The following is a 72,089-nucleotide window of genomic DNA, read 5'->3' as shown; positions in this document are numbered from 1 at the left end:
ACAACTACCCGCAGTAACATATTCTATCTTAGTAGTAGATATTGCACCATAATTTTATTTTTTACTAAACCATGAAACTAGTACATGACCTAAGAAATGACATGATCCACTAGTATTTTTTTTGATCAATTTTGCAACCAGCATAATCTGCATGTGTAGTTGATTAGATCGAAAAATGTATACTTAGGATACCATAACCCTAAATCAATTGTACCACTAACATATCTAAAAATGCGCTTAACTGCAATCAAATGGGATTCTTTTGGAGATGATTGAAAGCATGCATATAAGCACACACTGAACATAATATCTGATCTACTGGCTGTCAAATATAATAAGTTACCAATCATATCTTGATATACTTTTGAGTCAACTGACTTACCAATTTCGTCCTTATCAAGTTTAGTGGATGGGCTTATTGGTGTTCCAATTTCTTTATTACATTCCATCCCAAATTTCTTGAGTAATTCCTTAATATATTTTGACTAATTGATGAATGTTCCACTTTTTACTTGCTTGATTTGCAATATGAGAAAGAAAGTAAGTTCTCCCATCATGCTCATTTCAAATTCCTGCATAATCTTAACAAAAACTTGGCACATATTTTCATTAGTAGCAACAAATATTATATCATCAACATAAATCTGAATCAAAAGAATATCATCATTTTTGTGTTTAATGAAAAAAGTTGTGTCGATTTTTTCTCTTGAAAAACCTTTTTCAATCAATAAACTACTGAATTTCTCATACCAAGCTCTAGGAGCTTATTTGAGTCCATATAGTACTTTTGTAAGTTTGAAAAAATGATTTGGAGAAATATGATTTTCAAAACCTAGAAGTTGCTCAATATATACCTCTTCATTTATAAAACCATTTAATAAAGTACTTTTAACATCCATTGAAAAACGTTTGAAATCTTTATAAAAAGTATATGCAAGTAGCATTCGAATAGCTTCTAATCTTGTGATTGGTGCATATCATCATAATCGATTCATTCTTCTTGATTGAAATCTTGAGCTACAAGTCAAGCCTTATTTCTAGTAATGACTCCAGACTTATCTTTCTTGTTTCTCAAAATTCATTTTGTTCTAAAAATAGTATGATTTTTGGGTCTAAGAACAAGTGTCCAAACATCATTTATTTCAAATTAATTAAACTCTTCTTGCATAGTTAGAATCCAAGATTTATTAAGAAGTGCTTCATCAATATTTTTGGTTTCAATCTAAGATAGAAATCAGTATGATTACAAATATTTTTAAGAGATGATCGAGTGCTTACACCTCATGAAGGTTCTCCCAGAATTTGTTCCACTGGATGATCTTTCAAAAATTTCCACTGTTTGGTTGCATCTTGCATTAAATTTTGATGATCTTTCCGGATGTCTCTATGTTGGACTTCCTCTATTGTGTTCACTTTGTTGAGGTTGAGACTTTCCGTGACTTTCCATGTTATTTATACCTCCTGTTTCTTCATCAACGGATTTTTTGGAGAGTAGAGAATTAGATTCATCAAATACTACATGCATAGATTCTTGTACAGTCAAAGTTTTTTTAATGAATACTCTATAAGTTTTACTATTAGTAGAATACCCAAGAAAGATATTTTCATCAGGCATCAAATTTGCCTAAATTATCTCTGTCATTCAAAATAAAACATTTGCATCCAAATACATGAAAATAACCAATGTTGGGCTTTTTCTCATTCCAAAGCTCATAGGGGATTTTATCTAGGTTAGACCTTAGCATAACTCTATTTATAACATAACATGCAGTACTTACCCATTCGGCCCAAAAATAACTAGGCAAATTGTTCTCATTGAGCATTGTTCTTGCCTTCTCTTGAAAAGTTCTATTTTTCCTCTTTACTACTTCATTTTGTTGAGGAGTTTGAGGAGCAGAAAAATTATGTACAAAACTATTTTTATCACAAAAAGTTTCAATATTTTTATTCACAAACTCTTTTCCCCTATCATTTCGGATACTTGAAATAGTATAACTCTTTTCATTTTGAATTCTCTTGCATAACTTGGTAAATGCATTATGTGCCTCATTTTTATGAGTAAAAAAGATGACCCAAGTATATATAGAGAAATCAACAATAATAACAAATGCATAATATTTTCCTCCTAGACTTGCAAATTTATTTGGTCTAAAGAGATCTATGTGTATCAGTTACATTTGTCTAGTAGTGAAAATATGTTTCTTGGTTTTAAAAGAAATTTTTGTTTGGTTACCAAATTAGCATACATCACAAATTCTGTTTTTAAGAAAATTTATCTTTGGTAAACCTCTTACAAGATTATTTTTTGAAAGTTTGGAAATATATTCCATGTTGGCATGACCTAATCTTCTATGCCATAACCAACTAGTTTCATTTTGAGCTGAAAAACAAATAGCATCTTGTGAAGCAATTTCTTCAAATTCGATTGTATAAACATTGTTACTTCTAAAAGCAATAAAACAAGCATTCCAATTATAATCATTCAAAATAATGTACTTATCCATATTGAAAGTAACTGTAAATTTTTTATCACATAATTGAATTATACTCAAAAGATTATGTTTTAGACCTTGAACAAGTAGAACATCTTCAATTATGAGAGAAGATTCATTACCAATTTTACTTATTCTCACGATCTTCCATTTTGAGTTGAATCCAAATATCACGTGTCCTTCTTCTTTAGATCTAAGATTAAAGAACTTAGTCTTGTCTCCCGTCATGTGTCTTAAACATCTACTATCTAAAAACTATTTGTTTTTGTTTGTAGAAGACTTCATGCATACCTATAAAAATAATTAAAATGATTTTTTTTTGTACCCAAGTTTTTTGGGTCATTCATTTATTAGTATTAGAAAAAATAAGATTTTTAGGTAGGCATATGACCCTAATAGTCATTGTATGATTTCTTCTTATAGGACAAGCATGATAATTATGACTATTTTTATTACAAAAAATGTAAATAGCATGTGATATATATGAAAAACTTGAGTAATTGTAATGGTATCTTTTTTGACAAAATTATTTTTATTAAAAGAATTTTGAATACTGGATTTTGATGTAGAATGATTATCAAAGAAGTTTTCATAATAAGGTTTGTATTTTTATTTTAGCATATATCCCAAGCCTGCCTTATTAAAAACACATCTTTGACTACCAAGAAATTTTTCAAAATTTATTTTTTCATTCATAAAGTTTTTAACAATATTTTCTAAATCAATTATTTTCTTCTTCAACTCAAAATTTTCATCTTTCAAAATGATATTTTCTTTTCTTAAAACATCAATTTCGTTTGTTGCGCTATGGCAAAGGAAATTTGGGATAACTTGGAAGTTACTTATGATGGAATTTCACAAGTCAATGAATCAAAAGTTTATATTCTTACTTATGAATATAAAATGTTTAAAGTGAATGATGATGAATCTATTTCTAGTATGTACACTCGTTTTACTAACATCATAAACAGTTTGACGGCTTTCGGCAAAATTTATTCAAAGGTGGTAATAGTAAGAAAAATTTTCAACTCTCTAACAAAACACTAGGAATCAAAAGTGATAGCGATTATTAAAGCTAGAGACCTCAAAAAACTCGAAATGAATGAACTCATCAGATCACTTACCACTCATGAGTACACATTGAAGAGAGGAGAAGAATAAGGAAAGCCAAAGAAGAGCTTGACACTTAAAGTTGTTCCTCATGAAAGTAAAAGTGATGAAGATGAGAAAAGTGACGATAAAAATGAAGAAATTGCGATGATAACAAGAAGAATTAAGAGGTTTTTAAAGAAAAATAAAACTCATTCGAGGAAATCTTTCAAAAAGTTTTCCAATAAAGATTCAGGTAAAAATGACTCTTTAATTTGTTATAAATGGAATAAGCCTGAACATATTAAGCCAGATTATCCTATGCTAAAGAAAGAACGAAACAAGGGCAAGAAAGTCATGAAAGCTACTTGGGATGATGATTCAAGTAGCTCAGATAGTGAAACAAGCAATGAATAATCATCAAATCTTTATCTTATGGCTAAAGATGAACTTGAGGTAACAAATTTTGTTAATATTGAAAATCTGTAACATGATTGAACATGTAATAGATATGACATACATGTAACATATGTCATACTTGACATGAGATATTTGTAACAATGAATATTAAATGATATGACATACATGTAACATATGACATACTTATAACATATAACAATACATGATAGAATAGATTGTGTAACAGATAAATATTCATAACAGAATAAATCATGCATAACAGATAAACATGTAATGACGTGGCATGGCATGGCATATATGATAACATACATATATAAATTGTAGTTCCTTTACCCATCACACATACATAATAAACTGATAGTAAGTTAAGATCTAACTTACCTCGATCATCGTGTTCTACGAGAATAAAGCGCGAAACATGAGAAACTGTAAGAGAGTATTCTAAAAGTTAAAAAAATTTAATCATTAAAGATAAGAAGCATGAAAACAAGCTAATTTAGAGTAAAATTACCATTTTACCCTCTACATGTGGGAAAATGACCATTTTACCCCTATTTTAAGGATTTCACATCCTAACTCCGAAAACACTTAGTCCAAAAATAGAAACTTTTTCCTCAACTAGTTTTGATAAATCTCTTGATCAATGGCTTAAGAAGGTGAGATCTTCAAAATAAAATATCATATGGTTTGAAATTGTGTCCTAAAGAATATCCAACTATCAAACTTAAAATCGCATGGCTAAAAATCAATAAAACATGGATCTAATCCAAAGCTATCAAATCTTAGGCCTAACAAAAATCCTCTTGTATAGAAAAATTATATATTTGAAACTAATACTAAATACTAAATATTTTCAAAATAACATCCTAACTTGAAAATAAGAGATTTAGGATCATCATATAAAAATATCAAAGCCTTTAGAGTAAGATCAAACCTTGAAATATTCAAACTTTCTCCAAACAAAAACTGGTTTTCCATTTCCAGTTTTCAAGTTTCTAGATCTGAGAAAATCTATCATCAAAAACTTTATTCATGCAACAAAACCTCAATGAAAACTCATAAAAATATGCTAGAAACACTCCATTAAATTTTCGGACCAAGATATGTCTATTAGCTTGGTCAAAAACTCTAAAACATAACATACTCTCCAGTTTCACGCCCAGAATGACCTTTCCATGGTTAAAAATAATTATGATCGATCAAATGACCATGGAATAATATGAATAATATATCTACGAAAACTATAATCAAATAGGAACAACTTTTTTGAAGGAGTCAACGTGTGAAAGTACTTATAAATGGTTGCAAAACTTCGCGCAAAAAGACCTAGAAATCTGCCTGAGAGAGCTCTTTTAGGTTTCTCTCTAAGAACAGGGTGAAGTAGTGATTAAAGGGAAATAAATGTGTCTTGCATGACTCTAGACTTCTGGAGGGGGAAGGTATAGGTTTGAATGACCATTGATTGGAGGTGGCTATGTGACATCAAGTGGAGAATAGTGAGGGGAAAGGACTGCCTATAGAAGCTGAGGTATGGAGGTTGATGATGTGGGTTTATCCCCCATCTCAAGGTACTATTGGGTGCAGCCAAGGCTAGTGGATGGTCTGCCATTTGGGGGAGGAAATTTCTTGAAGAAGCTTTGCCAAGGTGGCCAAATTCATGGGCCTTAACCAAGTGAGCTTCAATTTGGGGTTTAAAGGAGGTTTGGTTAAGGTTTAAGATGCTATCAAGCCCAATCTAATTTTTCTTAGCCCAATCAAATTTTCAAGTTTTAAAAGATTGGATAATGACGTTATAACAAAGATTTGATAAATTAATAGCATGTGAAAGTGATTTAATCAAGTGATTAAACACAATGCTATAAATTGGATCTAAAAGGATTTGAAGGCCAACTTTAGGTTTGGGGAAACTGTTTAGGGTTTCGTTTTCAACCAATCTTTTGGAATTTCAATTAGATTCCAAGTATTTAGGGTTTCACTAGGATTGAAACCCTCTTTGATCTGGCTCAATTTGGTTGATCAAATGAAAAAACTTTTGCTTAGGTGGCATGATCTTACACTTTGATTTTTGCTTAGGTAGCATGATCTTACACCTTGATTTCCTTCACAAATCCATCTAATGGTTTCTCTTTGTGCCAAGTGTCTAATACTATTCACTATGTGTAACTAAGATCTTGCCAAGTGATTAAATAAAACTTCTCTAACCTAATTTGGACATTCTATACTGTGATTTTGAAAACATTGCACTTAGTACGCTTATCGAAGTTACTATTCACTTCAAAAAAATGCATAATAAACTTAATACTGAAAAATTCTAAATATTTATATTAATCTACAGTGAAAATCGCTTACCAAAACTTAACCCCGAAATGCCTCAAAATAATTTCATAGTTTTGAACAGGCATTTCGTCCGAAATTATGAAAATAGATTATTGCATCATAAAATCTTAAATAATCAACTGAGTCTAGTGGCGCAGACCATAATATAGTCTGATACTTTTACCTATCTCAAACAATTAAAATCACATTTCTGGCACCATAGTAAGTGATAACACTGACTATGTTAACAAACTAAAACTTTTGAGATTAGTCGATTTGTAAAAACTTACGAAATTTTCACGAGCTTCCTAAATTCTATAGAAATTCTACCACTAAATTTCTAGTAGGTTGTTACAAGGGGTGCGTAGTCTTGTGTTACATGTCCCGGCATCTCAATCATCGCCAAATCCCAAGTAAGGGATGGAGGCACCACAAAATACATCATTCATTAGCCCTTGAAAGGTAGTAGGGACATTAGTGAACCTAAATGGTGTCACTAAAAGTTTATAATGACCCTCATGTGTCCTGAAGGCACTCTTTGACACATCTTATTTCTTGACTTTGATCTGGTGGTACCCAAATCTTAAATCCAGCTTTGAAAAAACCTTAGTTCCAAATAACTCATCAAGGAACTCATCAATCAATAACAGGAATTGGAAACTTCTCCTTGATAGTTTCTTGATTCATAGACCTATAGTCTACACAAAAAGAGTACCTGTAATGCCTAATTGAAATAGTCTCAGTCTCACTCTTCGAAATAAGCTGATGATCACACGACCTAGGAGATGGTGACCCAACTAGTTCCTCAAAGACCCCTTGAAATTGTTTAAGCAACTTACAATGTCTTTGTTGAAATTTCTAAGTTCTCTTCTTGTTCCTCAAGTTGAGGTATTACCCCCATGTCATCCAGCCCTTCTTTTGCCCCCTCACTTCATTATTAACAACCTGCAGAAGGTACACCCTCGGGTTCTTTGCATGTATGTTCAAGATTTCATTGTTCTTCACAGATGTACACTACAACAAATTTCATTTATTGCGATGAATGAAACCGTCACAAAAATAAGCAAACCATCATAACAACTTTTTGATAATGGTTTGAAACCATCCCCACCATTGTCACCAAAAAGTTGTCATATAAAGTATTTTGGAACATCTATGGTGAGTTGCAAAGTTTGAACTTGAGGAGATTTTGTGATAGTCGAATTCCGTCATAGAAAGTACATTTGAATATCGATAAAAACGTTTGAACGTTCACCCAACTTATTAGCATTCAAACAATGCGATGTTCTCAGATATTACTATTCACATGGACGACAAATCGCGTCAATACAGCAGAGTATCAGCGAGGTTGGTCATCATTTAGATATCCTAAACGAAAATGTTGACATATTGGCTAAGGAATTTCATATGTAAACAATTTGTTTTGAGTATTGTTGCACTTTTATTGTATTTTGTTTTTATATTTTAATATATTTCTTTTTCTAGTTTTTATGTAATGAAAAATATCATTTAATATATCTACTATTTTTGTATTTCAATTCTCAATTTTTGTTAATTTAAAATTCCATATTTAATTTCAAAATAGTTCATGTTCGAACGTTGATGACAATCATTCAAACATAAACTAAATCATTCGAGCTGTAAGACAAATGTTCAAACGAATAGTCTAACATTCAAACAAATAACTTATACATTCGCACATAAGTGGCATTATTCGTTCATATGTACTCATTTGAAAATGACATCATTTGAGTTACGTTCGAACGAAACACTATTATAGTTTGAATGTATAACCATTTCTCATCCACCTTGCCCATACTCTCAATTTGAACTAAAGCACTACCTTCATTACCTCCAAGATCTTCTAGAACTCCACACATATTCTTCTTGTATTTTAGCTAGCCTAACAATAGCACTCAAACTAATGGGATTAAGCATTCGGATGCGCAACAAAATTTCATCTTTCAATCACTCAAAAAACAACTAAGTTTGTGTCTTTCTGAGAAGCCTTTTAATCAATTGGATAGACTCTCAAATTTTACACACTGTTACGGTCGAGGTTTTCTTGAGCCTAGTCAAGGCTTCCATGAGGTCATCATAAGTTGTTAGCCCAAATCTAGTCAACAAGCTTGAACAAAAGACTCCCAACCCAAGAACTTCCCTCCATCAGCAGCATCTTGGTACCAAACCAAAGCCTCCCCCTCCATGTGATAAGAGACCATTAAAAGCCTTTGAATTGGAGGAGTTTGATGGAATTTAAAGTACTGATTAACTTTGGAAACCCAACCAATGGGTTAGTTACATCAAAATGAAGGAACTCGAATCTTACACCCCTAGGCACAAAACTTCACTCTTCCTAAACCACTATTCAAGGTTCTTGCACTTTTTCCCTGGATGAAACTCCCCTATGATTCCCAAACAAGGTTCTGATCATGTCAGCCATTTGATCTAACCTATCATAAATAACATGGATTGACTGTTGTTGCTCGTTTAATTGACGGTGCATCACCTCCTGTTGTCTCTTGCTATTAAAGGCATTATAGAAGAAAAATTCTAAACATAAGCACACACATCACACTTTTTCTTTTTTCTCTTTTTTTTTGGTATATGGATAATGAGTAGAAGAATTCAATTAATTTAAGAAGAATAAATCCAAAAAAAATTAAAATTTAAAAAAAAAATATGTTGTGTGTAGTGTGTGGGCCTTTATTCAAGAAAAAGTTCAACCTCCAATTACAAAGAACAAAATACTTCTCAAATGATCATACATGTCTTCCCGCAATCCTTTTATGCAACTAACAAAGGCAAAACGTGTTGTTTATTCTAATTATACAAAATGCAAGTTTTACAGCCAACAACAATCTATTTCCTTCCCACCCCAAAACTCCTTGTCTCACTTACTCCTCTGCACACCATTTTATTTCCTCATCACCCATTGGACATCGTTGATTCGTTTCACTTACTCTTCTACACACCGTTTTGTTCCTTCATTAACCCACTGCACATTGTTTTATTCCCATAAGCCTTTAATCAATCAACTACTTTAACTACCACTCATTCACACCCATCAATCCGATAAGTCTTCAGCCATAATGACCACCCTCCGAATATAAGAAAAAAATACACAAAAATAAAACACAAATAAAGAAGAAAAAATTCCCAGACAAGAGACAACTCAGACAAGAAACTTATTGGTACTAAAATGGATTGGGCTATTATAATATATGACCCATGGTCCGAAACAAAATCTTGGCCCAACATTAAGGCGTGTTTGTTACAAAATTTGATGTTGCTTTGGTTACTCTTCTTTACCTTCTTCTTTTGGAGTAAAGAAAGAGGGTTTTATTACTCTTATTGATAATGGTAAGAAGGTTATTGTTTGACACCCAACTGGCAAGGACTACTTTCCTAAATGTTTGTCTCTACTTTTAATAATAATTTTGTCATATTCGATCCCAAAAGCATACAAGAGATAATTGCTTTTGTAATAATGAATTGAAATTTCTAAGGCCATAAGTTAAGAGGGTTTTGACGTTTTGTTACACATCATCCTACAACACACTACATATATTTTAATATTTTTTTATTATATTCATACTAAACTAATTGAGTTTTACTACTTAGCATCCCTATATTACATACTTGCTAAAGGAAAAGAAATGAAAAGATAAAAAAAAAATAATGTGTGGTGTGCGTGGTACAAGAATGATGAGTAGAATTGTTCAAGTTAAAATGTTGCCTTTTTCTTGTATCAAATTAACTAGGTTATATCTAACTATATTTTTATTTGAAAATTATTCTTCTTACTTTTTGAGATGCAAAGTTGCTAATTAAAGTTTATATTCAAATTCTTCTAATATCTCCTTCTTAATTGATAATACGGCTAGTCCATTTAATCTTTCTGCAATATTGTTGATCTTAGATAAGATTTTATCAATTTTAATTTTAAAAACCTTCTTTCTACAGAAACAACAATAGTACGTATTGTCAATAAGATTCTATAAGCTATATGTGCATTTGGAAAAGAATCAAGTCTTTTTATATAATCTAATATCATTCGAAGTGCTTTCTTCTATTGGTAAAATTTCTTTTAAAACTTTTAGTTCAGGAAATAAATCTAAACCATCAATACCATATTTCAAAAAGCTTTCAAAACTAAAACAACTTTTTTGCAAACTATCATAGTCAAGTGATTTCAATTTCTTGAAATTAAATAAAAAGCCAAAAATATTTTCATGTATTTGAAATTGTTCTAAACTGTTTTGAGTTGAAGAAATTGCTTGATATATTATAAATATAAAATAATTAGTTCTAAAAGATTCTTCAGCGGATTGAGTTGTTCATTTGTTGACGTTTTCATCAAACTCTTTTTTCTATGAATTATTCATTTTTCTCTAAATATATATTATGTTTCCACATTAATTGCAATCTCTTTCGATGAAATCATAGATGATTTAAATCCATTTTCGCTATAATCTTGAAAACAAAAAGAATTAAGACCTTTAAACTTATCAATGGTAACATCTATATGCATATATTTGGATTGCAAACTTTTACTTACAATATTGACTGCAAATAATATATAATACCATATGGTCATGCCTAATATGAATTCAAAGTTCTCAATTTCATATGCTATTAAACAATTAGCTTCACTTTTTATTTTAGGATCTTTAGTTGTTTTTGCTAGTTGTAATAAAGCTTCACTTATTTATGGAGTTTGGAACTTTATTGTTTTGATACTTTCAACTCGACTTTCCCAACATTTTTGTGAGAGTGGCTTAAGAGTTCGAATCGACAAGTTATCTTGCAAAATTTTTCATCGCTTTGTTGATGGAAAAAAAAAAAAACAAAGAATAAAGACGTTGGACTATTCTTAAAAATGATATTGCTTTAGGAAAATAATTAGCCATGTCACATATAATAAGATTAAGATTATGATAATCACATGGCATGTAAAATGCTTTGGGGTTTATATCCAGCAAGCTTCTTTGCACGCCTTGCTCTTTTCCTTTCATATGAGACCCATTATCATAAGGAAAATTATAGTTGCAGTCTCCAACTGAGATTGCATGCGCACGTTGCTAAACAACTCATTTGAAATGAATCCCTCCCCCTTCCCCTTCCCCTCCCCGCTTCCCCCTTCACCCATCTATGAAGATTTCTTCCCCCATCGCCCTTTGAAACTGAGGAACTTTTATATATGTATACAATTAACTAGTACTAACTGTTGATATTCCATGTTTAAATGTATAAAAGTGAATAAAAGTTTTGAGAATCTTCAAATAAAGTATTGATATTGTAGCTTTGTAATAATAATGTATGGATCCTATTAAGGATAAATTGGCTAAGTACTACTAGATCGACCTGCTGGGTTTAGAATTAGCAAGATTAAAAAAAAATACATTAAAAAGCAAGAGATTTTATGGTAGAGATAAGATGGTTTGGGGCCATACACGCGTGTGTGTATGCGTTTACACGTACATACATACCAAGATTTCAAATTTTCAAGAGTGGGTCCGATGAGATCTACCATTAAAGCAAAAGTTGCAACAAAAAAATTTTTCTCAGGAAGGTTGTATCCTTTACAATAAATAATTCTCACAAGCAGAAGCAATAAAGCACAAATTGAAGACAAAGAAACACAAAATGAATGAGTAAAGCACAAAGATTGAATGCAGAGATTGAGTAGAGATGACGCTGAATAAAGGAAGGAGAAAATGAAAATAGGGGGTCAGGACATTTGTGTAAATTGAGATAAATTTATTTTTACCAAAAGTTTTTACTACAACAACAATTCTCATTAACACATTTTTCCAATGATCTTTCTCTTTGTTGATTTGTTCTTGGATTTTTTTTTTAATCAATTGTTTTATTTCTTAACAATTTCATCTCTAAATCAAGCCTAGCAGTCATGTTAGTAATATACTCATTAGTTGTTTCATGGCTTTTAAGCTTAGCACTAAATTTTTTTTAATCTCATTGGTTCCTTCATTAGCTAGTTGGCTTATATTAGGCTTTGAATTAAACAACTTACAACAAAAGAAGAATATTCTATTCAAGTCTTTAGAATATAGAATAGACTAGCCATTGTCTATCATATTTCTCCCCATTTGATAACTTTCGTATATAATATATAATGGAAAAATGTCTAGAGCTCTCATCCTTAGGAAAATTTATATCGCTATATCTAATTGGACTCTTTTCTACTAATAAATATCTTAATTTTGTATTAACATGTTTACATTGAGCAGAATCATAAATATTTGAATGAATAGAATCATATATGTCCTCTGTATTTTTATTTTCTTTGATGTTTTTTTCAAATTCTCCAACAAGAATTGTAGCAATACATGCTTGAGCACTATCCTCAGATCTCTTTTATTGGGTTTGTTGTATTGTTTCATTATCCCCATATTCCTTTTATTGTATTTCTTGATTTATTTTTTTATCATTTGGTCCTGTTTGATGTGTTTCTTGATCATCTATAAATGTTTCACTTGAATTTTTTGCTATATTTTATTTATTGTTAGTCACAAATTTATTTAAGGATCCTTTTTGGGATTCAATCAATTTTTCTATTCTTTTCATTTTTTTTTAAGTATTTTATATCTAGACATATATTTTCTATTAGACATATTTTATAGTAAAACAATAATATCTACTATATAAAATCTTATTATGCTTATGAATATTCTAGAATAAAATAAATATTTATATAAAATAACAGAACTTGATTTAGCAAATGATCTTCACTTTTATGTAACAAATGAGTTTTGCTTTTATATAAAATTATTAATCTGCATAAAAAATAAAATGTCTTAATATTAATATTTAGAATCAAGCACTAAATTATAAATTAAAAAAAAAAAAAGTCAAGAAGGAATACGTGGCCCATGGGCATGTGAATTGTGAAACCTCTAGTCGGTTGAACAAGACAAAAGAAAAACCAAGCATGTTCTAGAAAACAAGTTGATTCATGTGGCTGTTTTATTGCCACAAAACTTCAAAACAAAAACTTCCGTGTATACAAACTTCACGTCATATTTGTCAGCTTTACTTATTTTACATTCGTCAGCCACAACAGAGATGCTCAACGTCTGCGAGTACGATTGGAGAGGTTGTCACTGCCAACTACAAGCAAGATGAATGCAAGAGAGTTAGAGATTAGAGACTGGAGAGTGTAGTGCAAAGTACAAAAATGATGAAATAAAATTTATCGATTTTGGGTATAGAATGAGAGTTCTTGATATGTTCCGTCGAAATTTTTATAGACTTTGTCAAAGGAAGATTAGAACCATTGGATTTACTGTCATTATTATGAATTTGAAGAGTCTATATAACTAAATAAAAATTTACTTTTTTTTGACAATTGTTAACGCCCTTTTTTCTAGGGTGGAGTTGAGAATTAGTTTTCTCAATTTTCAATGTTAGCATCTCTTTTGTTTAGTCTAGAAAATTTAATCTATTTTAGAATTTTTTTAGTATTTTTTAGACATTCTTCCATTTGTAGGGCTTAGGCAGAAGCCTAACTCGCCTATTAGAAGAGCGAGTCCTGTTCTTATATGAATAGTTACTTTCTATACTTTCTTGTTTTGCTGTAAATATGGTGAATTTTATTGCTCTTATTAATAATGGTAACAAGGTTATGGTTTATGAAACCAAGAGAACTCCCTTTCAAGAGACAACATGGCCAAAGATTTGTCACTATTTTTCATCATTATGGCAAGATTGATTGATTTATTCGTTTATATTCAACCTTACTGTTTTCAGTTGAAACCCCTTACGTGTACGAGAGATCATTCCTTTTCTAGGAATGGACTCTGAGTGAGATTGTTTTTTTTTCTCTTTGTTACAGCTTGGTTATGGAGTCCTTCTACACAACTCCCACTGTTAATCAACCTCCACACACCGCTTACGTGTAAATAATTTTTTTTTTTTAAAAAAAGAGAACTGAAACGGTGCATTCTAGGGGTTCAGAAATTTGCAAATCCAAATTCCCCCCGCCCAAGCTCGTTCTTCTTCCACATTGCAAATCCGAATTCCCCCCCCCCCAAAAGCTCGTCCTTCTTCTACACGGCTCACCCCTCTCCGCCTGCATTCTTTCTGCCGACATCATCATCACCCGACTTGTATGTCCGTCGCTGTCTGAGGCCGCCGACATGGGTAAGAACCCACTAAACAAAAGGGTTTTTTTTTTTTTTCACTCTCCATTTCGTTTCCCAGTATCTCTCAATTTCTAGCATGAATCATCTTGTGTGTTTTTGTGTTTCTTGGATCTACAGTTTTGAGTTTGTTGGATATGTGTTTTTTGTATTTCTTGGTTGCTGATTTTGGACTTTTTCTCATCCGAGAATGACATAAACAGTAGCAATGATTACTCTATAACAATATTGCTTTTATTTTTTTCACTCTGAAGCAGGAAAAGAAATAACAAATAGCAAAAATAGAGAAGAAAAAAGTAAACATGAATGATGATTCCATTCTTTTTCATGAGAGTTAGTTGGCACAAACGGTAGCAAGAATTAAGTGACTGAACACTTGCATTGGGTCATCACTCGATCTGACAAATTAGTCAAGGTGAAATTTAGGTTAACAACTTTCTATTACTCATCCGAGTTCAACAAGGGATTTTACTTAACAAATCTGATTCCTATAAGACTAGGAAGATGAAGCCTTTAGGCATTTGTGCTCGTGAACCATAGCTTAAATGGAAACTTCCCCCCACCCCACTCCCGATTCCCCTCCAGGAATGGATTGAAGACCTACTTGGTGTGAGTAACTGTCAAAAAGAAAACTTCTTGAACTGGGTTTAACCAAGTGAGTTTAATTGACCATGTGAGTTTATGTTTTAGCTAGTTCTCTACCTCTAATTGGTTGTTAATGTTACCAGAAACACAACCTTTGTGAATTTACATAGTTGGTAGTGTTATGTATTAGATGGTCAACATTTATTTTTAGCTAGATGTAAATGCTTGTGTTGTATTGTATTATACACGATAAAGAGCTTCTCCAGTAATATGCATAGCGGGTTACAACGTGTTTGATTCTAGCTATCGTTTGAAGGTTAGCTATTAAAGTGCTTCCTGAGTTTTAAAGATAATTATTCGAAGCGACTTGTGGGGATTATGAGCTTTTTTTTTTTCTTTTGTTGGTACAGGTATAAATAATAAAGGTTCAACATGCAAAGGACACTAGAAGTGAAAAGGCCATCCTTCCAATGCAGAGGATTGATGCTAAAAGCATACCGGATTTCAAAATGCACGTTTGAGCATGCATTATGTGTATCAGGGACATGATGTGCTTCTCCACACATGGTGTTGCTTGAAAAATTTGAATTTCCAGTTGATGAGCATCACTGCAACTGCTTTGATAATGTAGCTTTGTGTCACGGATTTAGAATTTCTTCACACGTCCCGTGCGGCCTTAGGAGGCTTTCTCTCCACAAAGCTCCTAAGTAAGCCTTCTAAATGACTCAAGACAATAGAAAACAAACTAGAGAGAGAAGATAGAGAGAGAAGCTCTAGAGAACTTGTTTCTCTTATTGCTTGGTGATTTACACAAATGAGAGTCCCTCTATTTATAGGGTGCTCTTGGTACAAAGAATGGTTAGGATTGTAACACTTGTCATCAATCCAAGGGTAAAGAACTTTCTAGATTACTACTCTAGAATTGTCTATAATGCCCTTCCCTAAGAGGTTCTACACCTTTCTAGAATACTCCACACAATTCTACAAGATTACAAAGGACTAGGAGGCTTCTAGAAGGTTAGGGAATTCTCTAGAAAAATCTAGGTGGTGACATTCTCCCCCACCTAGCTTCGCGACGTCCTCGGCGCGGTGTTTTCATGGAACCTTCGAATGTGATCTTCAAATTGCCACAATGACTCCTTTGGTTCCCAAGTTGTTTCACTTTCGGGCAATCTCTTCCACTTGATCAAGTATTCTTGGTGTGGCTTATGACTCTTTTGCCTGATGACATGGTCCGCCAAGATTTCTTCTACTTCTTTATCAAAAGTGGTAGTTATGCCCAAGGGTGCACGCTTAGACTCTCCTCGTGTTGGCTCCTCTTCATCACCATGGTAAGGCTTCAAACAGCTAACATGGAAGACCGGATGAAGCTTGAACTTGGAGGGTAAGTCTAGCTTGTAGGAGACCTTCCCTATTTTCTTGATGATTGGGAATGGTCCCTCATAACGTCGTACAAGCCCCTTGTGTAGCTTTCTTGTGAACTTGTGTTGGCTCGATAAGACCTTTACTAACACCAAGTCGCCTATACGATATTCCGCATGCCTCCTTTTCTGATCAGCCCACTTCTTCATCTTCCTGGTTGCTTTGTCTAAGTAGGAGCGGGTCACATCCAATTGTTCGTTCCAAGACTTAGCAACCTTGAAGGCTGTTGGACAATTCCCTGCATAGCTTGTCTCCAATGACTGGGGAGTAAGTGGTTGCTGTCCCATTACAATCTCAAATGGGCTTTTGTTTATGGATTCGCTCCTTTGTAAATTATAGGAGAATTGAGCGACATCCAACAACTTAGCTCAGTCAGATTGGTTGGCACTTACAAAGTGCCTTAAGTATAACTCCAACAAGGCATTCACCCTCTCAGTTTGCCCATCTATCTGAGGGTGAAAGCTGGCAGAGAAATGTAGGGCAGACCCCATAAGCTTGAATAGTCCTGACCAGAACTTTCCTATGAAGCGAGGGTCTCGATCACTAATGATGCTCCGTGGTAAGCCCCAATATTTCACCACATGCTTGAAGAATAATTTTGCAGTTTCTTCAACTGAGCAATCTTTAGGAGCTGCGATGAAGGTGGCATATTTGGAGAATCGATCTACCACCACAATGAGGGTACCGTAACCCTCGGATTTAGGTAGAGCCACTATAAAATCCATGCTCACACTCTCCCATGGATGAGAAGGAATGGGTAGTGGTTCTAGTAATCCTGCAGGACTTTGATTCTCTACCTTGTCTTGTTGACACACAAGACAAGTCTTCACGTAGAGTTCCACCTCATCTCTCAATTGAGGCCAATAGTAGGAAGCTTCCAGCAAACCTCGAGTACGTCGTTGGCCCGGATGTCCAGCCCACAAGGAATCATGGCATTCTTGGATAAGGTTCCTCCGTAGGTTTCTCCACTTTGGAACATAGATTCGCCGTCTGATGGTGTAGAGGAGACCGTCCTCTACCCAGAATCTTTTAGTTTTCCCCTCCTTAGCCATACTTACCAAGTTCTTGGCTAAGGGATGCTCCATGCCTTCACGGATTACATCAAGTAGCTCCCCTTGAGCTTGAGTGATAGTAGAAAGTTCACCCTTCCTATTTAGTGCATCAGCAACAAGGTTGGCCTTCCCAGGTTTGTACTCCAAGACAAAGTCAAATTCTGCCAAGAAGTCTTGCCACCTAGCTTGCTTTGGGCTTAGTTTCTTCTGACTTTGGAAGTAACTAGTGGCAATATTATCTGTCTTGACCACAAAACGGGAGCCAAGCAAATAGTGTCGCCAAACTCTGAGGCAATGAATGATAGCCGTCATCTCCTTCTCTTGTACGGTGTATCGCCTCTCAGTCTCATTGAGTTTGCGACTCTCATATGCAATGGGATGTCCCTCTTGCATGAGAACTCCCCCTATGACAAAATCTGATGCATCTGATTGTACCTCAAAAGGCTTGGTACAATCCGGTAGGGCCAAGACCGGTTCCTCCGTGATGGCTGTCTTCAAATTGTCAAAGGCTTCCTGACACCTTGATGACCATCCCATGTCCTGTTCTTCTTGAGCAAGTCGGTGAGGGGGGATGCCCTTGTGGAGTATCCCTTTATAAATCTCTTATAATAGTTGACAAGCCCAAGGAAGGATCGAAACTCGGTAACCTTAGTGGGAGGCTCCCACTTCTTAATTGCCTCAATTTTCCCTTCTTCCATGCTGAGTTTTCCACCTTGGATTTTGTGGCCAAGGAAATGGACTTCGTTAAGTGCAAATGAGCACTTCTCCTTCTTGACATAGAGTTGGTTTTCCCTTAAGACACGGAAAACAACCCTTAGATGCTCTACATGTTCCTCAAGGGTAGAACTATAGATGACGATATCATCTAAATAGACTACCACAAATTGATCAAGATAAGGATGGAAGATCTTGTTCATGAGCGTACAGAATGTGGCTGGAGCATTTGTGAGGCCAAAGGGCATCACTAGGAACTCGTATGCTCCATAGCGAGTTACACAAGTTGTCTTTGCTTCATCCCCTTCCGCAATCCTCACTTGATAATATCCCGATCTTAGATCAAGCTTGGAGAAATACTTTGCATGGCCCAATTGATCAAACAAATCAGCAATCAAAGGAATTGGGTATTTGTTTTTTATGGTTACCTTATTTAGAGCTCGATAGTCAATGCACAGCCGCAAAGACCCATCATGCTTCTTTTGAAACAACACAGGTGCCCCATATGGTGCCTTGGAGGGTTGGATGAATCCGGCATCAAGTAGCTCCTTAAGTTGCCTCCTTAGTTCTTCAAGCTCTGGAGGTGACATGCAATAAGGTGCTTTGGCGGGTGGTTTGGCGCCGGGTTCCAACTCGATCTGATGATCCACCTCTCTCCTAGGTGGTAGTTGCTTGGGCAATTCTGGCGGCATGACATCCTCATAGTCCCTAAGGACCTTTTGGATTTCCTTGGGTGGAGGGGAGGAAATCTTCACTTCACCTTCCTCCATCGAAGCCAAGCAAGACACCTCGCCCTTCTTCCATCCTTTCTTGAATTGCATGACGGATAGAAGCTGGGTGGTGTTTGGCTTGGACACGGTGGGTATCATGCATGGACCACCCTCTAAGATACACACTGAGTTGTAGTGGGGAAGAGACACTACATTGAACTGTCTCAAGAATTCCATCCCCAACACAATGTTAAAGTCATCCATAGGAGCGATCGAGAAATCCACCGTACCTTTCCAAGTACCAAGTTGTAGCTCCACCCCATGAGCTACACCATCAAGGGGTTTGGCCTCAGAATTCACAATTTTCAGCCATCCTTGACCCTTCTTAAGAGGAATTCCTAGCCGTGTGGCCTCTTCCTTCTTAATGAAGTTATGAGAAGTTCCTGAGTCGACCATGGCGTGACTCTTCTTCCCATTGACAAGTACCTCTACAAACATCAAAGATCCATCCTTAGTGGTTGGCTTTGTGCTTGCCTTGAGGGAGTTGAGAAGTTGTAGACACCCCAGGTGCGACTTCTCTTGAACTTCCTTCTCCTCCAACATAGCGTTGAGGGCCCTTCCTCTTGGGACAATCTCTAGCCCAGTGTGGGCCGTCACAAAGGAAACAAGCATCCTTTGGCTTCTTATCTTTAGAGTAGTCCTTCTTGCCCTCATTTGATGTTGAAGGCTTGTCTCTTCAGTCTTTGTACTGTGGGGGCTTGAACCCCTTCGCTCCCCCACCCTTAGTGTGATTATCCTTTGAAGACTTGGGCTTTGAAGAGTTGTCACTCTTATGATAATCAAATTCTTCTAAGGTTTCTGCTATGGTCAGGGCGGTGGAGATGTCGTTGACCCCACGACGCTTGAGTTCTTGAGCCACCCAAGATTTGAGACCATCGATGAAGTTGAAGAGAAGATCTTCTTCACTCATGTTTGTGATTTGAAGCATGAGGACAGAAAATTCCTCAACATAGTTGTGGATAGAAGAGGTGTGCTTCAACTCCTTCATTCTCTTCCGCGCATGAATAGCCACATTTTCAGGATAGAATTGCCTTTTGAGTTCATGATTGAACTCTTCCCAAGAATCAATAGTGCAAGTACCCTTCTCTATCTTACTATGCTTACAACGCCACCAAGTACCAGCAAGATTAGTAAGGTAGAGAGAGGTAGTACGTACCTTGACATGCCCGTCTTGCATGTTCAAAGCTTTAAAGTAGCGCTCCATGTGCCACATGTAGTTGTCTAGTTCTTTGGCATCCCGCTTGCCATCGAACTCTTTCGGTTTGGGGGTATCCACCCTTGGTGTCACCATCATTCCAGCTCCGATGGCGCCCCCATTGGCCACTGCCCACTTGCACATGGCCCAATCCGCCTTGGTCTCCTCCAGACCAACGTGGTATTCCTCCATTTGATCTTGGAGTTTTGTTAGCTCTCCCAAGACCCGGTCTTGGAAAGCAACGTTCTCAACACGCTGTGCCTCGATGGAGGGGTTGATGGTGCTCAGAATGGACTCCTTGAGCGATTTGGATTGTCCCTCCAATCCTAGTTCCTCCAAACCTTGCTCCACGATGTCAAGTCGGTCCCTGACATCCGCTACCGCCACCTCCACCCTCATCACAGTGTTGTCAAGGGTGCTAACCTCCCTGTGAGACTGATCCCATTCCTCGATCTTGGCCAATATCTTGGCCATGGCCCTCTCGATGCCATCGAGACGAGACTCCATAGATGAGCTTGAATCCTTGGACCTCTTGCTCTTTCGTGTCTCTTGGGGCTCCATGGTGATCTCGCTTGGATCTGTCATCCGAACCTGAATAGCTCTGACACCAACTGTCACAGACTTAGAATTTCTTCTCACGTCCCGTGCGGCCTTAGGAGGCTTTCTCTCCACAAAACTCCTAAATAAGCCTTCTAAATTACTCAAGACAATAGAGAACAAACTAGAGAGAGAAGCTCTAGAGAACTTGTTTCTCTTATTGCTTGGTGATTTACACAAATGAGAGCCCCTCTATTTATAAGGTGCTCTTGGTACAAAGAATGGTTAGGATTGTGACACTTGTCATCAATCCAAGGGTAAAGAACTTTCTAGATTACTACTCTAGAATTGTCTATAATGCCCTTCCCTAAGAGGTTCTACACCCTTCTAGAATATTCCACACAATTCTACAAGATTACAAAGGACTAGGAGGCTTCTAGAAGGTTAGGAAATTCTCTAGAAAAATCTAGGTGGTGACATTTGGCATGAGTTATAGTGTAATTTGTTTTTCTGATATAATTCTGGAAGTGTAATCTTTTATCGTATAATTTGTATCTAAAGGAGGTATTTTGCTATTTTTAGTACACTGAAACTACTTTACAAATTTGGATCATTATTTAGCTTTTAACAATAGAGGGATGTGAATTTCCTCATATTCAAGTACTAGTGGGAACATTGCATACCTGGATTCTGCTATGTTTTGAACTTGGTCTTGGTCGTTGTACAGGGCTAGTGTCATTGGTAATTGACAGTTACATTCTAAGTTTTTTATTCAAGGGATTTTCCTTTTCCAATTTTGGTTGTGAAGATGCCAGTGACTAATGGTATGCACATATATGCATACATGGAGGGTAATTTTGTCAGATTTAAGTAGTAGTGGGTAATTGCGTACTTGGATTTTGGTCCTTTTTTTTTTTTTTTTAATCTAGTTAATGAACAACAATATGGTCCAGCTTGCATTCCCACATTCGATTCAAACAATGCATGTGGAGCATCGGCATTTTTTTGAGGGACAATAAGCTAAGAATTACCAACAAACAAAAATAAATGCAACATTTAGTTTTTTCCAAACTTTATATATCCATGTAGTAGATGCATAATTGAACGCACACCAGAAAAGTCAGCAGGAGAGAAAAATCTACCATGCTGTTAATAGGAAAAAAAAAATTATTTTGCATAAAATGAGCAATGAAAGTTAATAATACAGGTCAACTTTTTTAATATCCATAATAAGCTGTCATAATTATATTCATAGAGAATATGCCGTACAGTTACAATCTAAACAATCTATTTACGTTTAAAACTAACATGAAGCATCGATAGTCTGAACCAACAAAAAAATTATTATAATAAATACGATCCAGTACTAACACAACAATATAGGTGCACTTCTATTTTTTACGATTTGTTTTCGAAATTCGTCCTCTTGCTTATGAAGCTCATTCTCTCTCTCTATTAGTTTATCTTTTTTTTTTTAACTTCATACTCATGCACCAATTAATCATCCTCCCTCTTCCGTACTACATTCTCTCTTTTTAGAATTTTTTCAGGTACTGATTGAAGTAAATCTACCCATATGAAGAATTGATTCATTTCACTTAGAAAAAAATATTGAAATAGTTCACTAGAACAGTTGTAAGAAGCTTAGCAACTTACCATCGCAGTCGGACAAGTTTAGATCTGCCACATCCTGCAGGATGGACTGACGATTGTGCAGATGTTCTATGGCATATGGAGCAAGGACTGTTACTTCCGATTTTTTTGCTAGTAATTCTTCAAAAGAAAAAAGGAAAAAACAGATAACAAGAAAGTAAGCCACACTCTAAAGACTTGTGAGACATTTACTTGACTATTAAAAAGGTGTTATTAGCCTACAGTCAAAAGTATTTTATCAAAAAAGAAAAAACTAAGTAATGGCATTATTACCAGTTTATTGTCAAAACACCATACACAATCAATAAAGCCATAACAAAAGCATAAAAATCAAAAGGGTTTTACGAGTGGAATAAGAAGAAAGAATAAATGATCTCCAACCTGATGGGAACCAAGGCAGGCTTACTCTTAAAGATCCTTTGCAAGTTCCAGATGGGCCAATTACAAGATCGAGAGCCAAGAAGATCAAAGAAGCAATGCAAGGATTAGTACAAACCACTTGGGAAGAAGCTAGCAAGAGCCCAACACTCAAGATGGGCTTGAAAGAAGAAGAACCAGCTTTGATCCACTTGATCCAAGCTGTGGAAGACTTGACTTAAAAATATGGCCTTTAGATATTAAGGCTTTCAATTTGTTTAAAGGATTTTTATTATTAGTTTTGAATAAGTGGGCTTGAGGATGCTTAACCCACATATGTCTTACTTAGTTGAACTAGGGTTTAGAAGTACTGTAGCATGACACTGTTCACGCTACAGTACACGCGGCTACTGTTCACAAAGGGCATTTTTTGAGAGAAAGGGTCTCAAATTTTAGTCTAGGGTTTTATCATGTTTTGGGGAGGGTATTTAAAGGATGTAATCAGCCATTTCAAGGCAGACATTATTTTATTTCGAATTTTAATTGTGAGTGAGTTTTCTCCTCTTGTTCTTAATTGAACTCTTGAACTTATCAAAGGTAAATCACAACCTTTGTGGCGTTCCTCCTCGTAATTTGGGTTCTTGAGACGGGATTTCAACGGGTCTAGATTTTGATATAATCTAGGTTCTTGAAACGAGTTCTCAACGGGTCTAAATTCTCCATCCATAGACTTGAGTTTGGCGTTCTTGGGTTTGTTTTTTCCAATATTGTTGTTGGGTCTCAAAGCGAGTCGATTGGGGTTCACATCATTTGGTATTCAGAGCAAGGTTTCCAATCAGGTCTGATTCTATCTTTTATTTATTGCATCGTAAATTCTAGGGCTTCAATGTTCTAAGGTTCCCAAAAAAAAAAAAAAAAAAAGGTGCAGAAATTCGTTTTTCCTTAGGCTGCCAAAATTTGCACCATCTAGGGTTTGAAATTTGTAGGGTTTCATTGATTCCCTTCTATTTCCTTGTCATTTTTTATATGTTTGAATTCAATTGTTTGATTATCTCAATTGAATATTTCTGTTTGTGGATGAATTGTTGAGAAAAGAAAAGAAAAGAAAAGAAAGGAAAGGAAAGGAAAAGAAAAGAAAAGAAAGGAAAGGAAAAGAAAAGAAAAGAAAAGAAAAAAAAAATCGTCCAAAAAAAAAAAAGAGGTGTAGAAAAATCCAAAAATTTTTTTCTTGAGCCTTTCATCATAGGGGTTGTGCATCCTTCATTATTGTTGGTATCTTGTGTTACAGTCACTCTTCCATTCGTATAATTTCCGTGATTCTCGTGTCGTTTCTTTCCTTCCGTGTTTCTCTTGTTCTTGTTTCTTGGATCTAATTGCTAGTTGGGATTAAACAAGGTTGCTTTGTCTTGATTGAGTTCAATTAGTTCTGAAAGAACTTGAGTGGGAAAACTAGAGGTAAAAGGCAAGAGAGTGTGAGATTATTATCGAAAAAAAAAAAAGCCAATTCAGAGTGAAACACGAGTGGAGTGCCATCATTTGAGTGTAAACACGTAAGGGAGCGTGTGAGGTCCTTTTTTTTCTGCTAACATTTTCTTTTTGCTGCACATTACAATGTCTCACCGCAGTGGCTCATCACCCAAGGGGATAGCAGATAATTCATTTGTGTTGCAAGCCATGCAACAACAGTTTGAGCGGATGAACATGCTATTGGGACAAATGGAGGATAGGATGAATCAACAACAAGCAGAGATTAGAAATTTGCAAAGTGGGAGAAATCGGAGGCGACGTGAGCCTAGGGTTGAAAATGCATATGAGAATGAAGGAGATGATGAGGATGAGGAAGACCTAACATCTGAAATTGGGTTGGGTAGACATAGAGGAGTTAGGCGTGAAAGAGGATTTGAGGGGAACCTAGGGGGTCGGGATGGTGTCGATAGAGACTTGGGGAGCATCAAAATGACAATACCATCTTTCCAAGGTAGAACTGACCCAGAGGTTTATCTAGAGTGGGAGAAAAAAATAGATTTGGTATTTGATTGTCATAATTACTCTGAGGAGAAGAAAGTAAAGTTGGCAGTAATTGAATTCACTGATTATGCTATTATTTGGTGGGATCAATTAGTGACCACTAGGAGAAGGAATCATGAGAGGCCTATAGAGACATGGGGAGAGTTGAAAGCTCTCATGAGGCGGAGATTTGTACCTAGTCACTACTATAGGGACCTTTATCAAAAGCTCCAAAATCTTACACAGGGGTCTAGGAGTGTGGAGGATTACCATAAGGAGATGGAGGTGGCTATGATTCGGGCTAATGTAGAGAAGGACCGGGAGGCCACCATGGCTAGATTTTTGAGTGGTTTGAATAGAGATATAGCCAATGTGGTTGAATTGCAACATTATGTGGAGATAGAGGACATGGTGCACATGGCTATGAAGGTGGAGAGGCAATTAAAGAGAAAAGGGACAGCAAGGTACACTTCGGTTCCTAGCACTACTTGGAAATCAAAGTGGGATAGGAATGATCCTGCTGAAGCAAAGAGAAAGATCGAACCACCTAAGGGCAAAGATGAGGGACCTAGCAGCAAAGCCAAGGTAGAATCTCAACCTTCAAGGAATAGAGATATTAAATGTTTTAAGTGTTTGGGTTCAGGGCACATTGCTTCTCAATGTCCAAATAGGCGAGTGATGATTATGCGTGACAATGGGGAGGTGATGACTGAGAGTGATGATGATCGTGATGGAGTGCTCGAGTTGGTTGATGCTAGTGATGACGAAGGAGTGATATATGCTGTGAGTGAGTCTCTTGTTGCTAGACGTGCTCTCAACACACACATTAAGGTGGATGATGCCGAGCAACAGAGAGAGAACATTTTCCATACTAGATGTCACGTCAACAGCAAAGTATGTAGTATGATTATTGATGGAGGGAGTTGTACTAATGTGGCTAGCACTACTTTGGTTGAGAAATTGAATTTACCAACCTTAAAACACTCTAGACCATACAAATTGCAGTGGTTGAATGATTGTGGGGAAGTTAGGGTGGATAGACAAGTGTTAGTTCCTTTTTCAATTGAAAGGTATCAGGATGAGGTGCTTTGTGATGTTGTGCCTATGCATGCTGGCCATATTTTGTTGGGGAGGCCGTGGCAATATGATAGGAGGGTGACACATGATGGGTTCAAAAACATGTACAGCTTTGTAAAGGAGGGTAAACCAATCAAGCTTGCTCCTTTAACTCCAAGCCAGGTCTATGAAGACCAATTGAAACTGAAAAGTGAGGTTGCTCAGAAAAGAAAGAGTGAAAATGCGAGTGATCAAAAAAGAAAGAGTGAAAATGAGAGTGATCAAAAAAGAATGAGTGAAAAAGAGATTGAGCAGAAAAGAAAGAGTGATAGTAAAAATGAGCACAACAAAAAGAGTGAAAAAGAAAGTAGAGATGTGGCTGAGAGTAGAGAAAAAAGAGTAGAGCCACGAGAGAAAAAAGAAAGAGAGTCTGCAGAGAGAAAAGGAAAGACAAAAGTGAGTTTCTATGCCAGAGAGAGTGAGGTTAAGAGGGCTTTCTTCGCAGATCGCCCTATGATTTTTCTTGTCTATAAAGAGTCTTATCTTACTCTTGATGACACTCACCAGTCTCTTCCTAGTTTGGCTATTTCCTTGTTGCAGGAGTTTGATGATGTATTCCCAGAGGAGATGCCTAATGAGTTGCCACCCATTAGAGGCATTGAGCATCAGATTGATTTTGTACCTGGAGCTGCTATTCCAAATCGACCAGCCTATAGGAGTAATCCAGAGGAGACAAAGGAACTTCAGAGGCAAGTTGAGGACTTGATGAGCAAGGGGTACGTGAGGGAGAGCATGAGCCCATGTGCAGTACCAGTGCTATTAGTGCCAAAGAAGGATGGGATGTGGAGAATGTGTGTTGATTGCAGGGCGGTCAACAATATTACGGTAAAGTATCGGCATCCCATTCCTAGATTAGATGATATGCTTGATGAATTGCATGGCTCTTGTATTTTTAGTAAAATTGATCTTAAAAGTGGGTACCATCAAATTAGAATGAAAGAGGGTGATGAATGGAAAACTGCTTTTAAGACTAAGTATGGCCTTTATGAATGGTTGGTTATGCCATTTGGACTTACAAATGCGCCCAGTACTTTCATGAGATTGATGAACCATGTCCTACGTGCATTCATTGGCAAGTTTGTGGTTGTGTATTTTGATGATATCCTAGTGTATAGCAAGGACTTAAATGAGCATATTGAGCATTTGAGATATGTGTTTGATGTGTTGAGATGTGAAAAGTTGTATGCTAATTTCAAGAAATGTACCTTTTGCATGGAAAGAGTTGTTTTTCTTGGATATGTTGTTAGTACAAAGGGTATTGAGGTGGATGAAGAGAAAGTCAAGGCCATCAAGGAGTGGCCAACGCCAAAGAGTATCACTGAGGTAAGAAGCTTTCATGGTTTAGCTAGTTTTTATCGGCGTTTTGTTAAAGATTTTAGCACCATTGCTGCACCACTCACTGAATTCATTAAAAAGAATGTTGGGTTTCATTGGGGGGGTAGTCAAGAGAATGCTTTTGCCACCATTAAAGAAAGGTTGTGCTCTGCACCTGTGCTAGCATTACCTGATTTTAACAAAGCTTTTGAGATTGAATGTGATGCCTCAGGTATAGGGATTGGAGCTGTTTTGATGCAGGATAGGCGGCCCATAGCTTTCTTCAGTGAAAAGTTAAGTGGGGCCTCACTCAAGTACCCTACTTATGACAAAGAGCTTTATGCTCTTGTTCGTGCATTGGAGACTTGGCAGCACTACCTATGGCCTAGGGAATTTGTGATCCACACCGATCATGAATCATTAAAGCATCTCAAGGGTCAAGGTAAGTTGAATAAAAGGCATGCTCGTTGGATGGAATACATTGAGACATTTCCATATGTCATCTGTTACAAGCAAGGTAAGGAGAACATTGTTGCTGATGCTTTATCTCGAAGGTATGTACTTCTTACTTCTATGAGTGCTAAGATGCTTGGGTTTGAATATGTGAAAGACCTATATGCCGATGACGCTGACTTCTCTAATGTGTACGTGGCATGTGATAAGGTGGCATTTGGTAAGTTTTACAAGCATGAGGGTTACTTGTTTAAAGAAAACAAACTTTGTGTGCCAGGTTGTTCTATGCGTGAATTACTAGTGCGTGAGGCACATGGTGGTGGATTAATGGGACACTTTGGTGTCAAGAAGACTTTGGATATTTTGCATGAACATTTCTTTTGGCCTAAGATGAAGAGAGATGTCACTCGCATTTGTGGCAGGTGCATTACATGTAGGAAGGCCAAATCTAAAGTGTTGCCACATGGGTTGTATACACCCTTACCCGTTCCTAGTGAACCATGGGTCGACATATCTATGGACTTTGTTTTGGGGCTACCTAGGACCAAAAGGGGTAGAGATTCTATTTTTGTGGTTGTGGATAGATTTAGTAAAATGGCACATTTCATTCCATGCCATAAAACAGATGATGCCACAAACATAGCTGACTTATTTTTCAGGGAGATAGTGTGACTCCATGGTGTTCCCAAGAGTATTGTTTCTGATAGGGATGTTAAATTCCTTAGCTACTTTTGGAAGGTGTTGTGGGGGAAATTGGGTACCAAGCTCTTATTTTCCACTACTTGTCATCCCCAGACTGATGGTCAAACTGAAGTAGTTAATAGGACCTTAACTCAGCTTTTACGCACTGTTGTTCATAAGAATTTAAAAACTTGGGAGGATTGTTTGCCATTCATAGAGTTTGCATATAATAGGACCATGCATACTACTACTTCATATTCTCCTTTTGAAATTGTTTATGGATTCAATCCGCTTACCCCTTTAGATTTGATGCCTTTACCGGTTGATGGCAGGAGTAGCTTGGATGGACAAAAGAAGGCGGAGTTGGTGAAGTCACTCCATGAGAGGGTACGGCTTCAAATTGCGCAAAAGAATGAAAGAGTTGCTTCCCAAGCCAATAAAGGGCGAAGGCGTGTCATCTTTGAACCTGGAGATTGGGTTTGGGTTCACATGCGCAAAGAAAGATTCCCAGCTCATCGGAGGACTAAGTTGCATCCTCGAGGAGATGGACCTTTCCAAATCCTTGAGAAAATTAATGACAATGCCTATAAAGTGGATCTCCCAGGTGAGTATAATGTGTCTGCTACCTTCAATGTTTCTGATCTTTCTCCTTTTGACGTAGGTGAAGATTCGAGGTCGAATCCTTTTGAGGAGAGGGGGAATGATGGGAACCAAGGCAGGCTTACTCTTAAAGATCCTTTGCAAGTTCCAGATGGGCCAATTACAAGATCGAGAGCCAAGAAGATCAAGGAAGCAATGCAAGGATTAGTACAAACCACTTGGGAAGAAGCTAGCAAGAGCCCAACACTCAAGATGGGCTTGAAAGAAGAAGAACCAGCTTTGATCCACTTGATCCAAGCTGTGGAAGACTTGACTTAAAAATATGGCCTTTAGATATTAAGGCTTTCAATTTGTTTAAAGGATTTTTATTATTAGTTTTGAATAAGTGGGCTTGAGGATGCTTAACCCACATATGTCTTACTTAGTTGAACTAGGGTTTAGAAGTACTGTAGCATGACACTGTTCACGCTACAGTACACGCGGCTACTGTTCACAAAGGGCATTTTTGAGAGAAAGGGTCTCAAATTTTAGTCTAGGGTTTTATCATGTTTTGGGGAGGGTATTTAAAGGATGTAATCAGCCATTTCAAGGCAGACATTATTTTATTTCGAATTTTAATTGTGAGTGAGTTTTCTCCTCTTGTTCTTAATTGAACTCTTGAACTTATCAAAGGTAAATCACAACCTTTGTGGCGTTCCTCCTCGTAATTTGGGTTCTTGAGACGAGATTTCAACGGGTCTAGATTTTGATATAATCTAGGTTCTTGAAACGAGTTCTCAACGGGTCTAAATTCTCCATCCATAGACTTGAGTTTGGCGTTCTTGGGTTTGTTTTTTCCAATATTGTTGTTGGGTCTCAAAGCGAGTCGATTGGGGTTCACATCACAACCTTATGCAAAACAACATCAAAAGGACCTTGATATGACAGGGGCTCTTTAAATCAATGGCGAAGGACCGGATTTGCCACGTCACATGTGTGTGGTGTGTGATTAACCGACTGAAGATTGAGTAGATTTTTCCCGTCAAACTCATGTTGACAAATACGTCTAAGCCTAAAAAAATAAAAAGAAATAGAAAATTATCTAGGCAAAGAAATCATGGAAGCGAAACTAGTCATGTAGGCTATATATTTTTCTCTAATCAAGTAATGACGGGACAAGCTTCAAATGCACTAGCGTTTTATGAAAAAATGGACCACACAAAAACAATTTTAAATCTTTTTACATTTTTTTTTTAATGGTAGAGTTGACTTTCTTATAAAACGCTTGCACGAAGCTTCATGTAAATCTGAAACGTCTTCTATATATCATTATTCTTCTCTGCCCTCTCTTTCTGGAATGATTGCTGGGCTCTCCGCACTACAAAAAGAAAAACTCCATTGAGATGTGGCTTGGATGGTATCATACATGGCATATGATCTATTTGATAGAAAAGCGATGCGGAGAAAGCTTTCTGAAGACTCTCTCACACAATTTCTCTCCATTTAATATGTATAGAATCTATGTTCCCCCATTCTCCCTACCTCTCTCTCTCTCTCTCTCTCTCTCTCTCTCTCTCTCTCTCTGCGCGAGCTTGGGGCGTGAAGTGTGAAGCCATTGTTGGAGCAGTACAAGAACACCTAAGTTGACCTATTGGTCCAAGTCTCTCAGTCTCAGAGAACTATTATACATATATAAGACCAAGTAAGTAAAGTTAATCGATCCATACTTTAAACTCAACCGTTCTTATTTAGATTTGGTGTTATATATATGTGTGTGGGAATTCAACTATCCGTACGATACATGTTTTTGCACAATATGACGACACATAATATTATTATACGCCATTAAAACCCCAACACCTCATAAGCCTTGCTTTTCTTGACAAAGACAAAACCCAAAATACGTTCACATAGCTCCCTCCCCCAAACACTATGATTTTCAGAAGATGATGATTGTTGCCTTTTCATTCTAATTAATCATTGAGGCCAAATAGTGTCACAACAACTTAACACCTGAAGATCATGCTATGTATATGTGCGTGTGTGTGTGTGTGTAGGACATGAAGGAATGGAGTTTATATATCATGTCTCGGTGTTTTCTTGTTGACAAGCTTCATGATCACTTCAATACAGGAGAATGAGAGTATAATATATTACATTTTTAGACAACATAACCCTGCTTGCATTCTTTTTTGTCTTCCATCTCATAAATAAGAAAAAGAAAATACTACTGGTTCCTGGAAGATGGTAGCTAGCTACTTCTATAAACACAAGGTGATTATGGATAGGAACTTGGGATGCGTGGAAAATGTATTTCAAATGAAGGTTAAATTTTCTCCTAAAAAATCCTAAAATGTTTCGAACCACATATTAAAAACCAGTGTACCAAAGTTGGTGCCAATCATGTTCTTGTTTTCTTTCGAATTATTCTGCTGCCTCGAAGAACAGCCACTGTCGGATTCCATTAATGAATTCCACGACAAACAAACAAGAGTAGGCCTTTTCGAGAAGAAAAAAGCGACTTTATTGAGTGGATCTACAGCTGCACACAATTTTTCGTGTACACAATTTTTTTGCATATTTTTAAATAAATTTTTTAAAAAAATTCATAATATTGTTAAAAAGTCACTTTTTTAATTATTAAATTTTTAAAAAAATTACTGTTAAATTCTTCCGTTTTAGCATTTCTGATTTCAATTTTTCTCTATCAATATCTTATGGGTGTCTCTACAACTCCCGGAAAGTGTATTTTATCCATTTTACTTTTTAGCTTCTTTTATATATTTTTTTAATATTTTTAAATATTTAAAAAAAACTTACGATACCATTAAAAAATATTTTTTAATTATTAAATAAAAAAAACATCGAGACACATTATTGAACTCAACTATCGGTGAATTTAACATTTCTAATAGGAAAATTCTATACACTGTACTACCTGTTGTGAAAAACGATGACAATAAATTAAAAAGAATATGAAACGAGAAAAAATAATCACACACGACACAAGATTTACGTGGTTCGACAAATTGCTTACGTCCACGGGAGCTGTAGAGGATTTTATTATTAAGGAATATCACACTACAATGATGGATCAATCACTGTACGTCCACAGTGTTTCTACAGTATGGCCATATGATATAATAATCATATTTATAGTCAAACGGTGGAAAAAAATCCTAGAGCCGTGTAAAATACATGTTCGCTCGAGCGGCGTGTCAAGCACGCGTCGAGCGAACTTCCTTCTCGTATCCGCTCAAGCTCACTGTCGAGCTGACATCGAGCGTTCAACTTTGCCTAACTTCGCTCGAGCGGCCAATGCCTTCGCTCGAGCGAAACTTCCTTCCGCATCCGCTCGAACGGTGTGGACCAAACTCCACAGTACTCAATAATTCTCCCACTTGAAAATTGGTACACTCGCTGTGTCGCCGTTTTCCTCAAACATGATATTCTCCACCTCTGCAACTCACTGCCCCCGTCTTCATGCTAGAAGGCCAACTGAAGTTGGGCACAACTTCAGTTTCTCAAGTGTAACACCCTTTGTCAACATATCAGTAGGGTTTTTGCTTCCACAAATCTTCTCAAATAACAACTGTCAATCATCTAACAATGATCGTATGAAGTGATACCTGATCTGAATATGCTTGGTCCTGGAATAAAATGCTGGATTCTTGGCAAGGAATATGGCACTCTGATTATCACTGTAGAAAATACCTTTCTGATTCTTTTTATCTAATTCCTCCAAGAAGCCCTGTAGCCATATCATCTCTTTTGCAGCCTCTGACACTGCAATATACTCAGCTTCTGTAGTAGACAAAGAAACTATTTTCTGTAGATTAGAATCCCATGACACTGCAGCACCACCAAGTGTATAAACAAAACCCGTGGTTCTCTTTCTGCTATCAATATCTCTAGCTAGATCAGCATCATAGCCCTGCACCTCCAAGCTCTCTCCAGAGAAACACAAACAGGTTTCTGAGGAGCCCTTTAGGTACCTCAAAATCTATTTCACTGCTTCCCAATGTTGCTTTCCTGGGTTACTCATGTATCTACTCACAACTCCTACTGCATGGGCAATATCCGGTCTTGTGCAAACCATAGCATACATAAGTGAACCAATAGCTGAGGCATAAGGAACCTTACTCATGTAATTTTGTTCCTCCTCTGACTCAGGTGACTGATTCTTGCTGAGTCTGAAATGACTGCCCAAGGGTGTGCCAATTGGTTTGACCTTGTCCATATTGAACCTACTGAGTACCTTTTTTACATACTCAGCCTGTGAGAGTCTCAACGTACCTCTGACTCTATCTCTGACAATTCTCATGCCAAGGATTTACTTTGCAGCTCCCAAATCCTTCATTGCAAAGTGCTCTGACATCTGCTTCTTCAGATTATTGATCTCATCAATACTAGCCCCTGCAATAAGCATGTCATCCACATACAACAGCAGAATAATATAAGAATTGTCAAAGTGTCTGACATAGCAACAGTGATCTGCCTGACATCTAATGTACCCTGCACTGTGCATGAAGTTATCAAATTTCTTATACCACTGTCTAGGAGCTTGTTTCAGGCCATACAAGCTCTTCTTCAATATGCAAACTGAACCTTCCTTTCCCTGTACCACAAACCCCTCAAGTTGGTGCATGTATATGTCTTCTTCAAGGTCTCCATGAAGAAAAGCTGTCTTCACATCTAACTGCTCAAGAAATAAATCTTCAGTAGCAACCATAGTCAGTACCATCCTGATGGTTCTGATCTTCACCACAGGAGAAAAGATCTCAGAGTAATCAATACCCTACTTTTGCTGAAAGCCTTTTACAACAAGTCTGACCTTGTACCTCTTACTACCATCATGCTCAGTTTTCACTCGGTACACCCACTTGTTGTGTAATGCCTTCTTCCCTGATGGAAGTTCTGTCAACTCCCAATATCTGATTCCCTAACAAGGAATCCATCTCATCTTTCATGACCAGCTCCCACTTACTAGAATTTTCATCTTGCAAGGTTTCTTTGTAACTCTACGGTTCTCCACCATCTGTCAACAGCATATAATTTAAAGTAGGTGAGAAACGCTGTGGAGGACGTATAGTCCTAACCGACCTACGAACTGCAACTGTAGGAGTAGACGGTTCTGAAATTGCCTGCGGAATAATAGGAATGGGTGCACTGACCCACTCTCCCTGTCACTCACATCTCTACACTGCACTGTGACTTCTGGTAGGTCATCTAATCTTACAAATTTGGATTCCTGAGGAACTACTACAGAAGCTGTACTAGACTTATCCTTGTATATAATTTTCTCATTGAAAATCACATTTCTGCTTCTTATGATCTTCTGACCCTGATCATCCCAGAACGATAGCCAAATGCCTTGTCTTCATAGCCAACGAAATAATATTTCTTTGACTTAGTCTCAATTTTACTACGAGCATCAAAATCAATAAGCACATAAGAAAGACAACCAAAATTTTTAAGGTGAGAAAATTTGACCTCTTTCCCACTCCAAATCTCCTCAGACAATCCACAATCCAGTGGAACTGATGGCCCTCTGTTTATCAAGTAAACGGCAGTGCTGACTGCATTTGCCCAGAAAATGGGTGGTAGTCCTACATGCAACCTCATGCTTCTAGCACGCTCATTAATGGTTCTGTTCATACGCTCAGTAACTCCATTTTACTGTGGTGTCCCAGGAATGGTCTTCTCCATTTTGATACCCAAAGCTGCACAATACTCCTTGAACCCACCATCGACATACTCACCACCATTGTCAAACCTTAAACATTTCAGTTTCAAGCTTGTCTCTATCTCAACCATGGCTTTCCAAATTTTGAACACATTAAATACATCAGATTTATGTTTCAAAAAATAAACTCATACCTTCCTACTATAGTTATTAATGAACGTGACATAGTATCGAGAACTTCCAAGAGATGCCACTGGGGAAGGACCCCACACATCTGTGTGCACAAGATCCAGTCTTCCTGTCTTAGGCTTCCTGCCACTTTTCAAGAAGCTGACCTTCTTTTGTTTCCCCATAACACAACTCTCACACATACTGAAATCAACTGACTTCAGTTCTGGTAGCTTGCCTTTAGACAGAAGTTCTTTCATACCCTTCTGACTCATATGGCCAAGCTTGCAATGCCACAAATCTATTGTACTCTCTGCAACGGTAGTAGCAATAGTGTCAATCAAACCAGTAGTGATATATAGTGTACCAGTTTTCTTACCTCAAGCCAGTACCAATGCCCCTTTTGTGACCTTTCAGGTGCTATCTGAGAACACCACTGAATTACCACACTCATCGAGCTGCCCAACAGAAATGAGGTTCTTCTTCAACTCAGGAATGTGCCTGACCTTTTGCAAGGTCTATTTGTTCTTGTCAGGGAGCGCAATATCAATGTCTCTCATCCCTACTACGTTCAAAACTTCTCCATCAGCCAAATACACCTTCCCAAAATCACCTGCAACATAGTTCCGCATTAGCTCCCGGTGGGAAGATGTATGGAAGGAAGCCCCTGAATCTAGTATTCAGTCATCAACTGGAATATGAACTGCAAGCAATAGTGCATCCTGTACTTCTTCAGTTACCACATTAGCACTATCATTCTCGGTCTTCTTAGGATTTTTGAAGTTCTTTTTTATGTGGCCAGCTTTGCCACAATTCCAGCAAGTTGCCTGCTGACCAGGCCTCGACTTGCTCTTGCTTCTGTATTTTGATTTTGATCTTCCTCTATTTGAGTTCCTGTCTTGTGATCTCCCTCGAGAATCTACATTTAGAGCTGAACTCAAATCCGAGGTCTCGCCTGAATCTTTCCTGCGCACCTCCTCAGCCAAAATCAAATCACGAATATCATCATATTTCAATTTAGATTTACCAGCAGAATTACTGACAGTCATTCTCATGACTTCCCAACTATTTGGCAGTGAAGCCAATAGTATCAGTGCACGTATCTCATCATCAAATTTAATTTCAACAGACGACAATTGATTTGTGATAGTATTAAAATCATTCAGATGTTGTGCAATAGACGTACCATCTGCCATCTTCAAATTGAATAACTTTTTTCATCAAATATACCTTGTTATTCGCTGACGATTTTTCATACATACCTAACAAAGCCACCATGAGATCCGCAGTCATTTTCTCCTTGATGACGTTGTGTACAACGGATCTCGACAGGGTTAATCGAATAACCCCCAGAACCTGTCGATCCAACAGGTTCCAATTAGGATCATCCATCTTTTCCAGTTGCTTTCCCAATAGTAGAAGATGAAGTTTCTTCCCATAGACGTAGTCCTCTATTTGCATCCTCCAATATCTAAAATCCGTGCTATCAAACTTCTCGATCCCCGATACCTTCAATTCATCTCCAGCCATCTTTTTTTTTTTCTCAGACCCGAGCCTTGGCTCTTGATACCAATTATTGTGAAAAACGATGACAATAAATTAAAAAGAATATGGAACGAGAAAAAACAATCACACACGACACAAGATTTACGTGGTTCGGCAAATTATCTACGTCCACGGGAGCTGCAAAGGATTTTATTATTGAGGAATATCACACTACAATGATGGGTACGTCCACAGTGTTTCTACAGTACGGCCATATGATATAATAATCATATATATAGTCAAACGGCCGAAAAAAATCCTAAAGCCGTGTAAAATGCATGTTCGCTCGAGTAGCATGTCGAGCGAACTTCCTTCCCGCATCCGCTCTAGCTCACTGTCGAGCTGACATCGAGCGTTCAACTCTGTCTGACTTCGCTCGAGCGGCCAATGCCTCCGCTCGAGCGAAACTTCCTTCCGCATCCACTCGAACGGTGTGGACCAGACTCCACAGTACTCAACACTACCATCACACTTTCATCTCATTATGATTGATGTGGCACATTTACCATTAAATGATCATTTATTACATACTTCTTTATCATCTAATAGTGATAAATGTACCACATATTATTTAGTAAGATAAAAATAGGATGAGAATATGATGTATAGCATTATTCATTATTTTATTCATTGAAATTACATCAATGCATCATACTGGATAACTTGAGAGACACTTTTAGGAAAAGAGTCCCACCAAATCAGTAGATCATCAATATGCCATGAATGTCTTGCCAAACTATAGGCAACATCATTGGCCATACGACCTCTATGCTAAACCATAACCTTTGGAAATCTTTCTAACATCCTCCTAATCTCATAGAGAGTTTCTCCAGACAGATATAGACTCCTGCTCTCCTATAAAAATTTAGTTTCTCTCAAAATTTTAGTTTTCTGGTTTTGGTACTCATGTTTATAATTTTTCCAATTTAAATCTTGTCACATTTTCTATTTTTAAAAAATATCAACACAAAATCTAAATTATTTTTAAAAAATAATTAAATATTTTTAAAATTAAAATGTCCAATTGTTGAATTTTAAATTATTAACTGCACAAATTAACACCACCTGAGTTGCACGCCCAAGCACATTGTCTGGGTTCTTCAACCTAGCTAGGTGCCAAACCGGCAAGGTGGTCCTTAATTGCAACCCAGGCTGTTGGTTGCAAAAACCAAGTTGTGCTTGGGATAACTATTTTATTGCTTGAAAATGTTTTACATGACATCTTATAAGAAATAATTACTTATCATCTCATACTACATACCGTGTGATTTATCATTTTTATTCTTCTAGTTTCATCTTTTAATTGAGAAAAAATCTATTCATTATTCATTTTCTCATCATCGGAATGATGTAACATTAGATAATAAATCATTTTCAATCATCTAATGTCACATCATGAGATGATGAGAGACTGATAAAAATTAGAATGATAAATAGTATTACTAATTAATTTCGGTTATCTGTACTATTTATTTTTACAGGATTATAACAATTAGAAGATGGATGAGAGATTCCTTGGATCAGAACCAAAAGATAATAGCAATCTGGCATGGAGAATTTGGGTGGAAACGAGAAGAATATGGAAGATAGCATTTCCTTCAATGTTAGCAAGGGTAACTCAATTTGGAATGTTTGTGGTGACACAGGCATTCATAGGACATCTTGGTGAAGTTGAGCTTGCAGCTTATGCACTCATACAAATCATTAATGTAAGATTTGCAAATGGGATATTGGTAAGAATCTCTCTCTCTCTCTCTCTCTCTCTCTCTCTCTCTCTCTCTCTCTCTCTCTCTCTCTCTCTCTCTCTCTCTCTCTCTCTCTCTCTCTCTCTCTCTCTCTCTCTCTCTCTCTCTCTCTCTCTCTCTCTCTCTCTCTCTCTCGGGTAAGGACTACATCAATCTCTCGATTTTCATATATTTGAACAAAAACTTCGTAAGTTTTCAATTTTAACATTTTAATCTTTGGATTTGGAGTTTGTTGCAATTAACTCCCTCCATTCAAGCTTTTTAAATATTAATAGAATAATTAGGGCAGGTTTGGAGAGTGGAATGAGATGAGAATTTTGTAAACAGTAGTAAAATAGTTTATGAATAACAGTGAGATAGTTTAAGTTAAGTATTTTTGAATTTTGATAAATGAGAGAGAAAAAGTTGAATAAAAAATAGTATAAAGTTAAAATATTGTAAGAATATAGTTTTATAATATTATTTTTATTTGTGAATTTAAAAAAGTTGGAATTGTTTTTTATTTTTTATTTGAAAGTTTGAAAAAGTTTTAATGATTAGTTTGAAAATTTTTTATTTGAATTATATTTAAGAATGAGATGAGATGAAATAAAATTAGATTATATAAAAATTTTATGTCTCATTTCATGCTCCAAATCTGCTCTTAATGTCATGTATCAACAATCAGATTATGATAAATGACACAGAAATAACAAGCATGAATATTTTTAAAAAGCAAAACAAATAATTTATTTAAAAAAATCAAACATTATTAAAAAAAATGAATTTATTAACTAATAAACATAAAAATAAAAACCTAAAAATAGAAAAAAAAAATCTAAAATATGTAAAACAAAAATTGGAAAAAATATAAAAACAAAAAAAAACAAAATAAATATTCATATTGAGTTTTAAACAACAAATAATAAAATATCTGCCTCTAATTATTAATTATTTACTTAAGATTATGAAGGTTTGAAATTAATTGGACTAATTTTCTTTCCTTGTGGGAGTCTCTGTAACTTCCGAGCTCATGAACATTTATAAGAACTGTTCAATAACATATTATATTGATCCAGGTTCCAACCACAAGCATTACTTAAATATAGTACTACTTGTCCAATAAGTAAGGAAAATGCTTATGCCACCGCTCGTGACTCCTACTGGGGCCATCGCAGGCCCTTTTTTTTTTTTTTTTATCTCTTAATGATTAAGAAAAAATTATTTAATATTATTATAAATTATTTATATTTTTTTAAAATATTTAAAAATATTAAAAATGATTTGAAAACAAAAAACTAAAAAAAAAAAAGTTTTCTTAAACCTAGCGATAGCCCCAACGGAAGCCACCAGCGGTGGCTCTAGCATGATCCAATAAGTAAACTGCTATCTCTTGTCATAAACTTGGTCCTTTATTATTTATAACACTAGCAATGGTATAGGCAAATACCAATGCAAATCAATATTTAAATAATAATTCTATTAAATCAACTATATTGGAAGAGTCAAATGTAACTTTTTTTTGCTTACAAACTACGTACGGTGTTTCTACATATTTGGATAGGTATTGTTCACCATTTATTGATTATTTTATCATTTATTTCTCTCTCCTCCCACTTGTTCTCTCTCAACATAAGGCAAAACAATAATTTAATTAAAATTAAATTATTAATTAACATATGGTTAGTATAATTATAAAATATAAAAAAAATTAAAAAAAAATTATTATTATTATTTTGACTAATAGATGAATAATCAAATGTTAGAACCTCTCTCAAATGGCAAAGAAAAAAAGGCAAAATATGTCATTTCAACTCAATTTTATCTTTATTTTTGCCTGTACCATTACTAATGCTCGAATGCATAAACTTAAGAGGTCATCATGCAAATAAATAAACGGATTGTAATTGATTTATTGTTCGTTTCTGTATTAGTTATGCAGGATTGACAGTATCTAGTTCTATTATATATATATAGAGCATACGTACTGTTCATATAATGTTGTCTTAGATCTATAAAGTGCGAAGTTTAATTTTTCAAAATCACCATAGAATGTAAAATTGTAGGATTGTTCATCTGGTTGGGACCGGATACTCCGAAATGAACTTAGATTTTTGAAATCCGAAATTTCGGGTGCCAACTTGTACCAATTTTTTTTTAAAACCTAATTTATGGTAAGTTTTTTTCAAGAAAAAATCATATTGGAAAACATAAATAGAAAACTATAGGTTAAAAGTTTCAATCCATTTTTATTATTTTAAATGTTGTCCACAATAATAAAAATATATCAAACTAGAAAACTAAATTTTATTATATTTTATTTTTAATAAAAGTCTATATTTTATTTAAGTTTTTCAAAAGGAGTCATGTTGTAAAGCATATTCCTAATATATTGAACATTCTCCATAATAATAAAAATATATCAAAATGGAAAACTAGATTTTATGTCAAAAATTAATAAAGCTTGTAACGACTAATTACTTTTTTACTAAATGCATCTAAAAAAAGATTCCAATATTCATCACATTGCATGCAACACACAATGCAATCTACTATATGTCATTATTTAGTATTTATACATTACAGTATAAAATACAAAATTACAATAAATGAGTTACAAAATCAATAGTGTGGTCTTTCGTCAATGATTTATAACAAGGCAATCCATGCATGGTCATCATTAGCCAATATAGGAACCCCATTATGCTGAGCTTACAATCATTTAGCACATCCCAAACAAAATTAATTATGACAAAGGAATCAGTAGCATTAAACTTGGAACCTGAGTTTTATAACTAGACCCATACCAAGTCAGTCCGGGTTTTACAATACGAATTTTGGATCGGGTATGATCCGGGCCGGAACTCAGAACCAAAACCCTATTATATGAGTTCCAAATCAAGCCAAGAAAAAACCCTACCTAGATGAATAGTCCTAATATAAATTATGAGAATAAATACTTTTTATATCTTCTAGTCTTCAAATTATCAGAAGTTTTGCACTTTGCATCACAAACTACTAGAACTGACGCATTGTGCACTCAAATTTACCAAAATCCGATAATTTGCATCCTCCATTGTGATTCAGCTATCAAGACTGTGCCATGTTGTTTATTATTTTATCCATAATTAGCAGTCAATTGAGTTAATGACAGAGTTTTACGTAGTGAGTTAGTTTTTGTAAAAAAGAAGTAAGGAATTTCGTTTTTCTTTTTTATCAAACACTCCATGTGCTTATCTTAAAATGAGATTCATTACTTTACTTACGCTTTTTTTTAGTACATAGAAATAACCTATTGTGCAATTACTGACTTTCTAACAAAGGAGGTGTAGAGTAGGAAGATGGGAGTTTTAACAAGGAATTATGAGCCAAAAAAGTTATTTTTTCAAGACAACAAGAACATGAAACAAAATTCAACCTAAACAAAGTAAATATAAAAGAAGTAAAAGATACCTAAAAGTAAAACATGCAGCTCAGGGATATGGGTTATGTAAGTATGATCAAGCTCTAATACTTCTTATGATCTTCAATCTAATTTTGATGGGGTAGGTGGGAATGTCAAGTGCAACTGAGACTATGTGTGGTCAAGCTTTTGGGGCAAGGCAATACCACATGTTGGGAATCTATTTGCAAAGGTCATGGGTCATTAATATTACTGTTGCAACAATACTGGTTCCTATTTTCATCTTCTCAACACCAATTTTCAAGCTACTTGGAGAGAATGAAGATGTAGCAGAAGTTGCTGGATACATTTCTCTGTGGTTCATTCCAGTTCTCTACTATTTTCCCTTCGCCTTTAGTATCCAAAAGTATTTGCAGACACAGCTCAAAAACACAATTGTCGGGTGGCTATCTGCTCTCACATTTGTTCTTCATGTTCTCTTGTCATGGATTTTTGTGAGCAAACTACACTTCGGAATTCCTGGTGCAATGGGTGCCATAATTATATCTTATTACGTAGTGTTGATCGGATTGTTTGTGTATGTCTTCGGAGGTTGGTGTTCCAAGACATGGAGAGGTTTCACATCAGTTGCCTTTCGTGATTTATTACCTGTAGTGAAGCTCTCAATATCCTCAGGCGTGATGCTTTGGTAAGTCCCTTTCCTTCACCAAATTAGTTTCAAGCCTTTATTGTTGATATAATTATTGAAATCATTGTGCCAGTGACAGTAAGGAAATCCTGAGTTAATTGTTGCCAATGGCATTACTTTAGCCATGGGAAAGTCTAATTCTAAGAGGAACTCATTACTCTTAAGACCTGTCTCATTCTTGTCTAAATACTCCTCTATAATTCCATCACACTGATCTTCTGTTGATCATTGACCCTTTGACAATCCTAATAGCTTAGAGTTATGGTACAATGCTGTTTTAGTCTTACTGGCCGGATACATGAAGAACACTACGGTTGCAATATCTGCCTTTTCAATCTGGTAAGACCACATCACGATTCTTTTTTATTTTTCTTATTGGATTTTGGTCTAAAATTTCCTTAAGTTGATCTGACCTTTCCAGCCTCAATATCATTGCTTGGGATTTTATGGTCTTCCTTGGCTTCCTAACTGCTGCTAGGTATTTATTTTATTACCCATATTCCTTGTTCCATGATGGGTGTATATAAACTTATTTTCATCTCCTTTGCATAGCGTTCGGGTTTCAAATGAATTAGGGAGAGGAGATGCTGAAGCTGCAAGATTTTCCATTAAAGTCATCACTAGTACTTCTATAGGTCTCGGAGTATTCACATGGATTCTGTGTTTAGTGTTTGGTCGTAAAATCGCTTATATGTTCACAAGTGACAAAGACGTTGCAGAATCTGTTTCAGATTTATCTATCCCCCTCAGTATCTCTGTCTTAGTCAACAGTATACAACCAGTGCTCTCAGGCATGTATCTGATTTTGTAATCTGATGGTGGTGAAAGCCAAAGGTCACACACTCAATAACTTCTGTTTTGCAGGCATAGCTGTTGGTGCTGGCCAGCAAAGTGTAGTTGCATATGTTAACATAGGTTGTTACTTTCTCATTGGGGTGCCAGCAGGAGTCTTTCTTGGATATTTGGTCCATCTAGGAATAAAAGTGAGTTTTTTTCTTTTAAACGTGAATATTATTAGATTCATTTATTAAGCAACAATTTGAAAACTAAGCTTGTTTCCTTCAATGCCTTTTTATATCTCATATTTTACTTCAGCATAGACCATAACTGTTTCATGAGAAAATAGATGCTTGTGTGTAGACATTGAATGCACAACATGCAAGGAAATCCTAGTTCAGTATACCCATCATAGAACCATGGCAATATTCAGTGCCATTTTCAATATATCCATGGAGGAAGATATGCCCTAGTTCTCAATTTTCTTTAAAAAAATTTCCAGGGAATATGGATCGGAATGATCATTGGCGTCGTGGCACAATCGCTCGTGCTCGGCTACATTACCTTCAAGACAGATTGGAATGAACAGGTAAATCAAATGAATTTGAATTTTGCTTGTATCATAATCTGCGGTGTTGGTTTCTAATTATACAAATATCAATGAAATGATAATTCAATTCAATGCTTGTCCTAATTAATCCCTTTTTCATACAGGTTAAGAAAGCATCTGAACGCCTAAATAGGTGGCTCTTGAATCCTTCTGACGAATCCAGCGGAGGTTCTGCCTAGGAAAGACTCGATCGAAGAATTCCTCAATGTTGTGCTTGATGGCAACCACCAGCTTAGTCAATAAGATTGAATGAACCAGATTCGAGGTTCTAGGCAATAACCTAGCTAAGAACCTTTTGGAAGAAATACTCATGCTCTTTCAAAATTACCTTTTAAATTTTGTATATTGCCTTTGTTCTTTCTAACATGAGTATTAATTATCAGATGTCGCACAATAATCTTACAAGAAAGTTATGCAACTAAAGATTAAGTTCAATGAAATTAAAGAAATGGCATTTCAAAGAACACAATTTTTGGTGTGGTTTCAGAGATATGGACACAATTCTTATGTTACAAAATCTGCAGAGAACAGAAGAGTTGACAGACTAATATAAGTAGTAGAGTAGATTATCTTCTCAAGAGGTTGTATGCTGGTAAATCTCTCACGCCGAAGACATCTTCAAGTGCAAGCTCACGCTCTAACTGAGTTCTTGTTGACTTAAGAACATCCTGAAAATACAAAACCCAAAAAATAGTAAGAATCAAAATGGCAGACTTCGTTTGGTGAATAACGAACAAACATCGATTCAAGAATCAAAATGGCAGACTTCGTTTGGTGAATAACGAACAAACATCGATTCAAGACAAAGGATGTGTTAAATCATGGACAGGATATGACTTTGTTAAAAATTTTTACATTGAAATCCATATAAGAAGCACGCTTTGCAAGCCATTGAGCATCCAACATTTGAAACGCTACACAATAGAGGTTATCAAACGCCCTTTCATCCTCCCCAAGCAATTCTAGAAAGCGAATTCCTGCCAACGAAGTTGGTTTTCCTGCAAAACAAAATTATATATAAAAAGACACTGTAAATAAAGCCGCAGAATTTAAAATGACCAAGAAAAGGTGAATATATGTGAGTTAAGTAAAACATTTTCCAAAAGAAACTTAACTTTTGGCAAAAATCAATGATTTTCAATTATTTGATTGAGATATTAAAAAAGACGTTGAAAAGATTTTCAAACTTTCCAGGAACAATACACACAAGGAAATCAGCACATCCTGTAACACCCAGAAAGAAAAAGAGAAAGAAAACCGTCATTATGATTTGGAAAAGAAGGGGAGGGGGGGGGGGGGGGGGGGGGGGGGGGGGATGATGAGTAGTTTGGAAGGGTGTGTGTGGATGATGTGGCGGGCAGAGGGAAGAAAGCTTCAGAACCTGGGATCTCTGTCGTTTTTACATTAGCCAAGAATTCGCTTTCCCTTGACAAACATTTTTAAACTAAACTATAAATAAGAAAATGCGGAAAATATATATATATATATTTTTAAAAGAACATCTTAGACTGAAACAAACAGTCAATTATAAGATGGGAAGTCTGGCCTTCGATACAACAAAAAAGAAAAATGACACTCTCCACCAGAGTCTTCTGATATAGAGCTTTATTGTTAAACATTCATTGGAGTGGAATAGTTTTTGGCATCTGGTTATTGATGAGAGGATTGCAACTAACACTGATGAGATGAGATGAGATAAAAGTTAAAAGTTGAATAAAATATAGTTAGAATATATTTTTTAATATTATTTTTATTTTGGGATTCGAAAATGTTGAATTGTTTATTTTATTTTGTAGGAATTTGAAAAAATTGTAATGATTAGTTGAGATGAGAATGGTTGTGAAAACAAACGAGGCCCCTTCCTTTCAGAAATCCAAATTACCTGATTGAAGATCCAACATTTGAGCCAACAAGAAAGAAATATTGATCCCAGCAACAGCAAAAGGATATTCCCACTCAGCTCTAGTTCCATCTTGTTTGTGCAATAATCTCTGGAATGATTCCTGCAATAAGATAATATCATGAAACATTTCCAGTTAACCCCCCTCTCCACGTGTTTTATTCAATAAGCATATCTGGTATTTTAATGTACATATAAATTTATCAACACTGTCCACTATAATCCGGAAATACTGCAATGGATAGAGGAAAACATTCTAATGGAGACACGAGCAATGATGGTAAAATTTCAGTTAAAAGCAAAACTGAATGAACAGAGAGTTTTCAAACTCCGAAAGAAAGTGAATTCCCATTCTTGATCTCAACTTTGTAAATGCTCAAAAAATCTGGAATAGAGAGATCAAAACAATTCTGAAACAATAGTAAATGAGGATAGAATACTAAAAGAAATACTCCCTTAATATTTTAGCACACTTGCCTTTCAGCAAAACTCAACCTACCAGTTTTTTCTCTATTCTCACTGGCTTGAATCTCTCAACTAATGCCAATTTAGCCCAAGAGAAGAAAATGGTAGATACACCTTACACCACTAAACCACATCACAAGGCACAAGTTCCAATCCATCTCTCGGCCACTCCATACAAAGTAGCACTGGGGCCTACCTCAATAGAACAGGAAGGATAACAAATGCCACATGTGAAATAATGCCAAATGAAATAGAGCTACTGCTAGGGTCATGAAAACTAAAAGTGCAATCCGAATTAGGAAGATCTGACTGCTTCTAGGTCCTAAAAAAGCATAACTATGGGATTAAATTCCTTCAGAGAAAGAAAGGGGTAAATAGTTTTTCTGAATGATAAACTTCCCAATTGCTTTAATCTCTATGAGAAACCAAGGCATCGCTCCCTTAAGTATCTAATGCTAGACAAAAGCAAAAGACACTACAATTGAGAGGAGAATTGCCATTGAATTATTTTCTTAAATCATCTATAAAAAATAAAATAAATAAAAAAATAAAAAAAGTCTTCCTAAATCATAAACTGGCTCATCATTGCTTTCTCGTCCCCACCCCCCCCCCCCCCCCCCCCACAAAAAACCCCCCACCAACACGCACGTGCGGTATGGGGCCATGAGGAGCCAGTGGCTTCACTTCTTTACTGTTTAATGCTAAATAGGCACAATTGTCATCAAAGATTTTAAAGCATTACAATCTATTTTCAGCTACATGATACAAGGACTGGGGAGGTTCGATTCTTCTATTAAGCATACTCTGATCCGCCGTGAACAAAAATAGATGTGGCAATTTCCTACTTCGGATGGTGTTACTATAAAATCTAAATGCCTTGCCTAAGCTTGCCAGAAAAACCTAAGCACTATCTCAAAGGTAAAGATCATCCTCTTCCAGAACAATCTATCTCTTACACATTCTGAAATAAGCTTTTGGCTCTTCAGTTTTAGTCACCAGATGAACATTTTTTATTGATCTGTAGGCACCAGAAAAACAGATACACTGATAATAATGAGTCGCCAAATAATAGATATTCTTGTAGTCACAGATGAATTTTCTCCTGGGCCTGTGCTTTGAGAGGGTGCTCCAATTTCTTCTGAGGATGGCCTTCACCGGGATGAAAATCTATGGCAACTTTCCTTTCAGTGGTGATCATGTGAAATGCAAGAACTTATTGAGTTTGTCATATTTCCAAAATGGTTTTAATAGGAAAATACAACTCATGAACTCATATAGGATTAAATGCATCGCCTCACTTTCCACCTGTTGTTTTACAGGAGATGTCATTTGGTCCAAAGACAGTTGGCAGGATTCTGACACTACGCACAGTTCCAACTTCAACAAGATTTGAAGTTATGTAAAATATGGAACAATCAAAACATCATTTTTTTTTTTTTTTTTTTTTTGCTAGATTGACTATAAAATGCACAACTATGCAATAGCTAAATTCTTAGATGTCTTTATCATGAATTCACAACTTGAAAATTTTGCCACGTGTAAAAGGTGAAAGAACCTAAAGCACTTCCGCAATTGGCCTAAACATAAGTGTGCCTTAGGGATTCTTGATCAGCAAAAGAACTATTTTTCCTCAGACTAACAATTTTTTTTTACAAGTAAAAATAAAAATCCAAAACGAGCCTGTGAGGTCTGAAACCCAGACAATTCTCTCTCTCTCTCTCTCTCTCTCTCTCTCTCTCTCTCTCACACACACACACATTCACGACAGCCACCGCCGCTCTTCGGCTAGCCATCTAAGCTCGTCGTATCTCTCTCCCTCCCACCCTCTCTCTCTTACTCGCTAATCTCAAGGTATTTGGGGTTGACAGGAGCGCTGCTGCTTGGCACCGCTGCTCTGGCAGCTGTGGTGAACCCACGTCCAGGTGAGCTCAGAATCTCTCTCCCTCCCCCTCTCCCACGGTGTTCATTGTGACAGGACATGTCACCACTTGGCCATCAAGTCCAGGTGAGCACAGAATCTTTCCCTCCCTCTAAAATCTCACAATATTTGGGGTTTTGACAGAAGCGCCATTGCTTTACACCGCCGCTCTGTCACTCGTGACTCTACCACGTCCAGGTGAGCTTGCCGTCTCTCTCCTTCCCTCCCTCAATCTCCCTCTCACTCATGGGTCGAGGGTTCTTTGGCAGGTCTGTCCATCGCTTACCCCAAACCAGATCCGCCAAAGCACAAGGTCGCTACTCCATCATCACACCCCCATTTCCAAGTCTCTCTCTCTTGTAATCCATTCAGATCTAGGATTACGATGGGCATACTAGTGTAATGATTTGTAGGGATTTTCTATATTGCCGTTACCAACTATAAGAAACTTTCCCCCGTACCCTACCCATGAAGTGTCAAAAACATTTATAATATTCAGAAGACTATAATGGGTACATCATTTTAATGGCGCTGAGATGGCGTTTAAAAAAATATTTATGTCACTCAACTTACATGCTGAATCTATTTAAAATCCCGTAGATTACAGCTAGTTCCTATGCAAAAATGGCATTTTTATTCTATTCTACATACCAATCTCTGTTAAACCCTTTATTTTTTTAACTTTCACATGTTTTCATGCATGACTATATTATATCCTAGTCTCCATTTAATCATTAGATATTTGCATATCTCAGGTCATGTTCATGTGCATTGCACTTTCTAGTTCTAAGTTGGACTTATTTAAAACTTCTCCATGCATGTGTAGAGTATTTCATTTTCGTGTTATGGTTAATGCATGGTTAGACTACATTGCATATTTTTTTTATGCATCTCATGTTCATGTGCATTGACTTTCTAGTTCTACGATATAATGATCATGCTCAAATTAACTTGAATTCCAATATGAAGAGCTTTGATGGCAGCCTGACTAGCTTGAAGCTCACCCATAGTAGACTGGATCTAAGTTGCACTCTAATCAAAGTTAATTAACTCATGATGGGTGATTCATCAGCACCTACTGATGAGCCCCAAGGCGGACCAAGTCTTAAAGATCAATTACAAGATCAAGAGTTAGGAAGATCAAGGAAGCTATGCATGGATGGAGGTGCAATCCACTTGAGACGTGTTTAGCAAGAGCCCAACATTTAAAATGGGCTTGAGAGGAAGAGATATAGTTTTCAAGATGGGTTTGAGAGGAGGAGATCCAGTTTTCATCCATGTGATACGCTACGGAAGACACGACTTGGATCTATTGTTATTGAAGGCCTTGGACTTATTTATTTAATTAAAATAGCTTATTTTATTAGTTTAGAATAAGTGGGCTTGAAGATTTCAGCCCACACATATTTCTTATTTCTAATGAACTAGGATTTTTGGGAAGACCTTGTATTTTGGCCAATGGCATATTTGAAAAGTTATTAATTTATGTGAATTAGGGTTTTAAAAGTTAATGTAGCGCGGCACTGTTCACGCTACGGTACCTGCGGCTCACTTAGGATTTTTAGGGATTGTTATTTAAACCACTTGTAGCCTCATTTGAGGACATAAGACATTATTGAAAGTGATGAATTTTATTAATTGAGAGTTGAGTTTATCTCCTCTTGTTCTTGATTGAACGTTTGAACTTATCAAAGGTAAATCACAACTTTTGTGGCATTCCTCCTTTGTAATCCGGATTCTTGAGAAGGGTTTTTCAACGGGTTTAGATTTTAATATAATTTAGGTTTTTGAAACGGGGTCTCAACGAGTCTAGATTCTCCATCCATAGACTTGAGTTTGGTTTTCTTGAGTTAGTTTTCCAATATTGTTTTTGGGTCTCAAAGCGAGTCGATTGGGGTTCAGATCACCTATAGATGAAACCAGCCTAAGTAGAAACTGCTGTACGTGTAGAACTTGATTCTCGAGGTATGGTCTGAATTGATGCCAATGGAGGATATCCCTAATGCTGTGTATCTAGCTAGTATCTTGACATGCAAGGGATCTTCTCTACCGATGAAATACCATGGCTTACCATTGGGTGCTTCCTTCAAGTCAAAGGGGATTTTGAATGTTGTGATTGAAAAGGTGGAGCATAGATTGGCTACTCGGAAGAGGTTATACCTATCTAAAAGGGATAGAACCAATCTGATCAAGAGTACCCTCTCTAACCTACCCACATATTTCATGTCCTTGTTTCCACTCCCTACAAAGGTTGCCAACCGTATTGAGAAGCTTCAACAAATTTCTTGTGGAGTGGAATGGGGGACAAGTTCAAATTCCATCTGGTGAATTGGCAAACTATTTGCACACCAATATCTAGGGGTGGATTGGGGATCCACAACTTGATGTAGTTCAACCAAGCCCTTTTGGGGAAATGGATGTGGTAGTACCAACAAGAACAAGGGGCCCTGTGGAAGACAATTTTAGATTCAAAGTTTGGGGAAGCTTGGGTGTTCGAATGAGGTTCGTAGACCACGTGTGTGTGTGTGGGGGTTGTTTTTTTGTTTTTTTTGTTTTTTTTTTTTTTTTTTTTTTTTTTTGGGTGGGGGGGGAATAAATTACCTGAGACAAGCACGTATTGAAGTGGGAGATGGTTCTCGTGTCAAATTTTGGCATGAAAAATGGTTCAATGATCAAAGCCTCAAACACATACTCCCAGCCATAATTGAGCTTGAACGGGGGGCGAAGGATCTTTTAGTAGCTAATCTCGTGGCCTTTTCTAACAACTTCCCCTCAATGGAACATAGATTTCGTCAAAGTCGCACAAAATTGGGAGTTGGAGGTTATCACCAAGTTCTTTGATCTTTTGTATTCCACAAAAGTGACCAAGGGAACCACAAACAAGAACAGCTAGAGCCCCTCCAAGAAAGGTAGATTCACAATCAAATTGCTCTACTAAGTTCTGATTGGTCAATGATTTCGGAATTTTTTTTTTTTTACAGGTAATATAATTTCGGAATTTTAAAGCTTATTTTTTAACTTTATGATAAATTATAACAATTTGGATGAAGTGTGTAATAAGTATGACTGGTGTCAACTTTTGATTCATCAACACGTCGTATTTTCCATGTAACAAAATACCACATTAAGATATTAGACAGAGATGGAGCAAATCATCCAAAAGGATGAAATAAATGCTACGTTATATTAGACATGTCATATTTCCTATGTCTCTCTTTAAAGTGTCCTTGCCTATGTAGCGCATACAAGTACTTATTGATGCAGCAAATCGTCTTATGGAGAAACCCTTGCTAAGACGAGTATGAATGCGATAAAAGTCATAAAAGCAATGGGACTAAACAGGATAGGATAGTACAAACTTAATCAACCAAAAGGATGAAATAAACCATGAAAGTATCTTGATTTGACAGAAGGCAACTGCAGCAGCATTATAGCCAATTACAATGATATTCAGATTAATGGAAGTAGTGCTTAGATAGAGAGATAATAAACAAACCGGGTACTTCTGGGCAAAAAAGATCAGGTTCTCCAGTGATATAAAACCTCCACCCCTGAAAATAGAGAGGAAAACTTCAGTGTAAGGTATATGTAAGATTCACAAAAGAAATCAGAACAAGTTCGGTTCTAAAATTCAGCCCTCTTATATCTCTGCTATGTACCTAAAATCTGTTGAAGGGTCAGGACCTTGCCAACCCATTTCCTTCCAAAGCTCTGATTTAAGAGATGGGAGCTCCCTATTAGGAAAAGCCAGCCTCCACAACAATTTCAGTGCATCCTGAAGCCCAAATATTCAGTTTCTAATTTAGATATATAAATATGACAATTATATTGAAAAAACCATCTCTCTATGAAGTGTAAAACTTTTAATAGCATCCAAACGCCATTTTCAATATGTGTAAAAAATTATAGTAGATTAAAAACTATGAAAGTGTACAAAGATGTCTCTTAAAAAATATTACAAAGTAAAACATTACGTTTAGAATTGTTAAGAATATAATATGACATTTCTTCCTCCATCTTTGCCACTTCTCGCTGGAGATGATCCTTGATCCTATCCCTGTAATTTAAATTATTTTCTTGTTTTATCCTTGTTTCTTGATCCTTTCTCTCTAGTTAGCATTTCTTTTCTTCTCTGGGTGATTTTTTGTTCTTCCATACTGTTGGTGGTGGTTGATGGAGAGTACCTTCTGGATTGAAGCAAAATTCTTAGTGTTCAGGAGATTAGAAGGAAATCTTTTCTGTATTGTTGAGAGATGTAACAATTTTACCAAGGCCCTTTATCTGAGTAGGGAGGAGGTAATCTGGTTGGCCAAGGTGCTTGATTGTACATATTTCAAAATTGGCCATGACTGAGGTTTCACAATACCGAGGGTAAGAGGCGGATTGCAATGCTAAGAATAACTCACTTGGGATGCATCTTCTGATGCCCATCCTTGACAAGGATTTCTAGCACTAACACACACAAGGATAATAGCGTGCTAGCCATCGACGGATTTAAGTATACATGAGGTTTCAACTAAATGCTCTTTTATAATTGAAAATCTATCTTATTAAACTGTTTAATATATGATGTATTTGTTTACAGAATATTTGAGGAATTTGTGTTTGCGTGTTACCCATCCTAGCAAAAATGAAGTTGCAAGACAAGACATGGCTCAGGCAGAAGAGATGGAGTCCTAGACTATTTACGAGAATTTTAATTTATGTTTTCATGAATATTATTAAGTATTTTGTGAATTAGTACGAGACTTGAAAAAAATTAAGTTCTACCTATGACTCACTTTTGCTTTTATGGAGCTTTTTATAAATGGCTCCTTTGAAAATCTTTTAATAGTCATTTATCAAAAAACAAAAAAAACCTTTTAATAGTAGCATGCCTAGAGGGAGGGGGTATTACATGTGAAATGGGGAATGTGTGTTCACCAATGGCAATAGGTGGGTTAGGAGTGAGAAACCTCTTTTTTTTAAATCAGGCTCTTTTGGAGAAATGGATGTGGTGATATGCTTTGAAGGGTGCTCGTGGGCATAAAGGACGGTAGCCCACACAGCAGTTGGTGTTCTCTTGAAATAAATAGGTTTTTCAGGGTCAAGTCTTTGGAAAGATATTAGAGGGGGTTGGGGGGAGTTCTTTCACCTTACTAGATTTCTGGTGGGTGATGGGTCATGATCCTGTTCTGACCTGAAGTGTGGTGTGGACATCAATCCTCGAAAGATACCTTCACAAAGTAAATCCAAAATGCACGTTTTATCATATAATTCTCCAATTGGCGTGTAAATTTTGGCAGAGACTAATGATTAGGAGGTGGATCTCCTCATCGTTTTCTGATCAATTGTATTTGAGTTAGGTGTGAAGCAATGGTAACGATAAAATGGTTTGGAGCCCATCTAGGAAAGGAGTGTACGCTATGAAGTCTTTCTACAATACCCTATGTACTCATGATTACAAATCTATCCCTTGAAAGTTTATTTGGAGGAACAAGGCTCCTCTTAGGGTGAATTTCTTTGTTTGGACAGCAACATTAGGATTCATATAGGTTAACGCAGGAAGATGGCCATTGTAGTGATTATTTGGTCTTGCATGTACAAGAAGAATGGGAAACAATAGATCACCTGCTGCTGTGTGATGTTGCTAGTGCTTTATGGAAAACAGTTTTTGGACTATTTGAGATTAAGTGGATTATGCCCTGGGTAGTGGATCTTCTAGCCTATTGGAAAGGACAGTTTAAGAGTCATCATCAATGTGTTTATTTTGTGAAAGCTGACACCAGCTACGTCCTTCTTATTAATACTCTGTACCATTGGATAGTGGTCTACAATAGTGTAGATTCTTCTATGTCTACCTTTCATGAATTTCCAGCACTTTTGCTTTTGCTTGTTAGGTGGATCTCTTGGTGTAACAAAATTACACCCACTTTCATTATTAGGAAAATTCTATCTTACTTGTCAAATAATAATGTGCAGCTCATATATCTTGCTTGCAGCAGAGTAGAAGATTATAAAAAGTCGGTAAAATCTGCAACATGAACCTGACACAATTTATTATTACCATTAGGACCCATGGGACTCATTTTGGCAAAGAATATTTTATTGATGAGAGAAGTAAAAAAATGAAGATGTTCTAATGGCTGCTGCTGATTTCTACGTAAAACTTGATGATTCAAAGATTGATCAGATCAGGGAGGATAGGATGCAGTGGGTTCACGATAATAAGTTCAGATTCTCTGTGAAATCCTATTACAAGGTGTTAAATAGTCATGGAAAGCTAGAGTGCCCAGTAAAGTTGCATTTTTTTTGCAGGTTGGTGTCGCTTGAGAAAGTTTAAACCACTGATAATTTGAGGACAAGGGGTTTATATGTGATGGACTGGTGATTCATGTGTAAAAAAGATGGTGAATCTGTTAACCACCTGTTTCTTCACTGCGAAATGGTGACAGCCTTGTAGAATGAGTTATTTGCAAGGGTAGGCATCGCTTGGGTGATGCCTTTTCATGTGGTGGAATTTTTGGCTAGCTGGCGAGGTGCAGCAGGAAGTGGAGGCAGTACAGCTGAGTGGAGAATGATTCCCTTGTGTTTATTTTAGTGTTTATGGCTTGAGAGAAATGGGAGGTGTTTCGAGGAACGTGAACGCACAATGACGGAATTTAGGGACTTTTTCTTTAGAACTTTAAATTTTTGGGTGAACAATCTTGTGAGGGATATCAACATTTGTAATGCTTTTCCTTGGTACTTTTTTGCTTTAGTTTGTACTTAGGTGTATTCTCTTGTATACTTCCTCCTGTGTACTTGGGTTATGCCTATTTACTTGGAATAAAATCTCTTATTACCTATCAAAACTAAATAAATAACTCTGACTTCTACAGCATAACTTGAAGATTTCAAAATTAAGATCTCCAAAGAAAATAAAATTCGAACAAAAAAGAATATGCATAAAACAGGAAGAACCTACTTGGTGCTCCCCACGAGTGCCATCAAAGGGGACTTCAAGCCTTTGCTGTAGATTTCTGAGCCTTTCTTCCTGAAAGGAAACAAATTCAAACCATTAAAAAGAATCATATGATACTATATTTAGTGAGAAAGATTTATAAAAGACTGGGCCATGTTTGATTACCAAAAATGTTTGAAAATATTTGAGAATTTGTTTAAGATTAGGTTTTGGGAAAGGAGAGAGAAAATTTTGAATAAAAATATTTTTTTAAAATAAATATTGTATTGGAGTTTGTGAAAGTGGATAGATAAAGTTGAAAAGTAGTTTGAATATAATTTTTTATTTTGTTTTGGAGTCTGTAAAAGTTGTATTGATTTTTTTGTTTAAGTAATGATTAGGTAATGATTAAAAGAAAAGTTGAGAATTTGGAACAGAAAAGTTTTTTTTATTTGAGAAATGTTTGGGAATGAAGTTATGAGAAAAGTTGAAAAAAGCTGAAAAAATTTTGAAAACTGGGTTGCCAAACAAGGCCTTAATAAATGCTATGACTATAGCATTATGAGCAATCAATATGTATGATAAATGCTATAAAGACCAAACATTGCATGGTTATGCAGATCTTTGGTAACACCATTAGTTGAGCATTTCACGAGGAAATGCCATCTACTTATAAGGCTTTTCAGAATCATTGAGATTTTAGAACTTTTATTAGGAATGCTCTAAGCATCAACAAACACAGCGCATATAGAGCTGACAAATATTCATTTAATACACTGCTTTAAACCTAGAAGGGGAGAGGAAAGAAAATTTAAAAATAAAATAATAATAGTGATAATAATAAAGACACTTTTGTTATCAAACCATAAAATATATTTCAATAAAAAATCCTACCATTTGATTTCCTAATTCACATCTACCATTGTTACTCTATGAGAATTATTTTTATGCATCTGTCTTTGGGCTTGACCTCGAGTGGTACACGTGGAATGGGAGCACGTAAATCTTACGTTTAAATGTTACCGAGCAAGCCAATTTAAATATTAAACAAATAAAATAAAATCTATTCGCTCCCTAAAGTGAGGGCTCTAATTTCATCTCAAGAATTTGAAAAAGTTTCAATTTCATTCCTAAACAACTTAGCTGACCATCGAATCAGGCTTTGACTGCACCACCAAATTTGGCTAGGCTAGTCTAGTTTGGGTGTGCCCAGTAGGTCTCAGCACAATTTTGTACATCCCAACCACTGGAAGAGCATATTCTCTACAGTGGTGTTTTGAATATTGTATTGTACATGAGAATGTACTCTTTTCACTCTTTCCAATATGAAAGGATCCATTCAAGACTCAATTCCACATACACACTCCAACGTTCAAACCAAAATCTCATCAAATAATACCTTTCTCTTCAAAACTGCAGCACCAATCAATATTTTTAAGATTTTAAATGAAAGATTAATTGTCTGTCAGAAAACTATTCATTAACAACTTTTTTTTATAGGTAAAACTATTCCTTGACAACTTAAAATTATGGAGCTAAGATTCCATCAAAAAAATTACAGAGCTAAGCAATATTTTTAAAATTTTACCGGGCAGATTAAATGTCTGCAAAGCAACTCAAATATGCCTAAAGCACGTTCTTATAGTAAACCCCAAACTGGCAAAAAGTCACCCTTCAGACCAATTTGAGCTTCACCTAAAACTTCCTCAAGAGGAAAAAAATAAGCACTCGCCACAATGGGAATAATACAAAAGAATGAACATCATGAAAAGTGAATTTAATTGTTCTGTTACTGTCAAACATTTCAGAGCCTTCATACGCTGAAAGTAGAATTAATTGCTATATAGTAGAATACTTGTATTATTGGACATACCTGCAAGGGACTAAGGGTGGGTGGAAGCAGTTTATTGCTTTGTCCTCTTTGGATGTTGGAAGAAAAAGCTAGAAGGCGTCCAATTAGAGACCCGGATCCAAGGACAATATTTGCTAAAGATATGAAGATGAACTTGTAATCAACCAAACTGATGATATATTATCAACATTTGGAATGCAGTTAAAGCATGCAAATAATAAGACATCTAGAGGCATACTTTATAATTTTAGTTGCAGTTAACTGCAAATGAAGTAAAATTATAACAAGGAACTGGCAGCATAATCACTGACAGCCTAGTGCATGCTTCTGATCTATAGGCATAATTGCATAACCTTTTACAACTTTACCCTTCATTTTCATTATCTGTAGCTCTCTTATGGTTCCTTCATTTTCATTATTTATAATTTTCGTATGTAATGAATAACATCTATATTAGCATATTTATAAGGGTACTCCTAAAAACAAAGGTTCATTTACAAAATTGCTAAGCAAATCATCTGATCCATTACAAATCTCAGAAACGAGAAAACCAAGTTTTTTCTTTTTTTTTTTTTTAATCGGTAAACAAAATTTTATTGATCATAGGAATAGGCAAGAGCCCAAGTATACGGAACAAATACAAGAGCAACATATTTTTTTTTATATGTAAGAAGTAAATTTTATTGATACGAATGAAATAGGCATAGCCCATATACACAGGAAATATACAAAAGAACACCTAAATACATCCTAGATTAGGGACAAAAACTCATGAGTATTGTTTCCATCAAGTACAATAGCTGAGAACCAAAGCAATGTATAAGCATGCTAGTTTAGTAACACAAGAAATTCATGAAAAGTCATGCCATAAAAATCAATTACAATCGACCAATGGAGTAAAGTATAGAAAAAGAAAATTCTAAGCTCATCCATTGACTGCTCTTGATCTTCAAAACTTCTTCAACTCCTCTCCCTACAAATACACGATCAAGTATCCATTACACATCTCACCCACTCCATGTGAGTCATTCTTTTTCCTCGATGAAGGAATGGAGTGTTACATGCTGAGATTGGTTAACTAGAGTGCATGAAAGTTTATCAAGAGATATTGATATCTTCCACGTGAATAAAGTTAGGATCTTTGTTATCATCAAGCCTCACACATGAGGTGTAATTGTGCATAGCCCGCCCAAGAGATTAAATGAAGATGTTTTATTAGTGTGCAAATGTTTATTGTGATTTTTACAACATTTTACCAAAAATTCTCTCAACTGCCTCTATTATTCTATCAATACCTGTAATGAAAGAAGAACAAACCCTAGCTATTAATTTCTGGTTCAATAACCCCCAAGGGTTGGCTAAAGTGATAAGAGCCATGGTCTTGGTGGTATGCTCTCTCCAGGTCCAAAGTTCAAACCCTTAGGTGCAAAAACTTTAGAGGGGTCATCGAACTAGAGGAGTTTTCTATTGAATTACGCAAGTTGCACTTCCGGAAAACCTCTTGCCAAGGGCCTTTGCACCCCGGGATTAGTCGGGACTTTATTCCAAACACTCGGTGCCAATAAAAAAATTTAAAAAAAAAAAAAATAGTTGAATAAACTCAATAGTGGCCTCTTACCTGAAGTCAGCCATTAAGGGGAATGATAGGCAGACAAAAGATTGCACATTGCAGTCTAAGCATGCCAACACAGTGGGATTAGAATTTTCTTGGTACACTAGCCCTATAACAGAGTTAGACCCAACCACACTTGCTAAGTCTAAAGTAGAGCAAGATTTTTGGTCTGGTCTGCCTCCCCACCTTTTCCGACCACACAAATATTTTTATATGAGAAGTATTTTATCACAATTTTTACATTTTCAAAAATAGGAGGAGTTTGTAACTTCATTTATTGTGTGATGTATCTATTCATTGAAAATTCAACTCATAATTTTATGTTTTAATTACGCACATGCCATGAAGGATGGTTCTACAGGCCAAAGAATCTAGAATTGGTAATCTTTATTTAAAGGATGCTTTTAAGTGCTAATGGCATAGACGAGCTCTTATGTTTGGTATGTTTCTGGGCATTTTAAAGGTTGAGTTTGATGCTTAAATTTCTTTTATGGAGTTGTAACAACATGGTAAGTTGTTTAAACTTATTAATGATGGTGGCCTAGGTTTTTGGTTTTCATGATTTTTTAATCTTTGCACAACAGTATGAACTATGTATAGACACTTAACTAGAGTCAATATTTAAGTTCAGTGTAATATACTTCTATAGCTATTTAGTATAATACATTTGATAGTCAATACATGGTTCTTGACTAAAACTTGAACCTTTTTTAGCCGCTTTTCATAACATATCAAGTTCTTTACCAACTCATCTTCATCTTCTTATAGCAAAATATATACATCAAATTATTGACAATTATACATTTGACCATCCTTGAAGCTAACTGCTAGTCGAAGCACCCAAAACCACAGTTAGTATGCAAAGGACAAGTTCTATAAATTTGACGACGATAGAATGTCAACTTAACCATAACAGAACCTGATGCAAGCTATAGCCTAGAAATCTAATTATGTTTTACAGTCCTGAATTAGATTTCTTACAGTCCTGTTGCATAACTTTATCGAAAGCCCAGTTCACAATTCAATAACCCATGATAATCCCCATTCATTGTTCTACAGGCTGTTCTATACTCAAAAGGTAAGCAAACAAATGAAGCAATCAAAGTGATCCTAGCAACAGAAAATATAAGGTAGTTTCATTGATATTTCCTTATTTTTAATGGAACAACCATGCCCAACAACTTGGTTGAATTCACTCACCCCCTGGTGAAAAGCCAGTGATTTAACCAATTCCATGTAAGGAAATTTCTGAGGGTGCCGGGCACGGTGTTAATGGACATGTTCCTTTTTATATTTCTTTCCCTATTTACTCCTTGATTTTACTCCTGTACAATTAGCATAATATTTGACAGATTGTGTGGGATAGAATTAGCATATACTTATTTCTTTCCGTGTATAGAATTATTTGTACAGTTTATATAACAAACAGAAATGTCAGGACCATTTCATTCGGCCAATTCATACACTTTGACATGGGATCAAGAGCCTCTCAGAATAATGCTATGTGCCTCTCGGAATAGTATTTTGGAATAGTATTCTCGGAACAGTAATCTGCAGGTCTTCGCTTTCATCTATTTTTTTTTCTTCCCAAGTTTCGGTTTTGTGGGTATTTTCTGGTGCCGTTTACTTCTCAGCAGTTTTTTTGGTTATTTCTAGTCTCAGTTTTTTATTTATTTACAATGGACTCCACACCTGTGTGGGCCAAGTTTAAGGGCAAAAATTACTCTACGTGGGCTTTTCAATTTGAACTTTTCCTCAAGGGAAAAGATCTTTGGAGCCATATTGATGACATGGATTGTGCACCCAATCCTGATAAATCCAAGGATTCAACACCTTCTCCTTCATGGGTTGTGCTTGATGCTCGAATTATGTTTTGGCTTCTTGACTCCATTGAGCCATATTTTGTCACCAACTTGAGGCCTTATCGCACCGCTCAATCCATGTAGACTTACTTAAAGAAAGTGTAAGATCAAGATAACGGTGCCCGTCGTTTTCAATTAGAACATGCGATTGCCACGTTTCAACGTGACAATCGTTCCATCCAAGACTATTACTCGGCGTTTCTGACTCTTTGGAACAAATATTCTGATATGGTTATCACAGATGTTCCGGTTGCCTCTCTTTCCATTATTCAAAATCTTCATGAGACTAGTCGTCATGATCAGTTTCTTATGAAACTCCATCCCGAATATGAATATGTCCGCTCCTCTCTGCTGAATCTCTCTCATGTTCATTCTCTTGATATTTGTTTTGGTGAGTTACTTCATGAAGAATGATGTGCTTAATTTCTATATAAGTTTTTTCATACTTTTATTCTTAATTTTATGCTAGTTTGTGTTTAATTTTCTTATTTATTAGAATTTTTATTTATTTTGTTTATTTTTGTTTAGGAATAAATAAATTGAATGAGTCATCAAGAGAATAGGAAATATTCAATTCTCAAAATTCCTGAAGTACCCTTCGGTAATTGGAGGATAACTTTTTATAGACAACTCCAATAAGGGTAATTTCGGTGTCTACAGAAAGCCAAAAGAAAATACTAGAACTTTCGTGTTAAATCCTTGGGCAAAGATGAATATCTAGAAGGCGGAAAGGATGCATCAATTCAAAAGTCGCAAAATTGCCGAATTCCTGAAATACCCTTTAGTATTTAGAGCATAACTTCTTCTAGAAAACTCCAATAAGGGCAATCTTGGTGTCTACAAAAAGCGAAGATAAAAACCTACAACTTTCATGTTTAAGGGAGGGCCTAAAACGAACATTTTGAAGGACGAAACGGCGCTTCAAGCAGGAGGTCAGAAATCTGCAGAATTAGAGTTCATCAACAATAGAGATTCTTGATCTACATAGAGTTTCCTTCTTAACTCTTTAATCCTCTATTTGTATAATGCTCATTATGAATTCCAGAATTATTATGGTTTGTTTTGATTAGATTATGAACTAATTTCTATTGCTAAGGCTACGATGTAGCCTCTCCATGACAATCTCAAATCTTATTTCGTTGTGATCATAATTTTATCATTCCTTTTGAGTATACATCATTGAGTTTAATGCTTTCAATTCTTTTGCCAATAGTTGAATGATTTGTTGTACATGTTAATTCAAGAGATGATACATATAGTTTAGCTTTGTATAATGTATGCCATGAATTGAACGAAAGACAGGAATGTGTCAACGTGATTTGTGCACCTTTTATGTTAAATAGTATTAATCTTAATGTGCTCAAATACTTTTAAATTTGCATAAACATATCGCGAGTTATCGTAGGTTGAATAATTCTAATTCTACTCGAGAGAAGGTCTTAGATAAGTTAAAATATTTCGCCGTCAAATAGGATGATAATTGATTGATTGTATGGTTAGGATTTGGGGGATTGATTAGGTAAGTTGGATGCCTTAGTGTTTTCTTCTTGGGTGAAATCTTCTTCTTTTCAAGTGTTTGATCAATTCTTTAGTTGTTGATTTAATTTAATTTGTTTCTGTTTTTCTAATTCAAAATCCACCACTTTTCTTGATTTTCAAATAACTTAAAATTAGAACAATTTCAATAGTTAATAGGTAAATAGTCCTCGTGGGTTCAACATCTTTCTTATCATTATATTACTTGGTACGATTTCGTACACTTGCTAAATTTCACAAGTTTTGACGCCGTTGCTAAGGACTATTTATTTTCTATTACTTTTGATACCAACTAGTTCTAAGTTAATTTAAATTTTTTTTTTTTCATTTTAAGTCTTGATTGTTAATTTTGTTTTTATTTTCCTTTTCAGGATTCCCGAGTTATGCATGAGATGTACTAAAAACTTGGATTTAGTACCTTTTGACCTTGAAATTGAACGCACCCTTCATCATTTGAACAAGGAGAAGGAGGACTTCACAACCAAGAACGAAGCAATGGAAGATCAAGTTGGAAATCGGACTTTGGGAGATTATATTGTCCCTTTGGCCACCGGAGCTACTTCTAGCATTAGAAGACCTGTCATTCAAGCCAATAACTTTGAGATAAAGCCAACTATTCTTCAAACGATGGCTTCAACGGTGCAATTTAGTGGCATGCCACATGATGATTCAAATGCTCACATAGCTAATTTTCTGGAGTTATGTGATACTTTTAATCATAACGGGGTTTCTAATGATGCTACTCCCAGGATTGTTTCCCTCTCTAGCTTCACATTTGTATTTATATGAAGCCACTCTCGGGATTGTTTCCCTCTCTGGCTTCACGTGTATAAGCTTCGTCGCTCTCTTTATGGTCTCAAACAAGCTCCGAGGGCCTGGTTTTATAAATTTCGCACCACTTTATTACAATTTTCATTCAAACAGAGCAAATATGACACTTTATTGTTTCTTCGGAAATCAGATAGGGGTATTGTTGCACTCTTCTCTCAAAGTCCTTTCATATGAAAAACCTTGGGTCTCTCACATATTTTCTTGGTCTTGAGGTGCATCGTAGTCTCTCTGGTCTTTCACTCAATCAACATAAGTATGCTAGTGACTAGGTGGCTACAGCTAGCCTACAGGAGGCTACCTCTATTGATACTCCCATAGAATTAAATGTCAAACTTGGCAAAGAAGAGGGTGACTTACTTACTGATCCCAGCTTATACCGGAAGTTGGTGGGTAACCTTATCTATCTCACCATTACTAAACCAGACATTTCTTTTGTTGTACAACAAGTCAACCAGTTTCTTCAAACTCCTCGTCATCTTCATTTGGTTGCTGTCCGTAGGATCATACTCCATGTTCAGGGCACTTCTACCCATGGCTTATTCTTTCTTGCAGGCAATTCTCCTCGCCTTACTGCTTATAGAGCTGATTGGGCTGGTTGTGCTTATACGCGTCGCTCCATCACTGGCTGATGTGTGTTCTTAAGTGATGCGTTGATCTCCTGGAAGAGTAAGAAGCAAGACAGAGCTTCTAAGACATCTATAGAATATGAGTACCGGGCAATTTCTCTTGCTTGTTCCAAAATTATTCGGCTTCAAGGTTTGCTTACTGAATTAGACTTCTCTGATACCGATCCAACACCTTTACACACCGATAATACACATGCTATTCAGATCACAGCAATCCTGTCTATCGTGAGCGCACAAAGCATATTGAAGTTGACTGTCATTCTATCCATGAAGCCTTTGAAACTCGTGTCATCACTCTTCCACATATTTCCACTGAACTACAAATTGTTAATATCTTCACCAAGGCTTTCACTCACAATCGACATTGCTTCCTAAGTAGCAAATTGATGCTTGTTGATCAAGAAGCATCAATTTGAAGGTGGCTATTAATAGATAGCTTTGCTGTCCATATTCCTTTCTATATTTCTTTCCTTATTTATTCCTTGATTTACTCTTCTGTACAATTAGCATAATATTTGACAGATTGTATAGGGATAGAATTAGCATATACTTATTTCTTTCCATGTATAGAATTCTTTGTATAGTTTATATAATAAACAGAAATCTCAAGGCCATTTCATTGGGCCAATTTATACACTTTGACACATGAGACCGGGGTTTACTCTGCAAGGGTTGGTCCGAAGAGCCCTACCATGGAGAGGTTTCCCGACATCAAAAATATATATATATATATATTATTAACTGTAACACAAATCATATAAAGTAAGTCTTTTAGTGCAAAATGAAGAATAGCATGCTAAAAGTTCTCTTAGATAGTTTATAATCCAATAGTTAGAAGATGGATTTGAAAAAGGAGTTATTGAGATCAAATAAGCAGCAGAAATCAAGTATCATGAAAAATTATTGAAACATTGAACTTTATCACCAGCAATAAGGAAAAAGAGAAACAAAAATTCATGAGTTGACTTAAATCTTCCTGAATAGTAGGCCATGCATAACCAACAAAGTCATCAATCAAGCAACCCAACCTAATTGACAAAAATAGCATAATGAAAACACAAACCATTATTGTACCAACTACCAACAGAAAAAAAATACCTAACCATTCTGCCCACTGTGCAATCAATTGAGAAAATATAAGTGTCCAATGGAGATTTTCTTTCCTCCGTTCCTCATCCCAAAGATCTTCAGGCTTGGATCCCTACAATAAAGCCAAAGATTGACCAACAAAAAGGTTAAGAGTATCCGAATAGCATATTCGAACACTCCATTTCATAACACATAACAATAAAAACAAGAGTTCACCTCTGAATGCCCATCATCATGCTCAGAATTCCCTAGCAGAGGCTCGTCCAAACCATCCAGCCCTGAGGTCTCCAAATGCTCTTGCCTTTTTCCATCGACATCCCCATGAAGGAGTCTTCTCCTCAAAGTTCTTGATGTCATCAATATTTTTATTATTTTAGCTACATATAAAACACAATTAATTTTGAGGGCCCAGAGAGCTTTAAATATCCTCAACACAAAAGCATATTCAAACCAAATCATGCCATCTTATAGCTTTTCATTCACATAAATGTTTTCTGTTTTCCTTTTCCTCGGTATCCATTGACTTAATATCCCTTTATTTTCTGAACTTTAACGTGTCCTTAAACTGAAAGCCAACTAGCCCATAGAAACCAGATCTTGCTTCATAACAACGATATGATGGGCTTCCAAAAGAAATATTAAAATAATTACATTTATAAACAATCAATGTGAGCGTAAGACGAAAACCAGCCGAATAGCAGTATACAATTAATCAATCGAACAACTATCAAAAGAGAAAAACCTCACATAGCTATTGAAAGAAAACCCAGATCCTAGTCAAAGCATTTTCAAATCTTGCACAGAAACTAAATCAACCGAAATAAACTACCTAAGGGATCGAATGCTTTCGGAGCGAGATCACCCCAAAAAGGGGGACTTAGGATCCTATCTTTCAATTCCAGCAAGAAAAAAAAATCGAATGAAATGAATAAGAAGATGAAAAGGGTTTAAAGGTATGTTACTTGGACTTTGAGCAAAATCAACTTCAGTGCTTGGTTTTTCTCCTCCCTTCTCTGTTTTTTTCCACTTTTTGCAAGGGTTCCTTTTCTTAATAATGAAGCAAAGGGGTATCACACTAAAGAAACGAAAGAAATGCCAGAAAGAAACAGAAGTTGTTGATAGAGAGAATCCTCCTTCCCACCTCGAGGAAGGGGATCAGGAAACTCTCGGTCTGTGGTAGTTTTTAATTTTTCTTTTCTTTTGTTTTCTGCTTCTTCTTTTTTTGTCTTTTTTTCTTTTTTTCAACATAAAACCATAAGTTCGGTTTGTCAATTTTCATCTCAATTTTAAAATTTTTATATTATTATTAAAATATTTTTAAATTTTTATATAAAATATAATAAATAATTAAATTGTTTTAATTTTTCAAATCTTAAAATAATATTAAATTTAAAATATAATATTTTAATATTTTATTTTAAAATTTAAAATTTTTATCTCAAAATTCTTACTACCAAACCCTTTTCTTCCCATTGCAGTTTCGGCTACACGCGACTGGCACTCTTCACCGCCTTTTATCTTTATCTTATCTTATGACTCCGATGGTTACGACTTACGGATCACTATCCTAGTCAACGATGATATATAACATTTTTTTTTATTTTTTATAATATTATTTTAAATTGGAGATAATTAACTAAATTTAAATCTTAAGTAAAAAAATTTATATTTTTAATTACAATTCTAAAACAAATTAAAATATATATATATCATTATTCATCTATAGTTAGTGTGGATAAAAATCTTTTTAAAGCAAAACAAAAACTGGCCACATTTCTTATTTTTTCATTTCGACAAATTAAAAGAAATAAAAATATTCACACAATAATTCTATTATGATGAAAATATTATGGACCTAAATTTTCTCTTCTTCATATTTCACTCTTAAGAGAGTTTCAAGATTTTCTCATCTCAAAATGATTATCCTCATTTTAAAGCATTGTGATTCTCTTCTTATATTTTTTTCTTAAAACAAAATTAAATTAGATTATAAAGTGAGAATATGTTATTAACCCACGTCCATCTTTCATAACATTAAGTTCTTGCCCATCAAATCTCCATCAAGTGGTGGAAAAATACAATTATGACTATATTGTAAAAATACTTTTTCAAATTACCAAAGTTCGTGAAGTCCTAGCTCAACGAAAAAGATTTCAGACACAATTAGTATCAATCACCAGCAAAAATGAATTAAAAAAAAAAACTTAGTTGAGGCAATACCATAAATCTCAGACGAGGATGATGAGGAAGACCCATCAATGGGTTAGTCTCAAGTGAGATTAACTTCAACACAGTAGGTGTCTTCGTCACAGCAAGTCAGATTATCATCGACTCAGCATGTCTCTCCTTCCCATGTCTCTTCTTTTCGACCAGTCCATTTTATTCAAGATTCTCAATATCCATTTGATTGAAGTCTTTTAGATTACGATCCTTGAATTATGCCATAAATACAATGTTAAGTTATCTAGTCAGAATCTTAGCACATTATCACCTACCAGCCGACGCTCCAAGACGAAGAAACCTTCACCGACCCATGAAGACAAACAACTTTAAGCGTCCGTTATCATATTACTGTATGAAAGTCACTATTTAGATGTTTATAAAAGGATGATTTGTAAATTGAGGAAGAAGGCATTCAAAAAACTATCATCCTAAGCCTTTTCCTTTTCTCGTCTTTCATAAAATAATGTTTTATTTGTAATATCTCGTATCTTCATGTCTTCTGCCTGTCCCATTGTGAATTAATCTCCTTGTAAGTATGTTTCGATAAAATCAAGTTTGTTAATCAATTTCTTTATTTCATATAACTTTCAATTATATTTGGCTAGTTTTACTACCTATTAATTTAAGCTTCAATTCCTAGTTTCAATAAGGATTCTTACCCCATTGTTCTAGGGTAATGATTTGTTTAATTGTGACTTTATGGAAGGCAATAATTTGAAGAGAAGGCTAAGTTGGTAGGTTGTAAGGTAGTTCAGAAATGATAATTGAATCAGTATCTACTAATATGAACACATAAAAATATTGGGTTAATGTTTTGGAGATGTAATGCCAATCTAGCGGGAGAAAAGCAACAAGTAAGTTCTAGGGCTCAATTAAATGTTGAATTTCATATTCAATTGGGAATACTGGGTGCCAATGTGATTTAATAATAATTGAAGAGGTAGAAGATTGTGAAAGAAGTGGAGAACTAATGATTGAGAATGAGAGAAAGAAGAAGAGACGGCTTTTGAATAAGTTGCTTATTTTGAAGAAGATAATTGTGAGAATTGGTTGTAAGATGGCCTTACTAGATGTCTCTAATACCGTGCACAGTTTTGGAATTATAGAAGGGCATTGTGAAGGATAAAGAAGAGATAGTGGCTTAGCATAGGAGGAGTTGGATTTTATTCTAGATTTCAAAGATGACATGATTTTCACTCTAAGAATTATTGAAAAAAGAAATTAGGAGGAGAATTAGATTCTCATTTAATATGTTCAATGTCAAAATAAAAAATACTTAATATAGCTTACCATCAAGCAAATATCTATTTTGAAGCCAAGCTTTTCACATCTCTAGTTAGAACTTCCTTGCCTGACTTACAATAAATTATAAGTAAAAACTTTTGATTTAACAAATCATCTTAAAATTTCGAAATACATAATACAATAGCTAAAGTTTATTTCTTAATGGTACTATAATTTTTTTGAGCAAGATTCCAACATCCTAAATGAAAGTGAATAATTTATTCAGGGTTAGAAGATAATATTTGCATCAAGATTCCTCTATAATCGAGGTCAAAAACAATTGTTTCAACCATTTAAAAAGTGTAAAGAGAAGGGAATCCTAAACACGAAAGTTGCTTAACATGTGACTTAATTTGTTTTACAATGTTTGTATTTTTCCGTCCATGAAGGTGGAATTTTCTGTAATATTTTAAATAGAGATTTACATAATGGTATGAGAGATTGATAGAAATCCGCAACACAATTAAGGCTTCCAAGAAACCTTTGAATTAGTTTCCCTTTACAAGCATCTCATCTCACTACTCTCTTGTTAGGGGCACATCTATTCATTGGGATTCATTTCTCATGTTTCTCCCATGGTTGGGCCTCCATGGGATAAGTGAGCCAGATACTCGTTTTCTAAGATCCATATTTGTATAACTTGCTAGTGCTAAGAGGCTCCCTCCATATTGGCTCATCCTGTTCTCTAGGTCAGGCCCATACTTTGCTAGGCGGATCCTATTGCTTTCACATCGCGGTTCAATTTCCTTCCACTTACCTGCAAATTCTTTTTGCGTGTGCACGATGAGAATTTTCTTCTTCCCCCTTTCTTCTTGTTTATCCTTTGTTTTTACCACTTCGTTTCAACGATTCCACTTTCACACATTCTACCATTTTCTTTTAGCCAAGGTTCACCGAGCCGACACATATTTCCTTGGGGTGGGAGAGCAAGAAATCTACCCGTCACTTTTCTCTTTTAAAGCATCGCACGTCTTTGTCCCATCGTACCACTCGCACTAGGGCACAGCTCGTGGCTCCAATCCTTTTCCAACCTGCACGGCCTCTAGCTAGATCAGAAGAGTGAGCTCCACTGACCATGAGTGGTTCGCAGGGAATATGTGGTTTGCCACTACCACTGATGTGGACCTTAGGTACGTGCGAGACTTAATGAGATCTAGGCCTGAAAACCGACCTCCTCGGTTCGGTTTTACGCTGAACCAACCACCGACCGACCACCCAAATCATCTACATTTGCCGACCAAACGCCGACCGTGCAAAGGGATGGAACCGGCCGGAACCGATTCCGGTCGGTTCACCGGTTTGGGCCTTTGTTTTGGGCCCTGTTTTGGGCCCCTTTTCAGAGGGCGTTGTGCCCAGTTTGGGCCACTGTTTTGGGCCTCTTTTGGGCCCCTTTTGGCCTTTTCAAATGTTTTTTTTTTGCTCACTTCAATTATTTTTTGGGCTTTTTCTACTCAATCTATTGAATTTATTAATCAATATTCACAATATTTTAGAATTTTCTTCTTGTATTTTTAAAATTCATTACTAGTTTAAAACCATAAAACTAATATTATTTTAGAAACTAATAATAGTAAGTAGTAGTAATTACTAAATAATACTCTAAAATCTAATAAATTAGTTAATAACTATTAACTACTAACTACTAAGTAATTAATAAAAATATCCACTAAATGAGGAGATGTTTAATACAAATACAAATCAACACAAATTGTTTTAAATAAGAAGCAAGCAACTAACACAAATTAACAAATCAAAATCTTAGATCTTTAATGTCTCATTCCATATTTGCAAAGTCTTCAATCTTCAATAGTTGTGACGCCTAATTGTGCTCCCAACTCTATATAAATATGAAAAAAATTCAGATTAAACATCAAATATTAATAAATTTGAATAATCAAGAAATAAATTCATTTAACTTATAAAAATAAATGAATATTGAATGAATATATTACCAGATTCTACCACAAAGTTCTCCACATTATCCATGGCCTCTCGAAAATCAATTGGCGCCGACGGATGTCGCAACCAATTCTAAGTACAAATAAGTGCCTCAACTGTTTTCAGAACCAATGAACTACGAAACTGATCAAGTACACGCCCTCCTGTACTAAATGCTGACTCTGAGGCAACAGTGGAAACAGGCATGGCTAACAAATCTCGTGCAATCCTTGCAAGTATAGGATAATTGACCTCATTTTGTCTCCACCAGATCAACAAATCAAAAGATGAACTGAGTGTCTCACAACCATCTGATAAATATCGGTCTACCTCTGTTTTAGAAGCAGCAGATTCAGTCTCGTTATCTGGCTCATACCAATCCATATATAATTGTGACTCTTCTTCACTTTCTCTTGTGGGTATAGATGTCGTAGCGGGCACATGTTCTCGACTACTCGAGGTAGAACCAAATGTAGCATTATACTCATCGTATAAGTCGAATAGTAACTGTCTCACACTAGACACCAAATGTAATCCTCGAGTCTCATCATAAATTTTTTTCAAGTTACGGGTGAGAAGCCCTAACTTATTTCGAGGATCAAGCACAACGGCAACCAATAACAACAAGTTCATCTTATCCAATGAATCCCAATACTTATCATATTTTGTTCTCATGCTTATGGCCATGTTCATCAAACAACTATTATAACTCCCACTCAGCCTAACCAATTCTTTTTGGAGCATGCAAATCTCCACAAAACTTGTATTTGCCGTGACATGAAGGGACCCAGAAAATCGACAAGTGGCATCATAGAACATCTTCAAGAATTTCACAAAAACTCGCACTGTCTCCCACTCATCAGATCTAGGAGGCCCTATGTGTCCCTCATTAAAGTAAGACAAAAAATTGTAATTCTCACTTTCCATCCGCCTAAAAGCTTTTTCAAAATTTTCAGCTGCATCCAACATCATGTAAGTTGAATTCCATCGGGTTTGCACATCAAGACACAACATTTTTTTACAATCAATTTTTTCTTTTTCTGCACATTTCTTAAACTTGTCTAATCTAGCAGGGGAGAAGCACACATATCTAACCGCATTTCTAACCATTGTGATGGCATCATTACATTCCTTTAAACCCTCATTCACGACAAGATTTAAAATGTGAGCACAACATCTCAAGTGCATGTACTTCCCACCCAACACATTCCCCGTCAAAAAATGCTTCAAGTAAGAAATTGCAGTATCATTTGAGCTAGCATTATCAACTATCACAGTAAATATATTATCAATGCCCCAATCAAGGAGGCACGATTCAATATATTTTCCAATTGTATTCCCTCGATGATTAGGGATCAAACAAAAATTAATGATTTTTTTTTCAACTTCCAATCATTATCAATGAAATGGGCAGTTAGACACATATAATTCAGATTTTGTATCGATGTCCATGTATCAGTGGTCAATGAAACCCTCATCTCCCCATCTTTAAACAATTTTTTAAGTTTCGCATTTTCAGATGTAAACAATTTCATACAGTCTCTTGCAACTGTGACAGGACATGACACTTTAAATTTTGGTTCAAGTAACCAAACCAACTTCCTAAAACCTTGTCCTTCAACAATTCTAAATGGTAATTCATCAATAATTACCATTTCCGCAATAGCCAACCTCACTGCATCTTCATTATATCTGTGGGTCACAAGATTCCTTACGACGCTACTATCACTCTCTCCAATCCCCTTATCAAGTCTTGCATCACCCGCCAATGTTTGTTGATATCTATCTAGAGACCCACATTTATGAGGATTTCTTGGACATGCAGATAAGTGATTTTGCATAGTTGAAGTCCCATTTCTCTTTGAGTGGCAAGCATAAATCTTGCCACAATAGTTACACTTAGCCTTCGGATCATCTACTGGACACCCCTCAACTTTAGTAAAATGATCCCAAACAACTGACGGGTCTTTTCCCTTCCGTTTCCTAGGAAGTGGACAAGTACTACTAGGGGCACTTGATGGTTTTGGTGTTTGGGTCTCTCCCAAATTAACAGTTTGTTCATCATTATCAAGATCGATTGGAGTTGACGAGGAATCCATCTAACATGTAAAAAATTAAATTCAAAACTAAATAAGAAACAAATTTCCCAAAATTAAATTCAATTAATTTCAAAATCACAAGCTCAATTAACTTCAACATTCAGATTCTAAGGGTTCCCGGTTAATCACGAGCTCAGTAGTCACTGCAAACACCATTTGATTTTCATAAATATATTCCTTTAACTAACATCATTTGATTCATTTGAAAGCAAACAAACAAACACGGCAAACACCATTCGGATTCTACACCAAACACCAACAGCAAACACCATTCGGATTCTACACCAAACACCAACAAATTTCCCAAATCCCAAATCAAGTAAATATGCAAAATTTCCCAAATTTTCTAATAAGATATCTATTTTTACTGTACCATTTTCTTGATAAATATGCAACATATTTGTATAAGTTTCA

At 35.8% G+C, this 72,089-nt stretch overlaps 2 protein-coding genes and 1 long non-coding RNA gene across 4 annotated transcripts; 1 reads left to right on the top strand and 2 right to left on the bottom strand.

Annotated features, from left to right (window-relative positions):
* Positions 1-30,260: 30,260 nt before the first annotated feature.
* On the top strand, positions 30,261-43,987 carry LOC122278854 (protein DETOXIFICATION 25-like). Its single transcript, XM_043089060.1, has 9 exons — positions 30,261-30,619; positions 37,798-38,049; positions 41,590-42,131; positions 42,384-42,470; positions 42,553-42,609; positions 42,684-42,922; positions 42,996-43,114; positions 43,411-43,497; positions 43,623-43,987. Exons 2-9 carry the CDS (start codon positions 37,816-37,818, stop codon positions 43,695-43,697), a joined length of 1,440 nt encoding a protein of 479 aa, XP_042944994.1. The 5' UTR covers positions 30,261-30,619; positions 37,798-37,815; the 3' UTR covers positions 43,698-43,987.
* Positions 43,932-65,347, bottom strand: LOC122278855 (ELMO domain-containing protein B). 2 transcript variants are annotated; one of them, XM_043089061.1, is made up of 11 exons: positions 65,094-65,347; positions 64,601-64,754; positions 64,348-64,508; positions 64,141-64,243; positions 56,597-56,709; positions 54,748-54,816; positions 51,461-51,576; positions 51,298-51,352; positions 45,401-45,521; positions 44,374-44,516; positions 43,932-44,186 (listed from the first exon to the last, which is right to left on the bottom strand). In XM_043089061.1, the coding sequence occupies exons 2-11, from the start codon at positions 64,608-64,610 to the stop codon at positions 44,085-44,087; spliced, it is 993 nt and encodes a 330-aa protein (XP_042944995.1). In that variant the 5' UTR covers positions 64,611-64,754; positions 65,094-65,347; the 3' UTR covers positions 43,932-44,084. The 2 variants fall into 2 exon arrangements, with proteins under 2 accessions (XP_042944995.1, XP_042944997.1); XM_043089063.1 differs by lacking the exon at positions 64,601-64,754 and having other exon boundaries at positions 65,094-65,346.
* On the bottom strand, positions 61,889-64,134 carry LOC122278856. The gene is made up of 2 exons (XR_006229364.1): positions 63,183-64,134; positions 61,889-63,074 (listed from the first exon to the last, which is right to left on the bottom strand). It is a non-coding gene; the product is annotated as an uncharacterized LOC122278856 (long non-coding RNA).
* Positions 65,348-72,089: the final 6,742 nt, after the last annotated feature.

This window comes from Carya illinoinensis, chromosome 10, assembly GCF_018687715.1.
Source record: "Carya illinoinensis cultivar Pawnee chromosome 10, C.illinoinensisPawnee_v1, whole genome shotgun sequence".
NCBI classification, from domain to species: domain Eukaryota; kingdom Viridiplantae; phylum Streptophyta; class Magnoliopsida; order Fagales; family Juglandaceae; genus Carya; species Carya illinoinensis.
The sequence above is the reverse complement of the archived record's forward strand: the minus strand, read 5'-3'. Positions and strand labels throughout refer to the sequence as shown.

Coding starts and splice junctions, on each gene's coding strand:
- LOC122278855 (XM_043089061.1), bottom strand. Junction 56,710..64,140: donor ACAGTGGGCAGAATGGTTAG/GTATTTTTTTTC, acceptor TCATATCTTTAG/CAAATATTGTCCTTGGATCC. Junction 45,522..51,297: donor TTTTTGCCCAGAAGTACCCG/GTTTGTTTATTA, acceptor ATCTTATTGCAG/GAATCATTCCAGAGATTATT.
- LOC122278854 (XM_043089060.1), top strand. CDS start 37,816: ATGGATGAGAGATTCCTTGGATCAGAACCAAAAGATAATAGCAATCTG. Junction 42,471..42,552: donor ATATCTGCCTTTTCAATCTG/GTAAGACCACAT, acceptor TGACCTTTCCAG/CCTCAATATCATTGCTTGGG. Junction 43,115..43,410: donor TGGTCCATCTAGGAATAAAA/GTGAGTTTTTTT, acceptor AAAAATTTCCAG/GGAATATGGATCGGAATGAT.